Source organism: Protobothrops mucrosquamatus, unplaced genomic scaffold (assembly GCF_001527695.2).
Source record: "Protobothrops mucrosquamatus isolate PMUCROS unplaced genomic scaffold, P.Mucros_1.0 scaffold62, whole genome shotgun sequence".
Lineage (NCBI taxonomy): Eukaryota > Metazoa > Chordata > Lepidosauria > Squamata > Viperidae > Protobothrops > Protobothrops mucrosquamatus.
In genome coordinates, this window is record NW_015386441.1 from 665,812 (window position 1) to 737,900 (window position 72,089).

Genomic DNA, 72,089 nt, shown 5'->3' on the forward strand with positions numbered 1-72,089 from the left:
AGAAAAATGAAAGTTTTCAGTACAAAAGAAACTTTGTGTAGTCAGTCCTTGATGCTCCCCACAAAATTATTATTTAGCAAGCACTGGTATACATTATTAAAATTAGTAACGATCTGATTTAAGCAACACTGTGCAGTGAATCCCTTTGCATCTTATTCATGTTAATAATTTGCAACACAAAAGGAAGGGCTTGCAGGAAACTATATCCAAGCTTCCCTCATTGATAGTCATGCTGATTGACAAAGTGAAATTATGGTATTAACAGCATACCTAACATGAGGCAATCAACCACATGTATCAAAGGGTAGAATCACCTAGGTTCTCCAGAAAAAATACCAATTAGAGAACTTAGGAACAGATTCTAGAACATCTTTAAATGGTGGCCCTTTCTATTTAATACCAGTTACTCTTCCACTGCAACCCAAATTCTGCCCATTTTCTCCTTTCCTTAAAGCATTTTGCTACTTGCATACCTAAGGGATAGAATTATTCTGCTAAAAGAAGAGAGTGCTTCTATTAAAATCTATAAATAGGTACCAAACTACAAACTGTAATCAGTCAGAGAGCAGTGGATCCACTCAGTACAGATAGATGTTTGCTCAAAGTCCTGAATTGTTAATATATATATATATATTCTGCTGGACTTTTGCTATGGAACTTTAACTAGCATCATCTATGGAGAGAGATAAAAGGCAGCATAATTGATGAGCCATTGTGGCACAATGGTTAGAATGTAGTATTGCAGGCTAATTTGCCGACTGCCAGCTGACTGCCAGCAGTTTGGCAGTTCAATCCTGACCAGCTCAAGATTGACTCAACCTTCCATCCTTCCAAGGTTGGTAAAATGAGGACTTAGATTGTTGGGGGCAATATGTAGACTCTATAAACAGCTTAGAGAGGGCTGTAAAGTACTATAAAGCAGTATATAAATCCTAGTGCTATTGCTATTAATTGGCTGCACCCATTTTTCATTACTGTGTGTGTGAGAGAGAAAAAGAGAGAGAGTTCACCAATTGATAATATATGGCCTTTTGCTATAATGTCCTTTAGCACGGCTGAGATCTTTTGAAACTCCTTGCCCACAAGCACATTTTTCAGTGTGCTTCCATAAAGTACTTACACAGCACTATTTAATCTTCATTGTAGTCCCACATGGCAAAGGCAGAAGCAATAGCCAGCAACTTTGCTGTACGACTGCGCCAAGAACAACCATCAAAGCAAAAGGAGTCGGAATGTTTTGTTTCTTAAAGTGGATTAGCCCAATTTGAAACAATTTTCCTTTTGAAAACTTGAAACCAGTCAAGGAAAGGCAGGGGCCTAGGCTAAGAACAACAAAAGAACCACGTTGTAAGTCAAGCAAAAAATGTCAGTGATGTCAACAGTTTCACAGACTGCTTATTAACGTTGCTGATTCAATCATACCTTTAAAATGTGTTAGGATAACGAGTGACAATCATTTTATAATGGTTCACCTTTAATATTACAAACATAATAATGCAATCAAAGAAAAATAGGAAGAAAAAATCAGTGCAAATTAGAACTTTGCACATGGAAGTTTGGGGAGAGGCAAGAAACCCTCCAGTGCAAATGGAAAACCTGGATCGAGAAATGTGACTATCCTGCAACAAACCACTAATGTGCAGTCAATCTCAATAAACATCTAGCTCTGCGTTCATTTTTTTCTTAGTGACAAGCCATGACTGTCAGAGTAAGTGAAGATCTGAAGCCTTAAAGCAGAAATCCTCAGCCTTACTGCACAAAAGATTCTTAATGCATGAATTGTCTTAGGATGACATCCTGTGGTAAAAATTATTAAGACAGCCATATACTGTAGTTATTTTCATGGTACTTTTGTACTTTACTTTTGTAAAGATGGTATATTGCACCCTCTTGTGGAAAAAAGGCATAACTTCATAGCGGTTAAGCAGTATTTAATAAAATACTTGTCATTCAGAGAGGGCAAGTAGATGTTCCTGCAATTGCAGGAAAATCTTAGCGTTCTTCATCTCTGTGCTGCAAAGACTGTTGGAATTTGTAGTTCTGTAAACTTCTGAAGAGACACCAGTTGCACATTTCCGTTGTAAATGGCTACAAATAAGTTTCTAATTTGTACCAAAAATATGCAGGCCACTATACCGGATTAAATGAGTAGAAATAATAGAAATAATACTAACTAGAATCAATCTAGTTATTTATAATAATCTAGAAATAATACTCACTAAGGCACTGTATGTGAGGATAAAACCTAACTCGGTTATCTTCCAATTAAAAAAGCCAAGCTCAATTTTGTTTGATATTTTTGTTTGTTTGTCAGATTTCTAACTTAGTTGTATAAAAAATGTGATAATGTATTTATTAGTTGGGTACAATAGGAGGGAATTTAAAAGTATGTAGTTTCCCAAAAATGTTTTTAATTTTTTTCTTATTCATTTTTATTTCCTTGTTCCTTTTAAATCATTATGTGTGTCTGTCTTCGGGACAATGATAAATAGTTATGGTATCAGTATTAATATGCTTAGTTTTATAAAAATTTCTAGTTATTTGTAACTTGTTATTTGTAGTTATTTAATTTATTTATTCAATTTGAATGGCTGCCCGTTTCACCTAAGTGAAAACAAGTTTAAAACCAATATAAACCCTATAAAACAATCAATAACCATTTAAAAGCAAAAATTACCATGATCAGCAATTGATGTCCATCCTTGTGTGAAATTCAACAAAGGCATTGTAAAAGCTTCCCACCATATTTACTGATGTCTTATTCTTAATTACTATGTCTCTGCTTTTTTATGTGGTTATTTATTCTGTTCCTTTGTTTTAACAAATACATCATGTGAAAAACACAAAAATAGTGGTAGGGGAACTTGACATCCCACTTTTCCAGATGACATTTGTACAACTCCCTCGTCCAAGGTCCCACACAACTTAAAAGTAAGTTGAGCTGAGAGAGGATGAAAGTAGACTTGAACCTGGATCATCCTTATTTTAGTCCAACAATTTAACTGTTAACCTGGGCAAAACGTAATAAATGAGATCTCTGCTTGAAGCAAAAATACAAGACTTGCAGGATTCCCAAAAATTACCATAGAAGAGAGATGTTAACTGCGGTGTTTGAATCTTCAAGCTAAGATATGGAAGATATGGATCATTTTGACCATCCTCATAATTTTTTAGCAATGCAAGAGATAGTCCTTTCGATATTAGTAACATTTTATACTTTGGAGGATGCCAAGAACTGATGATGCAAAACAGGTGAGACTATTCAGATTTCTCTTTATTCACGTTGTTTGCATTTATTTACTAATTAGGGAAATAATTTCATGCAAGCCATAACAGAGCTCAGAGAGGATTTTGCCCTCCCATTTTTTCCACAAATTAAATTCTAATTAAAGTTCAGAGGAGTTCAAAGAAACCAAGTTACTATCAAGACAGCAGCTTTAATGGGTAGAACTGGGGTTTCGTTGTCATTTAATCTAAATTCATTTCTGCACTATTTCCTAGCCAGTTTTTAAAAAATTATCTTCCAAAATCTCCTGATACAACATATTCTATAATTATTAAACTCAAATTAGCTATTTTCCAATCTAAGTAAAATTAAATTAGATTAAATGATCCAACAAACATATTGTTAACCAGGCACTGGTGACGCTCCTTGTTAAGGAATCAGCCAGGTTAGCTCTTCAATTAAACAGGGAGATTAAGTAAAAATAGATTTTTAAAATGTTAGGAGAGAAACTAGCAGGCCATAGTGTTCCAAACATCAAACTATAGTGGAATGGGTGGGATACATAAAGCATATAGAATATTTTTTTCTGAAATGCCTGAGTCTTATCACAATATAATTGTATTAAATTGGAGCTTAAGATTAAAGTCTGATTTGATAGAACAAGGCAAAATGAAACATTTAGCTTTGCCTTTAAAATAAGCCACATTTCCTAAGGCTAAAGACCTCTGCCACAAAAAGGGTCAGTGTTAAAACAAATCCCAGGACAAGGAGTGCATGTCACCAGCTCCTAAAGACAATTTCAAGAGATATTATTGTTACCTTTGATAGAGGGAATGGGTTAATATTTGTTTCCCTTTAATATGTGGTTTTGTTTTGTTTTTTTGCAGAGAAAAGATACATACCGATAATGCATTTAGTGCATGGAATATAGCAACCAATGGTGTTAAAAATTGGAAAATGAGGAAAGAAAAAAATCAAAACAAAAGAATTCCATATATACTGGAGATATACAGAATAGTAGACATGTCCAATTCTTCTGAAAGTAATGGGTATACTAGTCTAAAGTATGAAAATGAATTGCTAGTTCCTTATTCAAGGGGCAGATAAATTCATGCTGACAAATGTTCTTGCCAAACTACAAATGTAGTTAAATTCACTCGGATTTATAAGAATCTTAACTAGATTTTGAACCAAAAAAAGTTATTTCAGCACACTTAAGGACCAGGAAGATTCAATGTGTTATTGGATTTTATCCTAAGTTGAACCAAAAAAATGAAAGTAGCTCGAACAAATGAGCAACTGATAGGAAGGAGTGGTAGTAAACCTATGTAAACCTTGAGACGATCAGGGACCCTGTTACTCAGGTGACCAAATGTGTCTTCATCTGAATTTCTGTGAAGGGATAAACTATGGATTCTGCTAGTGTACTCCCACCAGTTACCAAACAGCATCTTTTTCTGAGATCCTAGATAACATAATGATGTTACTATCTGGATTTTTCCCAATTGTTATTTTAGGAGACTTTGATGTCTATGTGCTGAGAGGGAGATCAGAGGCAGACCAGAAATTCCAGACGTCCATGAAAACTAAAATCTGACCATGTCAAATGACTGATGACAAATTTTCCAGTTTCAGATCACTTTCCATCAGTCTGAGATGATAATTAGGATATGTTGGCCTATTTATCTTTGGGTCATAAAAATGAAGAGTTGAATAAGATGGCCCATACTATATACTTCATGGATTTGCTCAGTACTTAGTGATTTTCTTAATTTTCTTAAAATATCATCAGCCTGACTGTAGACACCATCTTAAAACCCAACATCTTTAGATATCTTCCATCTTTTTTTAGCAGGATTTGAGAGGATGTGATGGAACTGCAGCTATAAAGCTATCTGAATAATGTAGATCAGCTGGATTCTTTTTAATCGATTGAAAACCAAGACCCTGGAGTGAAACTATACTGCTCACAAAAATAAAGGGAAAGCAAACCCCTTCAGTTCCATGGTAAAATGTTCCCTTTATTTTTTTGAGCAGTATACATTAATTGCTCTCGTGGATGATCTTAATCAGGACTTGGTTAGAGGGAGCACAGGTCTCTTGGCTTATTAGGTCTCTCAACAGTATTTACTACTGATAGCCTTCTGGATTGCCTACAACAGTTGGAAGTTGGGGTAACTCTGTTGCAATAGTTCCACTTTTTCTTTAGTTACTGGTTCCAGTTTAAAGATGAAGAAGGAGCATTTGAACTCATGACTACTCCAACATGAGATGCCTCAGGGCTAGGTCTCTCCCCCATGTTAACATCTATAGGAAACCATTGGGTAGAATTACCTGTGAGCTTGGAGAGTTATCAATATATAGATGACATACAGATGTATTTCTCCCTACAGAATCAAGCAGGTGGTGCAATGGACCTCCTTACTCAATGTCTGGAAGCACTAAGTGACTGGATAAGACAGAACAAGTTGAAACTGAATCATAGCAAAATACATTTTTTCTCTTTTCTCTTTTATATATTGTTAGAAATCTTCATACATTATATTATTTAATACAATGATATTTATACAGTTTTAAAGTTCTTACGGTACTATTGCATTTATTGTTCACAAGCCCTGAACAGTTACAGTTCCATCTGCAGGGCCTAACAATGGTCTATTACTTCAGGATTGGATTACTGCGATGCACTCTGTCAGGGCGGCCCTTCACTCAGAAACTGAAATAGGTACAGAACGTGGCATCTCAGAGATCCAAAGATGAGAATCAACAGTTTAACCCATATTACTAGTTATCGCAGAAGATGCTTTTGGGATAATCTCCTAAAAATAGTTTGCCTATCATATCCAGGCTACAGGTCCCTTTGACCCAAATGTTTGTGGGATGGGAGACCCAATGTCTATAGCGTGGTTAGCAGACAGAATGTAAGTGCTGGAAAGTAAATTATATGTTCTGCAAATCCCTTATACTTATATATTCCTCTGGCTTCCCATTTTCTTTTGCACCAATATTCTATATTTCAAGGCACCTGTTAAGCTTTCAATGTTACATTTCAGCCCAGCACCCATGTTTTTAAGCTCTGTAGATTCCTAGCACAATTTATTTAGCAGCAAGCTCTCAGATGCAATGCAATTCAGTTCTGTTTATTGCAGTCTTAGCCCAGTAGGAACTTAACTTGTGCAGACATTTGACTGCAGGCAAGAATGATACCAATTATAATAGCAGATAGGCCTATTACAATTTACAGCAATCAGAACCTACAGAACGTGTATCAGCAATTCCAGGCTTCCAGTTACTTGATTGTGAAATGGGTGGTTATATACTGTAAATATAACTAATTAATAAATTCTAGACTCTTTCTGCAATTTAGCAGATAGTTGACCATTGTCTTGAAGGTCAGCTGGAATATGCTGATGAAATATTCTGCTGCAGAAAGTGCTGTTTCCTGCTGCATTGCCACTATTGCTTATATTCTTTTGGGAGTACATGGACTTGTTTTTAATCCTTTTGTGTGGCTTAATAATTTAGAATTTATCTAGAATTTAGCATTACGTTAAATCAAGCTGATATTTCTCTTAATGCTCAGCACCTATTTCTTATTAAGAGTGGATTCTATTTTCTATTGCTACTTTATTCAAGTTGTTTTAGTTGCATAGATAATATTGTTTTTATGCACTTTAATCTAAATTATAGAAATTGCAGCCAAAAAGCTTGGAAGAATGAGCACAAATTTAGTAAGAGATAGATCATTCAGATTAAATTACCAATCAATGAAGTAAGGAAAAGCCCCTAAGTGTTTTATACTATGGCCCTTTTGGCCAGATTATTTAAAATATGACTAAAACGATATGGCTCATGTTCTGATAGGATGGAATCCTCATTCTTGAACTTGACTGGACCACCATAATGATGTCTTTATTACATGCAACAGACCACAACATTAGAAAGTTCAATGACTATATAATTGTGAGCAAATCTACCAGTTCAACAAGGGCTAGGACAGCTAGATGCTTGTGTGATTTGAATGAAAAATTAAAGTACTCAGATACATATTTGAACTTCAATTTTAATTCAGTTTGAAGATGGTCACAAGTTTACAGTTGTATGAAATTTTACATTTACATACTTCTCTAGCATGGCCTGATAAAGGATGAAACGGAAGTCAGAAACCTGCAATTCTGTTTTTTCTGTTGTAACCTGTTCCGGTGCAAATGTCAATAACAATGTTTGTATTTCTGTTGTTCTTGATTAATGTATTTCATTTGCATCAATTTTCTACTTTCAGGATAGATGACAACTCACCAGATTCATTTAGTTCCTGGATGAAGAAAGGGAGAAGACATTCAGGGACTGATATGATTACAAAAACTCTACCAAAAAAAGCAAGTTGGATCCATAAAGTTTGGTGACTATAGCTATTTTATTCATTAACAGGGTATCTACCAATGTATCTTAGAAATCTGTCATATAAACTTTCTATATTTCAACTATAAAATCTTATCTGGCACAGCTTCATGGAGTCTTCCCAGCCTCAGATATGAATCTTGCCTTAGACCAGGTAAACCAGGCTTGTCCAACCCATGGTCCATGGGTTTCTTATGGCCCTGGACAGTTAGAATACAGCCCCACAATTTCATAAACTTTATTATGGTTTATCTACACTGTCTATATTATATGTTTTATATGCAGCCCAAGACAATTCCTCTTCACTCAATCCAGCCCAGGCAAGCCAAAGGGCTGGACATTCATGTTCTAAATCCAGTACTGTAATTCACAACAGCAACAATTTTCTGGGACTTAAACATTAGAAAGTATTACCACTACTTACTATAAGACATTCTACACTTGCATTGTTCCTACTCATGTTTCCCTAGAAACATGAACAGGGAGAACATCACAAGAATGGAAAAGGGTAAATGTTATAAGCATGCTTTTTTTGGGTACTGTTAATCGTATTTTATTATATCTTTGGTTGCAAGAACAATTCAGAGCAAAAGACACTGACTTAAAAAAAAAATTACGGGCCAAGGCTTAACGACATTCTGAGAAATTTGTATGGTAATGAAAATAAAAAAACCTGTTAAATGTTCTACGCTGGGGAGGGGGAGGTAATAATGTAGAACAACTGTTTTTGGAACAATTCAAGCCCTAATTATAGTTTTAATAAATGCAATTAGAAGATATGGTTTTTAAAATCAACCCAAAAAGAAATCACAGGATTCTACCTGCAGAAATGGAATTTTTATTGAACATTGCTAAATAGATCTAGAAAATAAGAAAATGATACTGTCGATGAAAAATACTTCCCAGTAGATTTTCAAAATGATTAAAATGTGAACTCTATCATTTGATTCATCTTGATTCCTATGGCCTCAAAACATATTGTGTCATGTAAGGAAAATTAATAGAATCTACATATAACGAACGTGAAAATATCTTACATTCTTTAAAACCATACAGTGTATAATTTTTGAATGCAGTATACTGCTGAACATTTGTTTTAAAAAAATAACTACATGAGCTAAATAATATAAACCTATTAAAAAAAACTAATAAGACTTATTGATTCTACCTCTCAGGAGATACAATGACTTTGATATTGGCTATAAAACACTGAAGACAAGAATAGACCCCAGAGTATTTAGGTTTAGAAGTCAATGCTTGTTCATTGTGCACACACACACAAATATAAGATGGAGCAAGAAATACAAATCTATTTTTTCCTTCAGGGCCATTTTTAAAAGTATACAATAAAATCTCACCTTCTTTTTCAGAAATGTGACACTTTTTTTGCAAAACGCCATATTGTTTGAGAAAAAAAATAATGTTAAAGATTACAGCTAAAAATCAAATAGTATCTTTAAATGCACCCATAGGAGTAAGAAGAGATAGCTCTTAGAACAAATAACTGATTGATGTCAAGAAACAACATATCATTACTATTATTAGTATAACCACTGAATGAAGATGTAAGGGTTTGTTTTACAGCAGTATATTAGGCTGATGATAGGTTACAAAAAAACTCTAAGACATTATGTTTCAAATGTCAAAAGCACCAGAAATAAACTTGTGCAAAGTAATGCAATTTATGCATTTGCATATAAGAATCAACTAGTCATCTACTAAATGTTAGTCACAAATAGTCTTGCATGATAAGAGGAAGTCTATATAATGGTTATAGAGGTACTGCAGAAGTAGGTCAAACTATAGGCAGCTGGGCAGTGAAGAAATAATTATTTGTAAAACCCACAGCCTGACTTTCCAGTATGCATGCATTAAGCAGTGTATGCTTCGAAAATGATCTGGATAAAAGGCTCCAGACTTTGCATTTGTACATCTCTCTGCTATTCATTAAAACAGGTTCATCTTTTTTCAGGCAGGAAGACTAAGAAAAGACAGTTAGCTTTGATATATTTATTGGAACAGCACACAAATAAAATTAAAATCAAACACCATATAGCAGGATAAAATCAGTATAAAAGATATTAAGATAATCCATCATATCTGAAAAAAAACCCCACCAGTCTGGCCAATAATGTTGAAAGAATAAAGAAGATATAATTAATGAATAAAGGGAAGCAAAGTTATCATAGGAGGTAGATGTTCCATAATCTGAGTATACTTTCTCACTGACCAGGAATAATATGGCCTTGATAAAATGTGATAAAGCTATTTCCACTGATTTAACTTTAATACTGGACCCAAATTTTTAAGACTTTAAAATAACACTTGAGGAATTAGGTAACAAATCATAAATCTGAACATCAACTAATATATCAAAATGGATAAACAGAGACCTATTTTTTTAAATGAAATGGTTACAAACTTCTCAATAATTCTTTTCTCACCTTAACAATATCTAAGCCTCCGACGAGTTCACCTTTCACATACAACTGTGGGTAAGTTGGCCAATTTGAATATTTCTTTAATCCTTGCCGCACCTAAGAAATGTAGACTTAATTAATATTCCATATCATAGATTTTTATACTCAGTAATAAGAGAGTTACATATCAACAACATACCTCTTCATTCTCCAGTATGTCAAAAGTCTCAAAATCCACACTAAATAAAAAAGACATTGAGACTTATTATTTCACCTAGAAATAAATAGTAACAGTTTTGAAAGGTAGCCCTACTCTCAAGGAGCAACCTGCTTAGAAAGAATGCCAGCATCTGTGCTACCTTCTTCCTTTCTGTTTGAGTCTTCTCCCCAAAGTCAACATGGCAGAATCGCCAATAAAGCTTGAAACGGGTGCAGAAGGCGAATGGAGGAGACATTTATTTTGGCAGTCCTGCAGCCACCAGCCAACAGAATAAAACAGCCAAATAAATGAAGGTGTTTTTCCTTTAAACCGAGTGAATGGTCCAGGGGAAAAGCAAGGAAAAGTATAAGTATAAAAGCACAACATGGAAAGTTGCAAGTATCCTGGTTAGTAACAAAAGTAACAAAAGAAAAAAGCAGAAGAAATTCCAGAGGGAGAAATTAAGGCAGAACAATATTTTTAAGAAGAAAACATTACTATATAATAGTACTACTACGAAGTAGATAGTACTATTGTAATAGTGATTGCTATAGCAATATAGGATAATATAGTAATATAGGATAGAGCACCCCCACATGTGCTAGGGCCGTGGGCGAAAATGGGGCACGGCCGCAACTCAAAAACAGGATGACATGCCCTGGGGTGCAAAAACAGGTCGCTGCCGCGCCCCAGGGCACGAAAATGGGATGCTACTGCACTGCGTGGCACGAAAACAGAATGCTGCTGAGTCTCGAGACGTAAAAACAGAGCACTGCACTGCCTTGGGGCACAAAATGGGACGCCATTGCGCCACAGGGCGTGAAAAAGGGCTGCCTCCGCGCTGCGGGGTGCAATAATTGGTGGTGCCGCGCCATGGGGCATGGAAACAGGGCTAGTATCACATGGGTGCTAGCCCCGCCCCATTTGCAATGTGTGCTTGCTTACACACGCACGTGTAAAATGCTTCCCCCCTCCCTTTCCCTCCGGTACGCCAACCGAAAAAGGTTGGTGACCTCTGGGATAGAGGCTATACAGGTAATCCTCAAGTTAGGAAGTAATAGAGCCTGCCAATTACATTTGTAATCTGATAATTTGTTTGATTGAATCATGTTAAATGAACATGATCACTCCCTGGTTTCCCCAATGCATTCACTAATCGAATGTACACGTTGCTAAATGCACTTGAGATATCTCAGGGTGAAGAAGAGCATGTGGGGCCTGCTGCTGGAGCAGGCCACTCAAGCCCTCCCCCATCCACTGACATACATCATGCTCTCCTGGGGTCCTCACAATTGCTTTCCCCCCCCCCATCCTGCCCAGCCGGGTCTCCACAGACTGGGCCTGGTTTGCTAGTGTCCTGAATTCCATTTACTCCTCCCTGCCCCATTTCCCATGTATTACTTACTTTTTGAAGATATCCAGAGCTGCAGAAGAGGCTGACCCTGGCAGAGAAGCCAAAGTGTTTTATTCAGATGATGGCGAAGCTGTAAGAACGTGAAATCTGAGGAAAACCTTTTTCCCAACTTCTGAGTAAAAGACCTCAGCTTCGGGCCATGTGGCCAGCAGTACCGTGTTTTCCCAAAAGTAAGCCCTACCTGGAAAATAAGCCCTAGCTTGACTTTTGAGGTTGGGCCTAATATAAGCCCTGCCCTCCCCCCCTTAAATAAGCCCTAGTTTTGGGGCGAGGCACAGGCCTAAAAATCAAGCTAGGACAGGGGTGCCTCTCCTCGCTGTCCTACTTCTTCTACTGGCCTGCATTTCACAGTCAGAGGCCTCTGCATCCGAGAACCGAGCTACGGATTCAATCCGTAGCTCAGTTCTCAGCTGCAGAGGCCTTCTGGAAAGGCCTCTGACTGCAAAATGCAGGCCGGAGCTCCATTCTCAGTTGCAGAATGAAGCTGCTCCTTCAGCCTCAGAAGAAGTGGGCCAGCTGGGCATGGCTTTTCGTGCCGCCACCGCGAGGTGAGTGGAAAAGACCCAACCCCACCCCCCACCCCGAAAATAAGACCTGGTGCCACTTTTGGAGGCAAAAAAAATATAAGACCAGGTCTTATTTTCAGGGAAACACAGTAGTAGAAAAGGCCTGGGCAGGGCCACAGCAACCTCCTTCTTCAAAACAGCTTTAGGGAATTGGGGCAGCAGCAGCCGATCAACGGGGAGCTTGCTTCCTTTGTCTCATCAGGGTTTAACTGCAATCAACTCCTCTTTGATTGGCTGCTGTTACCCCAATCCCTGAAGCTGCTCATTCGAACTAGCTAGTCAACGGCAAGCAGGAGGCTGCTCAGCATTGGTCAGACTGGGCCCAAACCATGCCTGCAGGCCCTCATGGCAGAGGATCCAGCCTTTTAATCAGATGGGGCAAAACTGTTTTCCTTACATCTCACATTCTTACAGATTCACCAGCTTCTGAATGACTTTGGCTTCTCTGCCACATGGATCAGCCTCTTCTGCAGCTTTTTGAAAGGAAAGTACAGTAAAGTCATATGGGAAATGGGACGGGGAGGAGTACCTGGAATCCGGGACTCTAGCAAAGCAGGCCCAGTCTGTAGACAATTGGCGGGGCAGGATGGGAGGGAAATAGGCAGGGGGTATGTTGCAGTGTCTCTGCAGTAGGTCGTAACCTGCAGTAGGTCGTAACCAACGGCGAATGACCATTGTGGTGCTACAACATGCGTAACCTTGGGACGAATGTCATAATTTTGAACGATCGCTAACTGCACTGTCGTAACTCGAGGAATACCTGTATACAACACTAACATATAAATTAGTAAGTTTCATAATTTATACCTTGTTTTTATTTTTCAAAATAAAACACTCCCAAACCCTTTCCCCCCCCCCCCAAAAAAAAAAATCTGTCCAGAGTTCACTGCTTTTGTGGCTCTTTTGAGTCTGGGTAAATCTAATTGGAGAATTTTAAAAAAAGAATCCTAACACTTAATAAGAAAGAGTGGTTAGAACATATAATCAAAGCATACTGAACTTGAACAAGGGGATTTAAAGTAAAATCTAAGAGGGACAGAGATGGAAACTTGAACAAAAGATCTTGAACATGAGAGCTAATTCTCATGTATATAGTTAGCAAGATTAGCATTACAGTCCTAAACTGACTACTGAGATGACGCAATTAGAATCCAAGTTCAGTAGCTTGCCATTGAGAGAACCACTGATGAATGGAAATGGGGGTTAGGGTTAGGATTAGGTGCCCTAACAAAATACATGATTTAAGACAATACATTAGTTACATACCCAGTATTATTTAGAATTTCTATAATCTGCTTGCTGAATCCACACTTTGCCATCTAAAATAAGAATAAAAGTACAAACCGTTGTTTTCTACTATATTAACACATATGTATAAATTTTAAAGTTGCGACTTCTGGCAAATTGATTTTAAAAATGTAAGATAGTTTTTGGATGTTTACATTTTCCAACCTGAAATCTTCAAGAGACAGTGGATTACTACTCATATCATTATTTTAATTTCCAAAATATTAGAAGGCAACAGGTTGGAACAGTTCATAGATAAGAAAGAAAGAACAAGACATTCTAAAAATGAACATGGCAGAAAATCCTGATTAGTACATTTGACTTTAACATCTAACACAGAAACCTAAATCATGTAATAAACCACAAGAACAATTTTTCCCCAGCCCTCACCTCAGAATATTTATACCAGTTTATCAAATATGCAGTATAGTCCACTGTGAACTTTCTACATGTCTATCTACCTAACTACACATGAAAGCATGGTTGCAAGTAGTCCTTATTTAGTAACCACAATTGGAACTGGCAACTAGGTCATTAAGTGAAGTGGTTGGTAAGTGAAACTGCAACTTTAATTATCATCCAAGTTCAATTTTGTGTAGGTCTTCAACCTTGTCCTTGACATCCTTGGACAGTTCTTTGGTCTTGACCATGGTGGAGAGTTTGGAATCTGATTGATTGCTTCTGTGGACAGGTATCTTTTATACAAGTAACAAGCTGAGATTAGGAGCACTAACTTTTTTAAAGTGCGTTTTTCTGGATTTTTTTGTTGTTATTCTGTCTCTCACTGTTAAAATAAAACTACCATTAAAATTATAGACTGATTATTTCTTTATCAGTGGGCAAATGCACAAAGCAGGAGATCAAATATTTTTTTCCTTCACTGTAATGCATTATTGTAATAAGCTGCAATGGTCATCAAGCTAAAACATTTTTACAAATCTTACCTGTTTATTCCCTTTCATGAAGAGCATCACAGGGGCCTTGTTTATTAAATCTTTGAGCCTGGAAAATGAAAAGATTGATAAAATCTGAACATTAACTTGTAAGACAGGGCCAGATATATCATGATGAAACCGCGCCCACCCCATTGCCGACAATGAAAAACAAGTCGCGATACATCACGTCACGACATGTCACGTGACGTTGCGAGTTTGACACCCCTGGTGTAAGAGAATATAGATCAAAAATAGATTTTCACTGAAATGTGTCACTGTTCTTTCAACAATTTAATGTTTGCTTATTGTTCTCTCATAACAAGATATGGTTTTTAAAATTATTTTCTACCAATACTTTTCCATATATAAATTTAAAGAATCTCTAAAATTGGCTATTTACAATTACTGATTTATATTATAAATGCATGAAAGAGTAACATTTAGTTTGTTTTTGCAAATAAGGTTAATGTAACCTACACAGAAGTAGTAACTTCCAATTATTCTCATGAATTTACAATAATGTTTAGCCAAAGGAAAATGTAACATTTATTCCAAAAATGGGGAACAAACTTTAATAAAGAAACAGATGTGGTTCATCCCATCTTTTCAAGGCAACTATTTCAATAACAAAGATACAAATTTCTAAAAAAAATAGCTAGCAATGGATTCTCATGCATAGACTTTTTTTCCCTCAGAATTCCAGCCAGAATCACAGCATTTAATCTCTACTTAACGTAGTAGGAATTACTTCACAATAATCCAAAGAATAACGGTGATGCTTTAGTACCTTGAAACCACTTTTGTCAACTTTATTCAGTTTCTAATATAATCATGATTATTCAATTAGATTTCATAAATAATGGGACATGTTTTTCTTCTATACTCTGCCTTGTTAGAATCCTGCAGTAAAGCTATTTTAATTAACAAGCATTAAGATTTTTGGCTCTGTGATGGCAGTTAACAATGAGAATAGCTAATATACACGGGTAATAAAATAACGGTAAAATCTCAGCAAATCTGTGCCTAGTACTATGTATAGTCAACATCAGCGGTCTCCAGCCTTTCCAGCTTTGTGGACTGGTGGTGGGGGAGAGAGGAGATGGTTCTATGCAAGGAGCATAGCAAGCGCACACGCCCAGCTCCATATGCACGTGGTGGGACATGCACCTGCTGCTCGCACAAATAGAGCTGTGTATGCACGCTCATCCACCTGTTGCATGCACAAGTGGAGTGCACACTTATCTGCTGCTTCTGCAGCCTGGTTTTGAACAGACTGCAGCCCAGTAACAGGCCATGTCCCGGGGGGTTGGGGACACCTAGTCAACATGATAAAGGCAAAGGGAACTTCCACAAATGAAATGAAGAAGATTCCTACACCAGAATATCAGTTTCAGTCTTACAAGCACTATTACAATATGATGGCAAAGTTACTAGAAATATTCCCACCTCAAAATCCATTTTTCTGACTGGAACATGTCATTCCAAGTAGGGACAAAGGCTCTTCAAAACTTCAGAATGTAACATTCTGGGATAAAACTATTTTGATCTAGAAATGTTTTGCATAACTATTTTTTTATGTAAGTCATGCTATCTCGAGGAATTTTAGAAAATTATAATGTTTGTACTTGAAAGAACTGAACATAAAGACTCCTTAAGCCATTAGTATAGAAAATAATAACTTATCAGTTTTCCAATGAATACAGACAATATTTTTTCCATCCTTGATGACTGACCAAGCTGGTTGGGACTAATCTGAGTTAGCAATCATCATTTTATAGAACAGCAATGAATATTCTTACACTTAATTAGGTATAGAAAAATAGAAATCAAGCTGAAAAACACTAAAAAGAAAAAAGATGCTCATGCACATATAATACACATTTCTGTACAAGTTTTCTTCTGTAGCATGAAAAAGAAAATTAACAATACTATAAAGTGGACAGCAATTAAATTCAATCATGGGATATATCCATTTTCTTCTTTACAATAAACAGAAAACAAAATGCATCATACCTGTCTTCTAATTTGTGGGCCTTAGGGCAGACTGTATCCAATTCTCCTGAAGCCTCAAGCTCCTAAAATACAATAATTTTGTATTTATAAAAATACTTTTTAATTAGATTTGTTTAAAAAAAAGAAACAGATAATTTTAGTTTCTAACCTTAACAATATCCAGTCCGCCTATAAGCTCTCCGTTTACATATAACTGTGGATAAGTAGGCCAGTTGGAGTATGTTTTTAGACCTTGGCGCACTTCTTCATCAGAAAATATATCAAAGCTGCTAAACACAATGTTATGTTTGTTAAGAATTTCTATCACTTGTCTGCTGAAACCTGGAAGATGTGGGGGGGGTGAGAGACAAAAAGAAAAAAGCACAATATTTAATGAGGTTGTATCGATCTTTAACTAAAAGAAGTCTCCCACAAAATTAAATTATGGTAAAATAAGGGATATGTCTAGTCTTACGAAGAGAAGGACTAGGGATGACATGATAGCAGTCTTCCAATACTTGAGGGGCTGTCACAGAGAAGAGGGGGGTCAACCTATTTTCCAAAGCACCTTAAGGCAGGACAAAAAGTAATGGGTAGAAGATCATTAAAAAGAGATCCAACTTAGAACTAAGGAGAAATTTCCTACAGTGAGAACAATTAATCATTGGAATAACTTGCTTCCAAAAGTTGTGGGTGTTCTATCACTGGATGTTTTCAAGAAGGGATTAGACAAACATTTCTCCAAAGTGTCATCTCCAGCTTGAACAGGAGGTTGGTGTAGAACATCTCAAAGGTCCCTTACAATCTTGTTATTCTATATTGTATGTGGTTTCTACACAAACTCTATAATTTTATTCCAGGCACCATTATCAACCCCTGATAACATGTTTTTCTTCCTCCCCAGCTGTGATGTTATTGAAAATATATTCACATTAATAGAGAGTTCATAACTGACCTCAACAAGAGAATTCTTGCTTAATGTCAATTAACAAACATTTTAATAATTCAAGGTATAAAACTGAACATCAGCCAAGTAGGGGAGAGCATAGGAGGAGAAGGGCCTAGTGAGATAGGATCACTTACCCATATCCTTAATCCCAACTGTACAACTGCGATATTTCATATTTATATTTCAGAATTAAACATGTTATTTTATTATTAACTCCATTTAAACAAAAATAATAAAACTACCTAGAAAACTGATTATATATTGTACGTGTATGTGTGTATAATCTCGTCTACTATATTTAAATTTTTTCCTTACAAAACAGAAACCTTCCTTATGTGTCTACATGTGTTGCTATATATTCATAGCTTTGCATGGTATCTGAAAAATATTGCCCAATTTACAGAAAGTTCTAAAACACCAGATATATTATGACAGTTTTAAAATAAGTGCACATTCTAAGGAACCTATACAAGATTTTTATCTGGCAAATTTTCCCATTACTTTTGTTTTGTACTGTAGCTTGAGGTCTTCGTAATCTGCATTTTGAGCCAAGAGCAAACAGTATTTATTTATATGATGTATAAGTTGTTTTTCTTCATACAACTGAAGCATTAAGTTCTTGTACTGCCTCGAGTGAAACAAGGATCCTGATCTCCCTTCTTTCCCCATTCATCTGGGAGTTCATTAGTAAACAGCTACAGGGTGATTGCTGATGGTTATTATGCTACCAATATATTAATTCATTTCTACAGTAAGAGGCTTCTAAAGAAAGAGAGCGAGCACTTTATTTTAGCTGTAGGCAACTATAAACAGACAAAAAGATTGATTGATGGGACTTCATTTTTAAGGGTTAAAGTAGCAGGCTGAAAATATTATGCTTAGGGATAAAGTGCCAACAGTACTTTATTCCCATAACAAAATATTTGACTTTTTAAAACCAATGCAATCTGAGCAATACAAAAGCTAATGAAAGCATGTCTGAAGCGTACATTTAAGACCAAGACCAAGGCTGCATAATGAGAATATACACTGGAAGAGATAGAAAGTTATGTATAATTGTTATATAACACCTATCGTGTTTCCCCAAAAGTAAGGCCTACCCCAAAAATAAGCCCTAGCTTGAATTTTGGAGATGGGCCTAATACAAGCCCTACCCCCAAAATAAGCCTTAGTTTTGGGGCGAGGTGCATGCCTAAAAATCAAGCTAAGGTGGGGGGGTGTGGAGCTGCCCCACATGCCCCACACCCGTTTACTGTTGCAGCCAGGCCTCTCCTCGCTGACCCACTTCTTCTGTGGAATCTTCTGCAGCCAGGCCTGCATTTCTCAGTCACAGACCTTTCCAGAAGACCTCTGCAGTCAAGTACCAAGCTATGGATTCAAACTGCAAGACCTCAATCTGCAAGACCTCTGCAGCAGAGAACCAAGCTATGGATTGAATCCATAGCTTGGTACTCAGCTGCAGAGGCCTTCCAAAAAGGCCTGACTGCAAAACGCAGGCCGGAATGCAGCTGCAGAATGAAGCTGCTCCTTCGGCCGCAGAAGAAATGGACCGGATAGGCGGGACTGTCGGTGCCAGAGGTGAGTATAAAAGACATCCCCTGAAAATAAGACCTGGTTCCTCTTTTGGAACCAAAAAAAATATATAAAATAAGACCTGGTCTTATTTTCCGGAAAACACAGTATAAGCAGAGAGCTAGAGCACAGATGAAATGTAGCATTGTTGTAAATAGATTTTACATAGGCAGTGATGAAATACCAGCCATAATAAGGATTGCTGGTTTCAATGATCAATTACCCTCAGTTACAAATGCAAACCATTGTCTTTCTTATGGCAATTAGCCTGGACACAATCTGTTAGGAACTTTAGAACAAGTAACTCTATGTAGCTGATATCCTGTCCTGCAAGCGGTTATGCGGTGTTTATAAGGCAATCTAGAGAATTTTATAATATACATTCGTAACTATTTTTATAAGCTTCCTGAGGAAGTAAGAGCCAAAACACAGATAAGCTGCTGTTATAAATTTGCATGAGATTTATACAGATACAGCAGCAGCCAAGGAATAACTAAAACCCATCTCTTCCTCACATTCATTTATTTTCTGGTCCTTGCTGTTCTGGAATGAGTATGCATGCATAGCTTATCAATCAGTATTACACTAAATTCAATAACTGAAAATGCATGAGAATGAGAATTTCCGTTGCTAAACAAAAAAGTGAATCACATCCAGTTTTATGACCTTTTTTGCCACTGTTATTAAACGAATCACTGTAGTTCCTAAGTGAATCACACAATATTAAATTAATCCAACTTCCCCCATTGACTTTGCTTGTTGGAAGCCAGCTGGGATTGTCGTGAATGGCAATAATGTGACCCCAGAACCTTGCAACCATTGTAAATACATGCTGATTGCCAAGCACCTGAATTTGGACTGTGTGACAGTGGGGATGCTGTGGAGATGCTGTGATGGTCGTAAGTGCAAGGACCGGTTGACATTTTTTTTCAGTGCCATTGCATCTTTGAACAGTTGGTAAATGAATGGTTTTGAGTCAAAGAATGTACATTTCTGAAAGAAACAATTTATATAGGACAGTACCTATGGCAAACCAATGGCATAGCAAATTTAAATTAGAGACAGAAATATTTTGACAGCAAAGAAAATGAATAAAAATATGAATAAAATGCATAAAGAGAAGGGTAATGATAAATTTGGTTCATTCATCAAACAACTATCTCCTTAACGATGAATCCTTTAGATATTATTACAAGAGATCCATTTTTGTCACTAACAGATATTACTCAGAAGTTATACAGGCACTATATAGAAGTTTATAAACAAATTTGGAATCTTTTACACATACTTAGATATAAATATAGCTGAATGATTATCAAATATTCAGGTGTTCCAAGCTCCTTGCAGAGAGAGAACAACAGACAGAGTACTAACTTAAAGGGTACAGGCATTATCTTGAAGTGGATGAAGCTTTCTTCTCCTCAGAAATCCAGCTGCGTGGCTCATTGATCCATGTTATATATATGAAAGAAATTACTCCAACCATTTGCCCATTTTTCACACGTAAAACATTACTCTACTTTAAGTGTTAAGGTTTTTTTTGTGTGGATTAGAAGAGACTAGAACAGTGGTTCTCAACCTGTGGGTCGGGACCCCATTTGGGGCCGATCGACCATTTCACGGGGGTCGCCAAGCAAGGCTGTCTGCCATTTTTTTTGTCCGCCATTTTTTTTCCCTTTTCCAGCGGGTGCCTTACCTCCCTTGGGCTGGGCCAGCTGGTGGTCGGCCTGCTCTGTCTCTGCCACTTGCCAGCTACGCCTCGGCCGGCGCAGGGGGAGGAACCACGCATGCGCGGCGCTCCCGGGCAGGGAAAGTCCTCGACTTACGACCGGTTGGGTAGCCCTCGACTTATGACCGGTTTAGTCCTCGACTTATGACCGGTTTAGTCCTCGACTTACGACCGGTTTAGTCCTCGACTTACGACCGGTTGGGGTCGCGGCATTAAAAAGGTTGAGAACCACTGGACTAGAATAATTATACTCTGATCTGCCAATGCTGGAATAGTTTCAGTCCACAAGAGTGGTATCTCTGTAAGCAAAGATTTTACATAACCTTTTCTTCATATACCCCATATAGGACAACCTCTATTATCTCCTTCCCTGTTCCCCTTTCTATTCAAAATAATCTACAGTATTCTTAACCTAACAACAACTCCTAAATCTCCTGAACCCAGAAAACCAGACTTGGATGTAGCATAGTTGCAATTAAAGTAGCACCAAGGCAATTGTGTCATCCACTATTTAGTGCCCAGGCTAAATGAGTGAACTAGTAGTATTGCTAAAAAGAGGATTGATCACTCTTGAGCAGAAATCAGATTTTTTTTAAAAAACTTACAACACAAAATCGTATAATAAATTGCCCCACTATACAAACATTTAAAATAATTCTTACCACAACGAGGTTCATGAGATGTTCCCTTCATAAACAACATGCAAGGTGCGGCATTAATCAGTTTCTTGAGTCGTGAGTTAAGGTCCTCTTTTTCATTATCAGCAGAAGCAGATGAAAGAGTCAGACTAGATGCATGACGCTGAACTTTTTTGGTCAGTTCTGGTGCATGAGCGCCATCCAATCGATCAATTTTCTGGGAATTCTGTCAATAGGCAGTAGCTGCTTTGAACAATTTGCAAAGGCTACAAGAATATATTTCTAAAAATGATCACCGTAAGATAGAGAACAAAATCATATTGCCTTACTAAAAGCTATAAGAAAATTTCAAATACAGCAGCTGGTGTAAAGTTCATTTCACAAGAAGTTATGAAACAGAAGGAGGTTCTGTAAACCCATTCACAAAGCATAGTAAATTAGTAAAGTCATCAGTGGGCATAAGAATCAAAATGATTAAAACACAACTTCTAAAATATCTAGTAACTAAGTCATCACAATGAGCTTAGATATGAAATTGATTTTAACATGGTTATTTAACAGTACAATAACTGAAATGTAGTTTCTTGTAAATACCTTCTGAGGCAATATTTAAAAAACAGAAATTCTATATAACTTAATCATGACATCCCTAACATTTTTATATAAAACATTTTTATATAAATTGAATATTACCTCAACATTTATCTAACCAGTACTGGAAATAATGTATTTCCGCCAAAGCATTAATTCAAGAAAGATAAAATAAGTTTACCTTAAAAAACAAGAATGTTGGAACAGAAGAAATTTCATATTTTTCAGATACTTCGGGCACTGCTTCAGCTTCCAGCTTTTTTTTAAAAAAAAGAAAGAAATATGATTTCGTTTCCAAAAGCTTATTTATAGTTTGGACTGCACTGGCTGATCTTGTCTACACTGTTCTTTTAGTCATGTTAAATGTTTAAAAAGGATTTCAGTGCAAAAGTTTGTGACACATTTGCATTTAAATGAAACTCACAGGGCAGGCTTGTCATCCACTGAGCCTGCCATGTCAAAACAGGTTCAGAGGTTTTTATTTTGTTGCACATTTCAAAAGATGCCTAGAGGCTGTGAATAAAATTCGTGGTGCACTAGTGACCTAGTAAATTTTCAATCATATGCAGCTACTACTATATTGAAATCCATAAATCACTGACCCCAGTTATGTCATGATTACAGTGCTTATTTTCTGCCCACAGCAATTCTTGCTGTTTGCTCTATTGACTAATTTCAAGAGGCAGTACATCATGACTGACATTTCCAGCCTTCTGCAAATTATGAAGGAAAAAAAAAGGAGTATTTCTTCAATAAACTATTGATGCCTGGTACATTTTAGTTTTTAACTCCTGAAAGACCATTAGATATTAGCGCATTACTAAGTTGACAAGAGAAATTGACAATCCAATATCAAACTGCAAAAGTGCAATTTGGAATGAGGCTTCCACGTACAACTATAGAAGTCCTGATCTAATCTTGCACACTTTGGAAACTATTAATGGGAATGCTGAACATTTTGGAGATAAAAAATAAGCAAGTGTAACAGACACTTAGGCCTTAATCATAATGCATAGTTATAATAAAGCATTAATTATAATACTTTAATCATCAAATTGTGTCTGTTACATGTAATATAAATGTATTATAATGACAAAGTAAGAGTTGGTGACTTTTAGGATTAAAATATAAATAGCTCAAAAACTGATTATTTGACCATAGAAAGGGTGTTTTTCCTATCTAGTAACATCCAGATGTTTTGAAGTTGAACATATTTTGAAATAATTCAAAATATTTTTTCTGGAAGTGGCAAATAAACACTTCTTTGCATAATATAAACATAATATAGTAGTTCAAAACTACACAACTGAATGAAGTATTTGAATAACAAAACAATCTAAAACTATATAAACATTTAAGACACAAACTTTGGTGTGAAGGTATATGTTAATAAATAGAAGTAATGCTGCTAGCTTTCATTCACTGTAACAACCAGAAATATTCATCTGAGCATTCAGTAGCTATGCTTAAAATATTTTAAAAACCATTAATTATGAAAAATTGATTAATATATAACTCTAGATACATAACAGCTTAGGGTAGCTTTCTTAAACTTGCTCTCCTCCAAACCTGACGACTTCAGCTTGTATCTGGCTATCACACTCCTAGTTGAGACTTCTGGGAGCTGAAGTCTGTATATCAAGCTGGTATCCAAGTAGGGAAATGCCTTATATGGGGGTCTATAGGATAAATCTTGCACCTCTCTACAAAATGAAACAACACTTAGTAACTAATTCGCTTAGCAGCAGAATTGCCAGTCATAATTAGGGTCATTAACAAGGACAACCTGTAACACTGTATCACCACATATTACCTATGAATACACAGAATGCATTATAGACTGGGTCTTAGGTGTTCTTATTTTTCTCATTTTATTTAAGATTTCAGGAGTGATAGCTACATGTTGCATTCTCTTCCTCTATAAAGAAAGTATGCATATCAAAGATTCAGAAGTGACAAAAACTGTTGGTAGTAATGGTACTTTTAATATTCAACAACTGAGACTGATTTAGAATAAACTTCATATGGCAAAATGTGTACTCTAAGCCTTAATCCTTCGCTTAGCGATACAGCAAGAAATAAAGCAGAAACATTTAATGTTTCTATAATATTGGTAATTTCTTCAGTTTTTGACTTCAACGTTTTATCACAAAATAAATGCAGAAAAGCCTTATTTATTTTAAATTAAATTTTAAATAAATATCAATGCATTTAACAATATATGGTTTTACAATCTGATATACCAAACAAACCAGGTTATATAACATACTTCATAAAGTATTAAGGAAAATTAATTTCCATAAAGTATTTTTTTAAAGTGTTACGTATATTTCAGTTTATGGCAAGTTTTCTTTTTAAAATGCTCTTTATCAAAATCTTGTCATTTCAAAATTTCCACCAATTTTGCATTTTACTAATTCCAAGTATACGTATTATAGCACACAGATATACATGACTACATGTATAGTAGACTTATTTTTCCTTGATTATTTGAAACATCTTACTAGAAAACGTAAATATTCCTATACCCAGGATGGCAGTCCAAAACATATTATGCACATCTTATATACAGTACGTGTAATACCCCATTTACCTTTCATTTGACATTCATCTCTAATGTGATCCTTCCCCCATTAGTTTGTTAAATCAAGGACTTATTGTATGCTTTCTTAATTTCAAAATCCTCTATAAAGGATCTATTAAAAATAAAGCATGGCAAGAATGTTTGGAACATAGCCGCTTTTAATGTCACTGTTGACACAATCCACAATCCTGATGTTTATGAGTGAAGACTGTGCTGCATCATTTTCTGGATGGGCAAGCATTATCCCTCCCCCCTTCTATATCCATATTTTAAAAGTTTATCCTGGTTTACAAGTAAGAGTTTAGGAAATATTCACTTTCACTAAAGAAAGCATTTGATATGCCACCAATGAAAATGGAAAATAATTGTGAGGTTGACAAAAATCACTTGCCCCAATTCACATTTTTTTTTAATTTAATTTAGAATAGCAGGACTTTTTTTGTTGTTTTTCTGCATTTACAAAGTCAGCAATCACACATGTATTGACTTACTTTCACAAACATAACCTGTGGATGCTCTTTTGCTAGTTCAGCCATGACATTATTCATCTGAACACACTGAGGAGCCCATGGGGCCCAGAAATGAACCACCACTAAAGACCTGCAATAAGAAAAAAGGAAACACATAGTAATCAGATATTTTTTGAAGACCAGAGCAATGTAAAAAGCAACTAGAGGCACAGTGTACGAATTTGGCACTGGGAAAAAAACCTCCTCTTTGCCTAAAGAGAACCACTTGTCAGTCAAAAGACAGTAGCAACAGGCCAAGATTTTGACATGATATATTACCAGTCCCTATATTCCCTGCAGCCTAGCTACTGATTCTGCCCAAGGCTGATCCAAATTCAGCTCACATTCATTGCCGTTCCCTTCACATCCCATTTACTGCTGCCAAAGAATAGACCCTGACAGCTGCTCCTCAGTGGGAAGCTGAATATCAAAGACTTCCAATCCAACCATTCTCTGTATAACCGCAGGAGTTACAAAAGATGGAAGTACTACTTTACTTCTCAGGTAACTGCTGGTACTGACTCCTACTCGCTCAGTTGTAGTTAAAAACATTCTGCATAGAAAGCTATGAAAAAGAAACTTTTTTTTTCACTTTTTGAACTTCCAGGGACAAAATGGTGAACTGAAGACAGTTCCTCTAAAAGCAAAGCAGGTGACCTTGATAGAATGAAGAGCCAGCAAGTTGACCAGCTCCTCATAATTCCACTTCAGATAAGGAGAAGACCTGAGATCACCTCCAAGTGTTCCAGTCAATTGCACCTTGCGAGGAGACAAGACAGTGGTCTCTAGTGGGTTTAGAGCTCTGGGAGGCAAGGGAATAGCCATCTTGCTCAAACCACAGTCAGTGCCTTCAAACATTGGATTCACATGCTTCTTTTTTCAAATCACTTTCACTGCTTTTAACTGCTTTTCCGCTCACAGGAATCTTTGGATTGACAAGTCTGAAAACACCCAGTGAGTTTCCCTCAGTCTTAGCAAAAGAAATTTTAAAGAGAAGTTTAAAGATATTTTTTTTAAATGTTTGGAATAAACAGCAAAAGAATGAATAGAACTTTGTGGCTGGGAAGATATAAGCAGACTAAGGGTTCAGATGGATGTGAAATAAAATTTTGGAATTAATTATAAGAGTCCTTCCTGTGGGAAAATGCCAAAAAAATGATTTTTTTAAAAAAAATGATAGGATAGGATAGGATATTGAAGGAACTAAAAGGAACTAGAACTAAATATTACAATTAAAGGAAAAAAACACTTGACTTACTAATATAAAAATGGAGCAGAATATTTTAACATTGAACACACTGAAGAATATTTTTAAACAATGGACCCAGAAAGTTAATTTTTAAGAGTATCTGCTTCTATTGATAAGCTGTGTTTAGAATATGTTATGGGAAGAGGAACAAGTTTTACCATAGAACAGAGTTCCTCAACATTTCTGGTTTTTGCAGACCAGCGGGAAGAGAAAGATGGGATGGTTCCACGTGAGCAGCGGGAAGCGCACTCATGTAGCTCCATTTGTGCAAATGGAGTGTGCACGCACACTGCTCGCACACATGCTCACCCGTTGCTTGCACACATGAGGATGCACATTGCTTGTCGGCCGTTTCTGCGGCCTGGTTGCAATCCCCTCATTATTTGATAGGGACAAAAAATCAAGGTTATTAGAAGTAAAAAGAAGCAATATAGAGTTATTTTTTTTATCAAGGCTAAAATTAATATATTGTTATCTCTGGTAGCTCTTAATAGACTTTTGCTGACATCAGAACTGTAATGACAAAGTTTTGTGGATTTGTTTGTAGATATGAGATGGGATATGGGAAAAAGATCTTTATTACATTTTAAGAAAATAAGTTACTAAAATTGTTTATTCTTATTGTGATATTGGGAAAGTCATTTCTTCATATATTTTTCTTGTTCTTTACTATATATTTTTTACTTTCTATTTTCTTTTTTTACACCATTTGGGATACACACACATTCCATCTTTAGAAAGATATTTCGGTGAAGGATATACAAAAAAGAATTCTAACATCTTCCCCACACATATTTTTATTTCATTTCTATGAACTATGTTATTTATACTTTCACCTAGAATAATTCTATCTAAAATGGATCTGTACCTATTTCTTAAAACTGTACTGTACCAGTATGTAAGAAAAACAATTAATACACCTTGGATTAAATCTTTGTCCTGCTGAGTCACTCGCAAAACTCAGCTTTTCCAACCTAAATACAGCTTTATGCTCTCATTCTCATTTTCTAAAATGTGAAGAAGATAATGCCCTTCTCTCACCTCTATGTTCATACATATTCATAGGTTGCAAGACTCCTTGGGGCCAAACTCTACATTCAGCAAGATCAGGGTTTTATTTTAATATTTCCTTGCTCAGCACAAAAACTAGTTCTACAGGAATAATACACACAGTTCATGCATTCCCTCTCTAGTTCAATTCAATCATGAAAATAATAAGAAACGAGATGAAACTGGAGTAGCAAACCAAATTTCTGCTTAATTATTTGATTTTCAGTGGAAAAAAAAAATAAAGATACACATAAGAAACTAAGGAACCATAGTAGCCCTTGACTTACAATCATTTGTTTAGTGACTGTTCAAAGTTACAATGTCACTGAAAAAAGTGACTTACAACTGATATTCACACTTACAACTATCACAGCATCCCCAGTGTTCCAGGTCATGTAATTGCCGTTCACGATCTTCCCAGCCAGCTTCTGACAAGCAAATTCATTGGCAGAAGCTGGATTTGCTTAATGACTATGTAATGATTTGCTTAAAAACCATGGCAAAAAAGATCATAAAATCAGGCCCCAGTCACATAATAACTGCTTTGCTTAAGAACAGAAATTCTGGTCCCAATTGTATCATAAATTAAGGATTACCTGTATGCATCCCCAACACAGGATTTACCTATTTATTAATGGTAAATAACATAAAAAAAGAATGTAAGGATGAGATACTACTACTCCTTTGGAGGGTTCTTAGCGTCCCCATATCTTTCTCTTTAAATTCAACCTATCTACATTATGATGATGAACTAGAGTTTTATCAGAAAGATTCTACAGTTAAAGAACAGAAAGGAGGCAACCTGTCAACACACTGTAAATTTTAATAGGTGGAATCCAGACATGATTTCATTGAAATCTGTGAGATTTGACATACAGTATTAACATATTTGTTACAAATCTCTTTTCCATTCAGCTTCAATATTCCCAGATGAATTGACCTACACTGTTCTCATGCCCACCCAGACTACTTATAAAGCCTTTTTACTTCTGTCTCATCATTCTCAAATGCTGTTCTGTTGAACACCATCTTCCCACCAAAGAACCCAATCATTCTAACATGAGCAGAGTAGGGGATGAATATGATACTTAAAGAGTGCCAGGTCCAATGGCTGAAGGATGTGATGGGCAGATGAATGACCACCATATAGTCACAGAAACATTTTCCTTTATGTCCTAATTGTTTACAGAAAAGATGCTGAATGGGATTAAAATGAGACCCGCAGAGTGAGGAGATGAACTGCAATTAAGTTTGACAAAACCATGACCATTTGCAGGGAGAGGAAAAAAAGCACGGGAATCTTCTGGTCTGGGGTCAAACGAATAAGGCTGCATAAAGGTGTAAGGGTGTGTGTATGTGTTTGCATGTATTGCATCAAGAGACAGGTCCACCAGTATCCCAAAGATGCTTTTTCACGAGACAGCTGGACTTTCTTGTTTTTCTTTGAAGACGTTTCGCTTCTCATCCATCCGAAACATCTTCAAAGAAAAACAAGAAAGTCCAGCTGTCTCGTGAAAAAGCATTTTTGGGATAACTATGACCTGGATGACTGAGAATCTCCATTGACTTTCACTAGTACCATTTCTGTCAGAAAACAGAGGGTACCTTTTTCTGGAAATAAATTCAACTTACCTTCTTACTCTTAGGAAAGCTTCCACAATTCATGCTGGCCATCTCCAACCAGGCAACCTGAAAATACCCTAGACCAGGGCTCCCCAAACTCTTTAGCACATCAACTCCTTCATGGAGTTTCACACTGTTAACGTGAAAATAATTTAATAAATGCTGGTTTAACTAACAGTGCCACAGATGCCTCACAGACGGAAGACTCTCCATAGACAGTGCTACTATAGATGATGATGATGATGATATAGATCTCCTGGACAGCCTCTTGGGGTTCCATACGGACCACTTTGGGGACCCCTCTTCTATTCCCTAGCCAGCAAAAACTTTAATCAAAGGGTGGCTGGGTAATAAAAAAACATGAAACCTTAACGGCAGAGCTTTCCACAATGAAAGTTGAAATTCGAGCCATATCTACACGAGAATTACGCATTTAAATCTCCACCAGAGCACCAGCCCGGCGCAACCGATACTTGGCAGTGGCTCTTTGCTCTTCCCCGTCCCAAGGAAACGGAACCTCGAAACCGCGAAAAGGCGGCTGGGAACCCACCTGTCCGGCCGCTGCAGCAAATCCTGGAACTGGGCCGAGGATGTCGCTTCTAGTAAGGTTCCCGCTGTCGCCTCCGCCGCCATCGTCGGTGTTGATCTCCAAAGCTGGGAAAGACTCCTCAGCCTATCCCCCTTCTTGAGGTTCTTTCATCACGCATGCGCCACCCACCCCCTCCTCTGTCCGCTCCTGCCTCCCGAATGGTCGCTGAAATCTCGCGCATGCGGGCCGGGACTCAGGCAGTCTCGTCGGAGAGGTCTCCTGCGCTAGAGCGATTGTTTGCGTGGGAGGCGGGCCGCGCCACCGGGAAGTTGCCAGGTGAAGAGTTTTAACTCTGTGCGATGGATGGAGGAGACGAGAGTGCTGGAGCAGAGCGGCGACGGCCCCCACGGCACGAACGATGCTTTGAGACAGTTTAAAGGGTGCTTCAAGCTGTCGGCTGTTTGGATGAGTGAGTGGATGGATGGATGGATTTTCTGACTGATCTCTGGGGGTCCCTGGGTGAATTAGAACAAGTTGTCGGGTTATGATACTCAGTTGCTGTGAAGAAAGAAAAAAAAATGAAGTAGAGTATTAACTTTATTGTCACTTTGAATGTACACTAATCGGCATACATTAAAATGAAATTTCGTTCCATACAGCTCTCAAAGGGTCAGCACCTCCGATGTACACTACATAAATATGACATAAATAAATATAGAATTATGCATATGCCCACATATATGACACAGAGAAACAACAATCTAGTTTGGGTTATGTATACATGTGCATGGCGAAAAAAATGAATCTTGCGAATTTACCAGACGGATGGCATAGAGAACAAAGCTATTACAGAATCGGGTAAGCCTGCTAGAAATACTTCGAAACCTCCTCCCAGAGGGGAGCAGCAGAAACAGACCATAAAGTGGGTATGTGGGATCTCTAATAATGCTTTGAGCTCTACATCCCCCTCGTATATCACCTCAAGTTCCTAAAAAAATAGATATATAAATATATAATATAATAAATATATAAATAAATGCCAGTATACTAACTGCAATTCTTGTGCATAAACATTTCCTACGTTCCATCACTGGAGGCTTTTTAAGAAGAGACTGGACAGCCATTTGTCTGGAATGGTATAGGATCTCCTGCGTCTGCAAAGGGTTGGACTAGAAGACCTCCAAGGTCCAACTCTGATATTCTGTTCTGTTTTTCTATCCTAGTCATTGTTAGGAATTTAACCATTCAATCATTGCAATTGTAAACCACCCAGAGTCACTGAGAGTCAGGCAGCATATAAATGTAATTTTACTATTAACCAGATTTCAACTTTCCACATTTTTCTCAAGGAATTAATATTTTCTGGATTATACCTAAGAATCTTGATTTCTCTTTAGGAATTGTTTAATCTTTTTGGAATGCACCCTGACCTTTCTAAATGAGAATTAAATGTTTCCAGTGTGTTATTACTGTTGTATAATTGGATTCCTTGAATTGTGTATGTACCAAATTTTGCACTAATTTATTAAATTGAATAATTAGCATTGCATACAATGCTAATAGTTAATCAGCAAATTTTATACAAATATTCCATTTATAATCCAGTATTTTTCATACTGTGTCTACTATATTTAGTGTAAAATATAGTCTAATTCTACTTAGGTTTTATTCAGAAATAAACTAAAAGTATAATGTAAAAATCATTACATATACAATTATCTACTTATGGAAATAAATCCCATTGAATACAGAGGAAATTTCTTCCTAATAGCCATGTGATAGTAAAGAAGCATAATCCTATGAAAACTACAAGGGACCACATTGGTTCAAAGGAATATGTTTCCTTTCCTTCAATGGAGGCCTTTGCAACAAGGCCAGAAACTAATTTATCAGTTGCCAAACGTTGGCTGCTGTTATTGTGTAAAATATTCTGGTTCTGCCTGTATAATCGTAGGATGTATTTAAGCATACTTTGGATTGGTTTGCTGAAAGCAATGGAACTTACCATTATTTATTTAATAAACTTACATGGCCACCAAAACTTGGACAGTTCACAGCAATAATGAAGATATATAAATAATTATTTAAAAACACAGCATTCAAGTTAATCATGAGTAATATAAACTCCATTAATTTCAGAGAGTCCAGTCTAAGTATGATTAAGTCTGAAGCCAGCCCATTGCTATCTGGTAAGCAGATTACAATTTTACCTGTATAATTTCACATATGCACCTTTCACCTTTATGCTGCCCACAAAATTTAAATTAGAAATCATTAACTCTGGAATTGTAAGTGATCAAGGAGATCAGCCATTTCAATGTAGCAATGAAATTAATATGTTGTTTCTATGCATGTTACTTTTGTGGCTAAAAAGTATTATGTTTAGCTTTTTTGCTAAGCTTCCATCGATTTAATGATTTTTCTGAAATCAATGGAAGCTTAGCAAAAGACCAATTAAAGCAAAACCACCAAATGTATCAATAAAAATGCTGCATGCATAATTGTTCTACTCTCATGCAAATAAACTACTTTTTTAAATCATATGTTGCATTTAACTCTCACATTGCACTTAAGAAATGCCTTCCTAAATAAACCACAACTGGCTGTACTCACACATGCTAAACTATAAACCATGGGTTACAAAATCACACTAGCTGACTTTGTTCAGCAAGCTGAACAAACAAAAACCCCAAAATTGTGACCAGTAATGTTTAATATTCATACATGCTTTGCATGTAAAAAAAAAAATACTGGAATGAAATTGCTGCATTTAAACAAGATGGAGCAGCTGTTAGCAACAGGAAACCAGAGATTCCAACAGAAATTCCAACTACAGTTGCTTGATCATTCCCACCCCATTATTTTATGCAAAGCATCTTCAGATAAGATGCCAGTCAGACTGGAAGAGGAATGGGAGCTGCTGTGTTCTGGAAATGATGAACTCTGACTACTGAATTTATAACTGATCACTGTTTATGGGTGATTCTGCAACACAGTGCTGATTGCTTATACTGTGCTATATTACATGCCCTGGAAAACAACAGGATTTATATCAAAACAACAAAGATAGAACTTTGGTGCCTTGTGAACCTGCTTTCATGCTTTAGTATATAACATCCCTGATCAAATCACTTAGGCTTTTTAGGCTACATGTCCTTCTTCTAGTTTCAAGATGCTAATGAGGCCATTTGACCATCAAGCATAAACCTGATGCCACCAAATGTTAAGAATCATCTGGATAGGTAGATGAATCTCTCTGCACCAATTATGGAAAGAATACAGCTTCCTAAAATAAATGCCCTCCTTAGTCTCTTGTATCAACTACAACTGTTTCTGAGAATTTAAAACCTCACACTTTAATAAGCTCCACAAGACCTTTTCAAGGTTCATTTGGTAGGCAAAAAACAAGAATTGTCATTAAAAATGTATGGGCCCATGGAGATATGGGAGAACTAAATCTCCCTAATGTTAGGCTATATTTCTGGGCATCCCATATGGAATATCTGGCAGCAAGGTCCCAGAGAAACCGAGGGATTCAGTGGCTCCAGATTGAACAACAGGCAGCTGGCCAAATTAATCTGGCAGGTCTCCCAGACAGTATAATCCTCCAACTACTCAGCCAATACAAGTCCCAAAGAAATGGATGGGGCAGCAGCACACAAAGCAGTGTTTCCAGATGTGCAGGTGCACTTAAAGTTAAAGAAATTTGATAATAGAATCCACATTAAGAAACATACAATACCTTGCAAACCACATGGTCCTGATCACGTGCAGCCTTCTTCTATAATCAAAACAGAATGGGAAGTGGAGCCCCTAGGATGAGTCACTTTTAACTATTCTTAGGCTTACAGTTGAGTGCATCATCCAAATTTATTTCATCTGTAATAGCTCAAGACGTGTAAGACTGCAAATTATTTATAGAGATTCCACATTATAGAAACCCGGAAGGGGGAGAATGAATCGGATGAAAGATATCTCTGACAAACTCAGTTTTTATTTTGCTGTATTCACAGGAGAAATTCACCCATTAAAAATTAACTGCTAAACAGAATTCACTATTCCCTCTGAAACCACAATTTTTATCTGAAGGTGGAAAACAGGATTTACTTCTTTTAAGCTCTTTAGTCTTAAAACTACTTTGCTCATACAAAACGAAAGTGGACAAAGCACTCAACTTTTTTAAATGTTAGAAAGTGTCTGAAGTCCAGAGAAAACATTTGATAGAATCAAAATTAAAAAAAAAACACTGCAGATGTGAGATTACATTCTTTACATTAATTTTACTTCTCCGTGGCTATATAATAAAATACAAAAACACTTAACCAAATGTCTACAACAAATACTTACCTACCTTTTTCTATTAACAAATTGTATTCTAGATCTGGGAAGTTGTAGTACTGTTGGGGCCATAAATGTCATTTTATATTGATTGCATTAGGGAGCTTGTGTATATCTGTATGTGAGTACATACATGGATACATAAAACCATTTATAAATTGAAGGAATGTGTGTGGTATTTTCCCGAACACCCCAGAGAATGTAATTGGGTAGAAACAAATGATCCCATATTTTACCCCAAATTTGCTCACATCTGGTTTTGAAATTATGCCTTGAAAGGCAGTGGACTATAATGTAATGAAAGGATTCTAAAGATTATGTTTTATTTGCCTAAGTCAGGGGTATCAAACTCGCAATGTCACGTGAGGTGTCGCGACGAATCACTACTTTTTTCCCATTGCCAGCAATGGGGTGGGCTGGCAGTTTGACACCCCTGACCTAAGTTGTTACAGTTTAACCTACTTCCTTGCCGCTTGGTTTGCATTGTATTTTGATACCAAAACTGCATCGTTTTGTTGTAAAAACAAACACTGGGCAAAGCCATGTAATTTTTGCAATCATTAGTTCACCTATTTGGAAGAAAATTTAAATACAGTTACTGGCATTCTTATATTAACACTTTTCCATTTGTTAATAAAACAGGAATTTTGAATGTCAAAACGCTTCCTTTTATAAAATTCATGTTTAGGTCAAGCAGAATTGCGCTTTTGCTTGTTTATTATATTCAGTACAAATAGTCCTTAACTTATGACCACAATTGGAAGCAGAATTTCTTTTGCTAAGCAAACAGTTTAGTGCATCGAATCCAATTTTACAAAATGTTTTTGACATGTTTATTAAGCTGCAGCAAATCATATAGCCATTAAGTGAATCCAGCTTCCCCCATTGACTTTGCTTGTCAGAAACTGGCTGGAAAGGTCACAAATGGTGATCACATGACCCCGGGACTCTACAACCATTGTAAATATATGCCAGTTGCCAAGCACCCAAATTTTGATCATGTGACCAAGGGGATGCTGCAATAATAATAAGTGCAAGGACTGATCATAAATCACTTTTTTCAGCGCCATTGTCATTTCAAATGTTCGCTAAATGAACAGTTCAAAGTTGAAAACTACCTGTACTATATTTCTATTCTATACAGTATACTACCACACACTATTTTCTTGGCAAGTAATTTCAAAATCTGTTAAGTAAAACAGTAAATAGTGTAGTCACAGGTGTCAATAACATTACAGCACATAAAAAAACATGGCAATAAAAGTAGTTGTAAAACAGCCTTGGAAATTATTTTTAAATATTTCCAAGATTACACAGGAACCAAGAGAACTGTACGATAAGTGCCAGGTGAATTTCTTTATAGAGGGCACTCCACAAAATATCCCCTGGGGTCCATTAAGGAAATCTTTCATTGTTCCTTAGTTTTATATTCTTTAAAAATAAGTCCACATGTTGGAGATTGTTGTAAGCAATTTCTATTATGTTTGCAAATGTGAGGAATTTTACTTGGTATAAACTCATATGCTTCTCTAGTGCAAAATAACCCAACACAGAGTTCTATACTTTGTTTAACACATAGGAGTCAAATCAGACTACATAAAGTTGACAAGGCCAGAAGGGGCCATTTTCCATTTCCATTCCATTCCATTTTGTGCATTCTTTTCTGGAGTCTAGCTGCCTCCCTCACTCCCAAAATTAAAAATACACATATGTATGTTAGACACCAAGAAGCTACAAAGAACAAAAGGAAGAAGTCTAATAAACTTCAAAACAAGCTTATTTAAATAGCAAATAGCAAAATGCTATTTTTGCTACCTATGATTCCTAAATCCTTTTAATCTTATTAAGAAAGAGGCAATCTAACAATTTCATGTTTTGCTTTTAAACTAACAAAGCTAATTAAGCTCTTAACACAGAAATGACTCTTGCTACAAATCAGAGTTGTAAAGATAGCTCTTTGTCTGTAGGTGGCATTAACAGCCTCTAAAGATGAGCAACTCTCTTTTAAAGCTTTCATTCTTATTATAAGCTATTGTATGGGGGGGGGGGGTTGTGTTAGTGAAGTAAGCCTTAAATGTTTTTTAGAAATCTGGCCAAACGTCTCAGTGTATTTGGAAAAAACAAATGCGTTTTGAAAATATGTAGTACTGTTCAGATTGTCAGCATAAAAAAATTCAGTGCTAACTGAATCCATAATTCAGATTTTAAATAGAAAATACGTTGCAGGATCCAATCTGGGTCTGTCACCAGGATCAGAGGTTTAGTCTTCTGACTGCCTGGAACACGTATATTTGCCTTCATTCGTGAGAAAATACATTATTAAAAAAAAAAGCAAATCAGATTTACTTTTATAATCTAATTGGACTTCATGGCCTAAATGTTCCTTCCAGTTCCATTTATTTTATAATTCTAAAAGAGTCAGATTGCCCCACTTTTTTATCTATGTATTATGCAACATTCTATATTGGCAAAGAACTGGGCTTGATTATTGTGGGCTGATTCAATGGCTTCGTACTCAAGTACCCCATCAATCTAAATGTGTAGGAGAGAAACTAGCAGAAACAGGAGGGAGGAGTTAAAAGAGACATTAGTTTAGAATCAGTAGGTAGCTGCAAAAGAATGAATTTCAACCCCGCCCCTGAATGTCTGTTGACCTTTATCTAGTTTTGTCCAGATGCAAACTGTTATTCTGAGAAGATTCCTCTGCATAGGTTTTAGCAATAAATCAGTAAATTACATCTTTCACATGTGGACCTGACACAATTGGCTGCTAGATTATGATCTCAATTTTGCAGTGTAAGAATTAAGCACCATGATGGTAAATATATTTTATTGTATAAGGAAGTTTTAATTATCAAAATGAAAAAACACTATATTGAGCTAAATTAGAAACACACTGTGTGGAAGAATATGCCCTCCCCCCCCCCCAAGATTTTATTGGAGAACCACAACCAAATTAGTCAGGCTGTATTGGAGTAAGCAATAAGCTTTAGTCTTGAAATAAATGCCAGTTTGGAAAACAATACATCTGGAGTCCAGAGCTTAATAATCACACTCAAACCAAAAATATCTGTCATTGGGTGATTATATCATACACTTCAATTTACTGATATTACATATAATCAAGAGTAATTGATAATAAGTGAACGATATCATTACATTATTAAAAGAGATTTAGATTTTCCCTAAGCCTTCTTATTGTGTGGTCATTCATCAAACAAGTGTGTTTTTTAAATATACTACATAAAAATCTCCATGACAACCTATTCTGCAGATACTACAATATTTAATGCAGAATATGGTTATACTATAGAAGAATGACAGAACTAATTTAAAATGCACTTCTAGGTAAGCACCTTATTGCAATATTTTTTTACAAATAATTATAATTTCAATATAAAATAAGGAGAGCCATAGATATAGCATCTTAAATGAATTTCTCATCTTGCTTGTATACATTAACAGCTGTCAAACATAATAGCTGAATGAGTGTTGCTTATCTGGAGGCACTATTTCCTAAACCTAGATCCTGAGAACAGCAAGTGTTACATATGAATGAATTTCCTAATATAATTTATCTACAGTCTTTCTTTTGGTGCCCTCCTTCCTTCCTTGAGAAAATATAGCTAGTAGACTTTCTTATACAGTTGGCTGGTCATCAGGAGAAGAAACTAATGGACTAGATCAGGGCTTTTCAACCTTTTCACCCATTGTACCACTTTTAGGATATGGCAACATCCAAGTACCACCAGTTGCCTAGCAAGGTGTCAAAAACTTGATGACCTCCCCAAAAAGAAAAGGTAGTCGTCGACTTACAACAGTTCGCTTAGTGACTCTTCGAAGTTACAATGGCACTGAAAAAAGTGCCGAACAAGACACCTGCCTGCCCACCCGGCTGCGCTCTTCCTCCTGTCCGACGTTTTCATTGTTGTGAGCATTTCTGTTGAGGATTGGCAGCGGGGGTGGGGTGGGGGTGTTTGGTTTTTATTCCCCCCCGTCTGCTGGGTGGTTGAAGCAGGTTTTGGTCACTTCACATGACCCTGGGGCACTGTGACCGTCATAAATATGAATCAGTTGCCAAGCATCTGAATGTAAATCACAAGACCCTGGAGATGCTGCAACATTCCAGCTGATCGGTGCTTCTTCTGGGCTCAGCAGAAGCACCAGGATCAGCACTGAGCTCCAGCTGGAGCCTGGCGCTGATCCTGGCGCTTCCGCTGAGCCCTGACAGCCCTGCAGCTCCAGTCATCTCTTGCTCAGGCTTGTGTGGTGCTGCCACCGGTTCAGCTCATTCCCCTCCCCCGCTACTTTTCTAGGATGTCGCGTACCACCTGCCAGGTGCCAATGTACCACAGGTGGTACCCGTACCACTGGTTGAAAAACCCTGGACTAGATGATCCAGGGCTCTAATCCAGAAGAGCACTGTTTATGTCCTTATAACAAGCAGATAAGAATTGCAGAAAAGAGAAGTCTAGAAATTGGACAACGTCTTACTGTTTTATAATCAAATACATTCATTTTGCATGAATCATAGGAAGACATTTGAGTCTTCTCTAGCCACAAAGCTTTTATTTGTTTTATAAAAAAAAAAAAGGTCCAAAACTCGTTCACAGAGAGACAAGAATTTTTTATTGAGAAAAGCAAAGCTAACATAAGTTTTTGAGACACATGTTCCTAGTCTCCTGCTGTAAACTATGCCTTTACTTTAGTCAACTAGTGGAAATTGACAATGAAATATCAAAATGATTAATAGTTCTTCCTTTTAGGATCAACTATGAAATCAGGGATGTGTTTTATAACTACAAAGATCAGAATAGGGCAACCATAATATTCTCTATTACTCTCTATGGAAATAAAAGTTGGACTTTGAAGAAGTAGGATAGGAAGAATGTTGACTTTGAATTTTGATGTTGGAGAAGACTTCTGAGAATACCGTAATCAGCCAAGAAAACAAACTAATAGACCATTGAACAAATCAACCAAGAGTGTACACTTAAAACACAAATGACCAGACTCAAATTATTCTACTTCAAACCATAATATGTAAAGACCTAACTCTCTGGAGAAAGCTTTAATGCTGGGAAAGGTGGAAGGAAACAAAAGAAAAAGATGACCAGCAGCAGAATGGATGGGTGAAGTTACGGTGGCAATCAGTACAGTATTGGAAGACTTGAAAAAGACAATTAGGGATAGATTGGCATGAAGAAAATCTACATGTTGCTAAGAGTCAACATCTGTATATTAACATAGATATGTTAACATATTATCTGAGTAAAAGCAGGCACCTGCTCCATGCTTGGCTCTTAAGTGCTATCTAACAAAATAATCTTACTACTTTTGCCCAGAAGTTAAGGTCAGAATCTAATATGTTTGGATTTTATGGATATAGCCATGCGTTCAATAATTTGAACAATAATAACTTTTTGTAAAAAAAAACAACATATGCCAATTGTTTTAGTTCTCAAAATATTTATTCCAGTACAGTCCCCTAAGTTTTTATACACATTCTCAATCATTTTTAATATCATAAAGTCTCTCCTGTCCTGAACCTGGTGCAACTGTAGTGTAATCCAACTAAAGTAATGTGGATCAGAAAATGTTTGTACATGAAGCTATAACCTCTCTCTACTGACCAGATTCTCTTCCTAACAAATTAGAATTCTAAATTAGTCTTCCTGAAAATCATAGTTTTCTCTCCTTTGTGATAGGCAGGAAGGAAGCAAGGAAGGAAGGAAGAGAGGGTGGGATGGAGATAGGAGCATGGGAATAAGTCTAATACACTTAACTCTTTTTTTTTACAATAATAATCCTTAAAATATCAACCTTATCTTGAATTCCAGTTTGTGCAGAAAAGTTGAAAACTACAAGAGGAATTATCTAAACATTACTGATTAGAATTGAGACCTATAGCCAGTGCTGCATATTGTGTTAGCAGAATGCTGTGTGACATACAAGCAATAGCAGTTATGTATATGTAGCACAAGCAGATGTGGAATTACAGGTAGTAGTAAGATATTTAACATCTACAAAGGAAAAGATGTTGTTTAAACTAGCAATTCATAATATTCATGAATGGTTTTTCTGTGCTCCTGAGCTGTGGTGGCACAGTAATTAGAATGCAGTATTGCAGGCAAACTGCCCATGGTCAGGAGTTCGATCCTGACCAGCTCAGGATTCACTCAGCCGGTAAAATGAGGACCCAGACTGCTGGGTACAATAAGTTGACATTATAAATAGCTCAGAGAGTGCTGTAAAGCACTATGAAGTGGTATATACATCTAGGTGCAAAGTGCTATTGCTATTTTTTTTCATATTAGAAGACCACAAGTGTAACTGTCCCCAAGAACATTCCTGTCTTTCAGGAAAAATTAGGGTTTGCTACAATGTTCTAGACTTCTAGGATCAGTATGTGTATCAGACACTTATTGGGGCGTTAGAATGTGGAAAAAGAATGAAATAATCAATATTAGATGAAAATGAAATGGAGACAAAAAGTATGGGCTATAAAAATTTCAAGAGTCAACATTTTCTGCAGAAAATATTTTACTTTTGGCAATTTGGCAGGTTGAAATTTGTATAGTATGTTATTGTTTATTGCACAATACTATTTCCAACATTCCAATAGAGATCATTTTTCTTAATGCATAAAATAAAGCTCTTAGTTTCTCTTAATATACAATGGGAGTCTCATAAAATAGGTTAGTTTTTTTTCAACATGATGTTGTTCAAATTCTTGAACAAGCTCTAAATATTGAAATGAATACTCACACTTATCTACAGGAGGAAACTTTCCAGAACATTATTCTATTTAAAGCTGTCTGGAAAACCCTTATCTGTAAAAAGTTGATAGTTAAAAAGTTTTCTGATCCTTGTGATATATGAACATTGACGTCTTCCACATGGTGGAAAGGAATTGAAGAATCTTGGTATTGAGATTTCAATATTGCTGTTGTATCCTTATGCTGTACGCTTAAAAGTTCCTAGAGGAATTTCCAAGAAAAATCTTTTTGACTTTTAGAGCCACATTATTCGCCCAAGTGAAATTCAGGTTGAGAAAATGGACATAATAAGGTTTTCTACTGGCATTCACCTCTGCATTTTGAATAGGATGTTATGACTGCCAAAGCTATAGACCAGTGATGGCGAACCTTTTAGAGATCGAGTGCCCCAAAACCACTCCTGCTCCGTCCCCACCCCATCCCCCCACTCTCCCACCCCACCCCACCTGCCAGCAGGTCCACCCACTGCCTCCACGGCCTGCTGCAGATTGCCCAGGCGGCCCAGCAGCGCCAGTGGCGGCCATGCCCTCCACCCGCGCCCCGCAGCATCTGCATGCGACAGGGCACGAGGGTGGAGTCTTGTCCCCACTGCCCAGCTGCCATGTCCTTGGTTGCGCTGCTCCGCATGGGCCACGCTCAGGGGCGACTCTCCTCCGGGGGGACTGCTGATGAGGAGGGGGCCGTGGGGGGAGGCAGGGCTGGGGTGATGGCACGCGTGCCCACAGAGAGGGATCTGAGTGTTGCCTCTGGCATGCGTGCCATAGGTTTGCCACCACTGCTATAGACCAAGGCTTGGAAGAGAACTGGGTTCTGCCTATTTTCTCAGCAGCTTTATCATTAATTTATTGGGATCCAAGGAACTCCAGGAATAATTTAGACAGAGGGAATATCTTTTTCAGGAAACAGGTACTACTAAACAGAGTAGTAAAAACATTTATCTAGGAATGTTGCATTGTTTAATCTTTGTTTGCTAAAGACTTATTTCTCTGTAGGTTAGGAATTATCTTATTTCTCTGTTGGTTAGGAATTATGTTTTAGATTTTATCCAATGATTTTATAGTCAGCATCCTTAAACCATTTTTTTTTTTAGAATCTCCTTTTGCCCTATAAGACTACAAGTTGTCCTCAACGAATGACAATAATTGGGACCAGAACTTCATCTCTAATTGATGCGATCATTAAGTGAGTTGTATCCAATTTTATTTTTTTTAATTATTTTATCAGAGAATAAAATACAGAACAGTAAAACAAAATGTAACAAAAAACCCATACATTCAACCCTAAATTGTGTCCAGTTTTATGACCTTTTCTAGTGATTGTTAAGCAGACCACACAATCATTAAGCAAATCCATTTTCCCCCCATTGACTTTGCTTTTCAGAAGCCCCGAGGAAGGTCGCAAATCGCACTTATGAGACCCCAGGACGCTGCAATCACCATAAATACATGCTGATTGCCAAGTGCCTAAATTTTGATCATATACCTGTAAGGTTGCTGCAAGTCATAAGTCACTTTTTTCAGTGTTGTTGTAATTTCAAACAGTCATTAATAGGCGGTTGTAAGTCAAAGGACTACCTATATAGCCATTGACTATCACCTTCTAATCTAGCAGGTGCATTACATAACAATTTTAGAAATTTTCTTTTTCTTTGGATGTCATCTAGATGCACTTCCTTGAAGATGAGTGCTTCAGTTAGTCTTCCAAAGAAGCAAATGGACTAGGGTTAGTGATATTATTCCAGATAGCTATTGTCAATGGCACTTGGACACTAGTAACCTGGACTTCCAGGGAAGGCATGGCTTAATATGGCTCTGCAAAAGTGGAAGCTAGTAACAGTGACAAAGATCAAGGAATAGGTGAGAAGACTGATACCTTGTAATCTTTCAAGATAAGGAGAGGACAGATCACCCATTTAAGAATCTGAAGAATCTGAAATAAACAGCAAAAAGCTAAATAACATTTTAATTGTAAAAGGTTATACATGGGCTAAAGATCTAAATAAAATTGGAATAGTGAAAGTTTTGCAATAAGATTTTGGAATTAATTATAAAGAACAAACACCTTCTCATGCAAATTAGATTATGTTGTTGTTTTTACAAGACACACATAAGATAAGCAATTTCATAATTTCAAAATCTGAACACTGGAGGTGGCCTATGTTTTTACTTAAAGCCTGTAAAAAGTTGCAAAACATTATAAACAATGAAAATAATGGGGTCAGAAATTAGTAGCCATAATATCAACAGTGTCAGTAATGATGTCTGCTTCTATGGATAGACTATATCCAAAAGATGTTATTGAAGAAATGACAGACGAAGAACACATTTTATCTGACAAGATAGAGATGGTATCAAAAGTGAATTTACAACCCACAGGCCAAGAGGATTAGAAAAGGATGTTTCATTGGATCTTCCAAAGAAACTAGCTGAGGTTTCAAAATTTAAAAGGGAAATAAAAATGACCAGCCACCTTCATGCTGTCTAGATTCACTGGCTAATTTTTTCCTATTAGATTTATCAAAGAGTCTTGTTGAAGCCTTGAAGAATTCTGTGGGACAAAGAAAAAGTGAAGAGAAATCAAATTCTAAACAATATCTGAATGAACTAAAGCTTAGGATTGTTAGAACTAAAAGGATGGAATCTAAAGTTGTTTTTTTATCAAGATTAAAATATGTATTATTTCTACCAATCCTTTATGGACTTCCTGCTATTGTCAAAGAATTGTGGAGAATAAGGTCTAATGGGACTACAGGACCTGACATGCAAAAATCCAGACAACTACTAAACAATAAGGGACATGCAGATAGTCCTCAACTTACAACAGTTTGTTTAGTGACCGTTCAAAGTTACAATGGCACTGGAAAAAAGTGACTTATGACCATTTTCATATGTATGACTGTTGCAGCATCCCCACAGTTATATAATCAAAATTCAACCTCTTGGCAACTGGCGTGAATTTATGAGTTGCAATGTCCCAGAGTCACGTTATCACCTTTTATGATCTTCTGACAAGCAAAGTCAATGGGGAAGCCAGGTTCACTTTACAACTGTGGCAAGAAAGGTCATAAAATGGGGCAAAACTCCCTTAACAACTGTCTTGCTTAGCAACAGAAACTGTGGTTTTAACTACCCATGCAAACACCTGTGGATAGGCAAAGCCTTCTGGAATGCCCCAGGCTGAAGAAAATAACGTTTCCACTCATCTCAAACGAGGACACCAGACACCACTATGTTTTGCATGATCCGAAGCCAGCCATGGGGTAGTAGTGCATTCAAGAAGCCACGGTTAAGCAAACCGTACTTTAGCGGGCTGCGTGAACCAAAATTTTCCTTTACAATGGGCAACAGCTCCCAAGCTATCCGGAACGCGCCTTTTCACTTCTTGGAGCGCCCTGAGTTGCGTCCTGGCCTTCTAGCACCGCTACCTCTGGGGGTTACGGAACTGCCCCAGGGAGAGCTCCGGCCTGCCCGACGGGCCTTGCCATTCGAGGCAAAAGCTGCGCGGGCGACGGAGCCTTTGCCTTCCGCGGCTAAATTAAGAGGATTGGCTATGGAGGAAAGAGGGGGCGGAGTGCCGGGCGCGGAGTCCCCAGAGAAGCGGCCCAGCGAGCTTAGCGCGGACAGAGGTGAACTGGCTGCCTGGGCCGGGCCTCCATGAACTTGCTGGGGGAGCGGCGGCGAGGCTGGCCGGAGGAGCTCAGCGCCCCTCAACCCGAGCGCGTAAGTCCAACCCGCTCAACCCGTTTTTTAGGACTGCGCAAACCAGCGCCATTGCCCGGCCGGCCAGCCGGCCTGGAAAGAGGTAGCCTGAGCATGCGCTGTAGGGTCCGCCGACGCGACGACCCATTCTTTCAGCCGCTTTGCCCTCCCTTGACTGCGTCTTCGCTCTTTTTTTGCAAACCGCTGGAGAAACGGGTGGTGCTGAAAGCAAGCCGGCTGCACGTTTAAAGGTTGCTCTCCTAAATTTGGCCGAAGGGCCAGTAAACGAAGAGGGAAGAACTGCAGGGAAAGGAATATGATGGGAAGAAGGGTGGGGTGGGGGACGCTCGCTTCCGTCTTCATCCAGACTTTTCCCTTAGCTGCGGTGGGACTTCAGAAGGGGTGACAAGTGGTTCTTTGCAAGTTAACTTCTCCTCCTCCTTCCCACGGGCTCCTTTTTAAAGTCGTAAGGCATCACGCAATATCTTGAGTTGGTCTCATCGGAAGTAACGGAGTGTCTGGTTTGCAGATCTGACCAGCTGGAATATTTCAGCCTGTTTATTTTTTTCTTTTTGCCGACTTCCCCGCTGGTTCATAACGGCCCTGCTCCTTAGGAAAAAATTACCTGGATACCTCGTTCTTCGATTGCAAATGATCTCTGAAGAGGTTAAGGAGAAGGGGGGAATTGGGAAGAGCTTAAGCGGCACAGAGCCCAAAACCTGTTATGGTTGCTTTCTTGTCCCCCTTGTTCCCGACTTTTTCCTTTAGATTCGCAGGAGAGCAGCAGCTCTTGGGAGAGGCCAGACCTGCACACACACACCCAAAACTACCAGGATGTGGCAATGAGTTCCCTCAGAGGTCTTCTGATCCCCATTTTGAGCTTCAGACTGGAGCTTAGCTGGAGAATTTTGGTAGCCTAATGCAAACCAATAAATAATAATTAAAATAATACATGGAAGAGGATCAGATCAGCTTTGGGTTTCTTGTTGATTGAAAAGAAAGCAAATCATTTTGGGCTACTTACATTTCCCGATTCTAGCCAATGCTGGTCAACATTGTAACAATTTGGCATTTTGAGGGACGCTAGCAGATCCAGCTGCCCAAACCACAATAATCACTAGCCATGGGAATCAGAATTGCCCCCATAATGTTTCACAACCAGTAGGACAAGTGCAGACTTTAATTAAAACTCTTAATACAGTACAGCTTTCTCTATTCCACCTTCATGCTGTCTAGATTCACTGGAGTACAACTGGAATCCCTAACCAACTGATAGAAGTTATTAGGAATTGCAGCCTACCATATCTGAACAACACTACATAGGGAAAATTTTCCTAATCTTCCATATTTTCTCTGAAGAAAAAAGGAAGGAAGGAGAAAGAAAGAAAGAAAAAAAGAAAGAAAGAAAGAAAGAAAGAAAGAAGAAAGAAAGAGAAAGAAAGAAAGAAAGAAGAGAAAAAGAGAAAGAAAGAAATTGCTACTGAAAAAGGGAATTTCTTGGACTTTTATCATGAAAGCTAATAATAGCTGTTTGAAAATCAAAGATTGGTAAGAGTATGATCTAAGTTCTACTTCAAGCTTTTTCTTCTGACCCTTGTGAATTCCAAAGCAATTATTTTAAAACTCAGGTCTGGGCCATAAACTTCAGCCTCGTGGACCAGTTCTGGTATTTGTAAATCTAAAGTATCTCTGACAGATACTTTTAGTGCTTCTTCAAAATCTTCAAATGATTCTACATCACCTTCCCTTCCTGGAGTGTCCTCTCATCCATCAGGCTGTGCCACTCTTGCAAGAAAATAGCAGATTCTGACAAGGAAATTTCATGAGCTGTCACGGAAGTGAGAATGGAGAAAGATGTACCAGCTTGTATATACATAAATGTCAGAAACCATCACTCAGTTATAAATTTACACCGCAGATGCTACTGGCATAACTCTTTGCTGGTTCATAGTACTAGGATCAGGTAGAACGCTAAAAGGATGGGGAGAGGGAGGATAGATGTGTGCACTTAAAAATATTGCCTGGGGCTGGAAAGATATCCAGGTAGCTGGCATCTAAGATTTTTGTTTGTAATTTGAAACATTAAACTATGAAATCACCTTCCTCTCTTATTCTGAAAACTGGGTGGAAGAGAGATGTAATGGTATGTGGGAATAATCTTGGGAAACAGGAGGAAGAGCCACAGGCTAGGCAACCTTTTATAAGAGGCAGGTCAGTACAGGTAGTCCTCTACTTACAACAGCTCATTTAGTGACCGTTCAAAATTACAATGGGTTATGATCATTTTTCACATAAGTCACAAAGTGACTTATGGCCATTTTTCACACTTATTGCAGCATGCCCAGGGTCATCTGATCAATATTCTGATGCTTGGCAACTGATTCATATTTATGATGGTTGAAGTGTTCCAGGATCAGGTGATCCCTTTTGCGATCTTCTGACAAACAAAGCCAGTAGGAAAGCCGGATTCACTTAACAACAAGAACTGCAGTGATTTTGTTTAACAAATCTGGCAAAAATGGTCGTAAAATGGGGCATTTTAAATAAAAAATTACTTAGCAACAGAAATGTTGGGCTCAATTGTAGTCATAAATTGAGAATTACCTGCACACAGTTGGGAAGAACACATGAGAAGCATTTCAGAAGGGACTCCCTGGTTTTCTGTATACTAGAAAGAGAGAAAGGGAGAATTTAATAGAATAGGGCTGGAAGGGACCTTGGAGGTCTTCTACTTAGCCTCCTGCTCAAACAGGAGAACCTATACCATCTCAGACAAGTGACTGTCTAGCCTCTTTAAAAATCTCCAGTGATGGAGCGCCCACAATTTCTGGAGGCAAGCTGTTCCATTGGTTAATTGTCCTCACTGTTAGGAAGTTTCTCCTTAATTCCAGGTTGCTTCTCTCTTTGATCAGTTTCCAACTATTGTTTCTTATCCTGCCCTCTGGTGCTTTGGTGAATAACATGATCCCCTCTTCTTTGTGGCAGCCCCTCAAATACTGGAACACTGCTATCATGTCTCCCCCGTTTCTTCTTTTCTTCAGACTAGCCAAACCCAAGTCCTGCAGCTGTTCTTTGTATGTTTTAGTCTCCAGGTCTTTGATCACCTTAGTTGCTCTTCTCTGATTTTTTTCCAAACTCTCAACATCTTTTTTGTGATATGGTGACCAAAATTGGCTGCAGTATTCCAGGTGTGGTCTTACTAGGATTTTATAAAGTGGTATTAATACTTCACATGATCTTGATTTTATGCCTCTGTTTATACAATCCAGGATTGTGTTAGCTTTTTTTGGCTGCTGCTGCACACTGCTGGTTCATGGTTAAGTGATCGTCCACTAGGACAGGGCTTTTCAACCAGTGGTACGGGTACCACCTGTGGTACCTTGGCACCTGGCAGGTGGTACGCGACCATCCTAGAAAAGTGGTAGTGGGGGAGGGGAATGAGCTGAACCGGTGGCAGCACCGCACAAGCCTGAGTGAGAGATGGCTGGACCTGCAGGGCTGTCAGGGCTCAGCGGAAGCGCCAGGATCAGTGCTTCTTCGGGGCTGTCAGGGCTCAGAGGAAGCGCCAGGATCAGCGCCAGGATCCAGCTGGAGCTCGGCGCTGATCCTGGCGCTTCTGCTGAGCCCAGAAGAAGCGCCGATCAGCTGGAATGTTGCAGCCTCTCCAGGGTCTTGTGATTTGCATTCAGATGCTTGGCAACTGATTCATATTTATGACGGTCACAGTGTCCCAGGGTCATGTGAAGTGACCAAAACCTGCTGCAACCACCCAGCAGATGGGGGGGGGGGAATAAAAACCAAACACCCCACACCCCACCCCCGCTGCCAATCCTCAACAGAAATGCTCACAACAATGGAAACCTCGGACAGGAGGAAGAGCGCCGCCAGGTGGGCAGGCAGGTGTCTTGCTCGGCTGTGGCTTGGGGGTGCACTTTTTTCAGTGCCATTGTAACTTCGAACAGTCACTAAGCGAACTGTTGTAAGTCAAGGACCACCTGTACTTCATCACTTTTTTCCATTTTTTTGGGGGGGGGTCATCAAGTTTTTGACACCTTGCTAGGCAGACTGGTGGTACTCGGATGTTGCCATATCCTAAAAGTGGTATAATGGGTGAAAAGGTTGAAAAGCCCTGCACTAGGACTCCAAGGTCCCTCTCACAGTTACTGTTTTTAAGCCGGGTCTTGCCCAGTCTGTACTTGTACCTTTGATTTTTCCTACCTAAATGTAAAATTTTGTTTTTCTCCACATTGAAACTCATTTTGTTGGATAGGACCCATTGTTCAAGTTTGTCAGAATCTTTTTGGATCCTGAGTTTGTCTTCTGGGGTGTTGGCTATTCTTGCCAGTTTAGTGTCATCTGCAGATTTGATGAGTTTCCCTTCAATTCCCTCATCTAAGTCATTGATGAAGATATTGAAGAGTACTGGGCCTAAGACGGAACCTTGTGGTACCCCACTGCTTACTTCTCTTCATGTGGATGTTGTGCTCGTTGAGTATGGTTTGCCAGCCAGCTACAGATCCATCTGGTGGTGATGTTGTCTATTCCACCTTTTTTTAGCTTACCAAAAGGAGTAGGTTGTGATGTACTGTACTTTATCAAATGCCTTACTGAAGTCTAAGTATACTATGTCCACAGTATTTTGCTGGTCTATTAGTGTAGTCACTTTGTTGAAGAATGAAATAAGATTGGTTTGGCATGATCTGTTTTTAACAAACCCATGCTGGCTACTAGTTATAACTTTGTTTGCTTCTAGTTGTTTGCAGATTTGTTTTTTGATTATCTTTTCTAGGATCTTCCCAGTTATTGATGTTAAACTGATTGGTCTATAGTTTCCTGGGTCTGTTTTTTTCCCTTTCTTGAAGATGGGAACCACAACAGCCCTTTTCCAATCCTCAGGTACTTCCCCGGTGCTCCAGGATTTTTGAAAGATGTGGTGCAATGGTTCTGAGATAATAACTGCCAGCTCCTTCAGAACTCTGGGATGTAATCTGTCGGGTCCTGGTGATTTATATTCGTCAAGGTCGGATAGGTGTTCTCTTACCATCTTCTTGCTTATTTTAATTTTTGTTTCTAATTTGTCTTTTGCAGTTGTTTTTGTGGTATGTTGGATTATAGTTTCTTTTTGTGTGATGATTGATGCAAAGTATGAGTTAAGCAGCTCTGAATTACTGAATTACTTTCAGTCTGGTAAGATTCTGTTAATGTACATAACTTACATAAGTTTATCAAACTTACATAAGTTACATAAGTTTGATTAGCTCATCTGGGGGCACTCAATAGTAGTAACAGTGAGAAGGATCTTGGAGTCCTAGTGGACAGTCAATTAAATATGAGCCAGAAGCATACGCCAACTGCCAAAAAAGCCAATGCAGTCCTAGCTGCATTGAGGGACAAAATCAAGATCATGTGAAGTGTTTAGTGCCACTTTATAATGCCTCAATAAGACCACACTTGGAACACTGCCTCCAGTTTTGGTCACCATGATATAAATATATGTTGTGACTCTAGAAAGAGTGCAGAGAAGAGCAACAAAGATGATTAGAGGACTGGAGTCTAAAACATGAAGAATGGTTGTAGGAATTGGGTATGTCTAGTCTAGTGAAAAGAAGGACTAGGGACAATATGATAACAGCGTTTCAATATTTGATGGGCTGCCACAAAGAAGAGAGGGTGATTAGCTTATTCTCCTAAATACCTGAAGGCAGAACAAGAAGCAATGGATGGAAACTAATCAAGGAGAGAAGCAACCTAGAACTAAGAAAAATGTCCTGATAGTTAGAACAATTAATCAGTGGAACAGTTTGCCTCCAGAAGTTGTGAATGCTCCAACACTGGAGTCTTTTAAGAAGAGACTGGTCAGTTATTTGTCTGAAATGGTATAGGATTTCCTGCTTGAGCAGGGGATTGGACTAGAAGACCTCCAAGGTCCCTCCCAACTCTGTTATTCTTATCTGGACTACCTCACAAAGCTGCCATCAATTTTGCAAGACTGAAAGCATTTCTTCCTTCTTCTATTTTTAGTCTCCAAGAAACTAGGGAAGGTCCCTTTATAAATGCTTCTCATGCTTTTCGCCTACCTGCTGAACCGCCTCTTACCAGTTTGTTGCCTTGGCTGCAGTCTCCCAAGGTCATGCCTACATGCCTTTACAGGAGGAGAGGGCAGGCAGCAAAATCTATAAAGGTGTTTAGAAGACTGAGGAGCTGGAATACTACACTCCTCAGTAACAATATTCATTGAATTCTTTCTTACTCCAATGTGTTCTTCATAGCTAAGGGGAAAAAATACAGTACAATGAGAACTGTCCTAAATGTCATCCCTTAAAGGTTAACAGTTGGGCATCATGTTTTTATAAGCAAAACATCTACCTGAAAATATCATTTTATTTTTAAAATAAAACTTGGCTTCATATTTCTAAGAATTCAATTGTTCAATATTACCTTTTCTTTTAGCCCTCTAGTGTTAATAATTAAACAGTGCTGAGCCCAGTCCTTTGGCGATTTCACAGTACTTTTATTATAGGATAAAAACAAAAGCTGTTGTAAAGAGATTTGTAATGGAGGGTACTGGAAAATCTATTTTTAAGAGACTTGAAATGTAATTCAGAATTCAAATGCAGGAGCAAACTTATGACAGGAAAGTGAAATCACTAGTGACTTGTTATATGCTAATGTTGCAAACGGTGATGCCCCTATATCTTTTTCCTGAAGTGTTTTCCAGTGAGCTTTATAATGTAATTAAACCTATCAGTGCAATGGCATGTGCTTGTTAAAAGAGCCACCTTTGGTACTTAATTGTAGTTAGCCATCATTTGCTTTATTAAAAGTACATTTGCAAATATATAACAAGGCAGGCAAATCCCCCAGGAATTTAACCCACTATCTTCAAAACCCACACACAGCTCTAACCTACCCTTTGGCTGAAAAGGGCTGGACACGTTTCCCCTCTAGAGCCTATTAAAACTACTCTGTTAAGTGACCAGAGGCTGTTAACACATTAATGACATTAGTTGCTTCTTTTCCTTCAGGGACATTACACAAAGCCTTTTCCCTCCTCTCCCCTTTTTTTGGGGGGGGGGAGAGGGCTGACACTAATAGCATTTCTACGGAGGATTGGATTTGTTGGCGCGGTTGATCAGAATAATGCAAGCTAATGCCATCCTCATTTTCCTTGTCTGTCTAAAGGCCATCTACTTTAATGCTTTATATTCAGTAGAGTGAGTTTTAATATCACCCTTAAGGGGTGATTGGTCTTATCTTCAGCTTTTGAGATCAGAGATGGTAATTGGCGTCTCCTTTAATTTTTATCCCACTGATATACTTAGCTAAGAAAGTGCTCCCAGCCAAATGATCATGCAGTCATACCAGTTGACAAGCATAAGTTACCTAGCCTAGTCTTCCCTCGATTCAAACCGTATTGCAAAAAATATCGTGCTAAGGTAAAAAAAAAAAAAGTATTTTTCAAGGTTTCCACAAATAACAGAAGACTAGAGAATGTCTGTCAGCAGTTATCAATAACGAGAATTGAAGTTCAGCATGTCCTTCATTGTAGGCAGCTATATAGAACATTTCCTGGAGTTTTAAAAAAAGAGACATGACTGAGATGTTCTAAACTACCTGTTATTAAATCTCAGTGCCCTTGCAGAGGTGAAATTTAAGTGAGATATAAGAAGAGTATCAATACCAAATAATATTTTTGCTCTTTATTATTGCCATAAATTACTATAAAACTGTATTTTATATAAAATTAAGATAATAATGTAACATTAATTTTATTAATACATTTGTGTGTAAAATCCATAATACAGACTCTAGTATGTGTTATATAGGACTGACTTATTAGAAAAGGCATGCTACACATCCCAATTAAGGCAAAATATGTGGGATAAAACTGTTGCTGTTCTTCAGAAGCAAATACAGTTATATTTCCTCTACAGGCAGTCTTAGACTTACGACCGCAGTTGAGCCCAAAATTTCCATTGCTAAGCAAGACAGTTGTTAAATGAACTGTGCCCCCACCTTTTTTTTGACACAGTTGTTAAACGAATCACTGCAACTGTTAAATGAATTGTGCAGTTATTAAGCGAATCTGACTTCTTCCATTGACTTTGCTTGTCAGAAGCCAGTTGGGAAGGTTATAAATGGTGATCACATAACCCTGGGACAGCGCAACTGTCGTAAATACATGCCAGTTGCCAAGCACCTGAATTTTGATCATGTGACCATGGAGATGCCTGTAACTCTCATAAGTGGGATAACCAGTCATAATCCCCTCTTTTTAGTCTTGTTGCAACCTCAGACAGTCCACCAAACAAATGGCTGTAAGTCAAGAATTATATCTTCCTAGATTTAACTCAATTGTGCATGTCGTCCAGTGGTGGGATTCAGCCGGTTCGCACCAGTTCGGTAGAACCGGTAGCTAATTTTTTGTTGCCCAGGCCCAGAATGGACTTCCGGAAGCGGCATCCACACAGAGAATTGGTTGTTCACATGTTTGAATCCCACCACTGAAGTCATCCCAGATTTCTACAGTATTATGGATAAAGCAACCCGAAATGGGAAATTGGGAATTCACAGAAACCTTTTTTTACTTAGTAAAAATATTAACTTGGTCCAACAATATTCATTATTGCTATACTCACTTTATTTTTTTGGCCTTGGTTTGTCCTTGGTGGATATTTCATCCTCAAACTTAATGCTGTATCATACTTCCCTGCATTGTATATGGATGCTGTATCATACTTCCCTGCATTGTATATGGAAAAACAGAGGGTGCTGCATTTAAAAGGGAAATTGTACACTTTTCTATAGGAGGACTATGAAAAGGCCACTTGGTCTTGGATAATAGCACTCATTGTCTGAAAATTGTGAGCTTGTTTGCTGTAGCTGATGGTGATAGAAGTTCAAGTACAATCACACATGAAAGAATGTGATCTTGCTCAGCAGGAAAACCACAATAATTATCCTAAATTCTGTTCATGTTGAACACAGCAACATGAGAGGCTCAAAGAAGGATATTAAAAGCAAGAGGGATGATAATATTAAATGTGCCTTTATGTTGTAGTTTAAAGCTGCAGTTAATATTACCTAAAGCATATGCCTCCAAATGATAAGTTGTTATTCCTTGTGATCATGGTATACATATTATGAAACTCCATGAAGAATCCTCCTGCAATTTCCAGGTTTTATTCATCTACTGATTACATACAGTAAAGCAAAAATCCATTTCCTGTTCAGAATCTAAGCAGTGTGTGTGTGTGTGTTTGTATCCACATACTAATGCACATACAAAACACACATACCATTAATAATCATGTGAGCTGCTATTATAATCATCTTAACCTAAACTTTGCTCGATAGCAGACATCCTTTCCAATATATTTGGACTTTTCGACTGCAGAACAACGAGGTTGCCACATTTATGCATCATTTTTATAAAATTCAATGTGAAGGTCTCTAAAGCTCTCTGACCCATTGGGCCTTGCCACGGACATGCTAGGTATGAGTTATTAATGCAGTCTCCACAATCAGAATTCTATACAGGTCTGTTTTTTCAGTTCCTTGAGATGTTTCTGATGCCTTCAAATATCAGAATAATTTGGGAGTCTCTATAGAAACCTCTACAGGTTCTGCTTGCATTAGTGTAGCATTCATAACCAGCTGCTCTGTATGCTAAATTCCTGTCTCTGATCATAAGTGCTTTAGACCCAAAGCAATAGCCTGGTTTTATTTTTGATAAGAGAAAATTTCTTCTAATGCATAGCAGTAAATCAGTTTTCTCTTTTATCTATCCTTTCATGCATTTGCTAGTTATGCTGCTTGTACTTGCCTGCTATAGCTTTTAATAAAGGACAAATTCTCCAGGAACAAAGGAAATGGATGTTTTCCCAATGGAAGGCAGCCTGTCTTCAGAGGGTCTTCTCAGATTTTTATTATTACATTTTGTACACTCTTACTATAATACATATTTTGTTTCTGATTCACTTCCTCTAGATGTATCCTGATTCATTTTCAATAGTAGTCATGCTTCAGCCTTTTTCCCTTGGATATTCTTCTTGTGCTCATCCACTTTGTTTTAACCTAACAGGATTCTATTTCATTTCATTTCATTTTTGTTTATATTCAGATTTTTTTTAACTTTATTTCTGTAAAGGTGTATCCTTCACAAAATAAAGCACTTCTGTTCCGGTGGCCAGTCAACCTCAGACAGGAATCTTGAAACCATATTCAGAGAATAGAAAAAAGATACAGGAAAACTTGAGGACAAGAGAGAGAGAGAGAGAGAGAGAGAGAGAGAACTTTTTTCTCTTGCATCCTATTCAAATAATTTATTACAAAGGTGTATAAAGGTTCAGTTCAGATGTTACTGTGGATGGAACTTTATGGATTTTGTGGTCAGCTACATCCCAACGTATTCCTACTGTATCCTCCATCTCCATCCTATTATAAAATAGAAAGTTGCAGAAATCAGAATACGTCATTTTGATATGAAAATCCATTATACAATGTAATCTTTTCCTTTGTATTTTCTATTGCTCTCTAAATACCTGCTATCTGCATCATAGTTATCCAAGAGAAAATACCCCTGAATCTAAGATAAATGAAAAGAAAGGTGACAACAATCAAACAATAATGTTCTGCAAATGCCAATTTCTCCATCTTGCCAACCTTAGACTGGAAACGGCATCTGAAATCTTTCTGAATATCATGTATGTTTATTATTTGTACATGTGTATATACATATATGTGTGGACATATAGATCTGACATAATTGTATCCTAAAAATAAGATTAGGAATGTGTCTTGTATTGCATTAATATCTACTGGCTAAAATTAACTGCATATACGAAGGAAGCCTGTTTATAAAACAAATCATACTCATATCACTCTTTTTATATTAATTTAATTAGCAATTACACTTATTTAGATAAAAATTAATAAAAAAGAAAAGATATAGATAGAAAGGGAAAAAGTATAACAGAGAAAAGAAAAAAGAGAAAAAATGAAGAAATAACTTCCTGCTTGTTATAAGTATAATGTTTTTAAAACAACTTATCACCTTCTCTTTAATAACAAAAAAGTATCTCTTCATTCCAAATCTCATCTCCTCATGTATAAACAACTCTTAGAACTTTGATATTCAATTATAATCAGCAAAAGTCCATTAAGTGTTACCAGAAATAACAAAATATCTTTTTAAACTTAATAAAAAAAACATTTTTATCATCATTTCTTTTCCTTCTGTATCTCACCCCTTACCTGCAAAGAAATCACCAAAACCTCATCATTCAATCATAATCAAAATCCATCAGGTTTTATCAGAAAGAAACACATAACTAGATTAATGTAATCAAATAGATTTAAAATACAAAATATATTAATATCTCTTATCTGAGAACAGACCCTTAAAATCTTTTTGTTCAGTACTGATCAGCCAAAATTCCTTTAATGTTTATAAGAGATAGCAACCCATATACTTTAATCTTGATCAAATAAACCAACTTTATATTCCTTTTCATCATTCCCTAAAATTTTACTCTTTATTCCCCAAATGTTTTCTTTCTTTCTTTCTTTCTTTCTTTCTTTCTTTCTTTCTTTCTTTTTCTTTCTTTTTCCTTCCTTTCCTTTCCTTCTTTCTGTCTTTTTTCCTTCCTTCCTTCCATTCCTTATTTATTTATTATTTATTTATTTTCTTCTCAGAAAAATCTTGAAAACTTTAACTGATCTCTTTCTTAGAGTTTAATTACTTTTCATTTTTGCTCTTGTTAATTTTTAACATATCTATTTTGTACATCCATTATAGGATATCCCTCTTCTGGTTTATTATTAATATGTTCCCTTTAATTGTGGAAGCCTCGGCCAATTTTATTTGTATAGCCAGTTTATCATCTCCTTGCATATCATGTTATTCTTATAACTGCTCAATTTTAAATCCACATTTAAACTAGTTTCAGTTTTATGAAATAAAACTCATTCCTCTTCCACGATTACAATCCATTTAGCTATAATGGCAGATATTTTTAAAATTATTTCTATTGTTCCCTTATGTCCTTAAATACATCCAATGTTAAAATATTGTATTCTATTATTGGCAAGTAATTTATATGTTTCTCCTTTAAACACAATCCTTAGTTCTTTCTTGTTCCCTCTAGTGTCCAAAACTTCAAGACCCATCTTATTATGTTTTTATTTTTACAGTTAAAAAACATTAATATTCCCACAGGAAGTAGACATATAATTAATTTTAAATCAATAATTAAATGATTTAATTATTTAAATATTTAATTATTTAATTTAAATTAATTTTAAATTTTACATCTGTCTGGATCTTTAGACAATTTTAAACTTTCCAAGTTCAATATTCTAATCACTCCTTTTCTGTTTACTCCAAAAAGATTTTTTCTCTGAGCCTTTGAATTTGTATTTTAAAATCCTTTCACTATGGATTGAAGGAGATTCACCCAGTGAATACTGTAAAACTTGCTGTTCCAAGGCTTCTCAATATTTAAAAAACAGTAAAACATTAATTCCAATTATTATTAAGAAATGAGGATCCATTCAACATAAAATCCTTAGAGGCTACATTATGCTTCTGAGCCTGTTGAAATCCCTCAACTCCCAGCTGTTTGACACACAATCAACTACAAGAATGTCAGCTCCTGCCATCTATTCACAAAGAGCAAATGTCCAAAGTACATATGGGTGATCTCAATCTCTCCTTTCTCAGGAGAGATGTCAATGGTTGGATCCAATATCCAGTCACCAATTCAGCCATAATGTTCATCTCATTGTTCAGGGATATGTGTTTATCATGTCTCCACTGGAAATACTCCTTTTTGTTTTATTTTTTAGCCCTGCCAAATGCAAATTTGCACAAGTTTACATATATACATTCCTTCCCCTTCTAACAGAATCAAAATGAAAGAGGAAAGGGTAGAGAAATGAGAAGGGGAGAACAAAACTAGATTAAGAAGGGTAGATATGTTCACACAGAAGAAAAGGGGTATCTTGTTAGATATCATCAAAGGGGTTGGAATTTTAGCTAAGAAGCCCTAGACTGGCAACTATTGATCTATGAACATTTCTAAATTTTGGCCATCTATACCTCTCATCCATTTCCTCATTTTCACAGCATCTTCTAATCTTATGAAACGCCCCTTCTTCGAAATCATAGGTAATTGTTTAGGGAAAAATCTTGCTTCCTTATTAGGTAAATACATGTTAGAGAAGGAGTGACAGAACCTGGGGGGGGGGGAGTCAAAAGAGGAATTAGCCTAAAGTCTCTACATTCCCACAAGCAGTCTAAGTCCAAACCCTCTTAAATTCTCTTAACCCTTACCTAGCATCAAAATAGTGTTGTTAGTTGACTAGATTCCTGTGCTTAGATATGAGCAATAAATCAGTTTAATTGGAAATTAATGTGTTCTTTCGTGCCTGACAATATGATGTCTATTTTTTTTGTATTTTAATACAGAAATATTTTGCAGCCTTCTTATGAGATGTGTCATTTCTCAAGTAAGAACAATGACCATCATTTGCTCACAGCCATGCAATAACTTGTGGTTGCAATAGAGACAGAATCATGATTTCTCAGGAACAAGATGCATGTATAACAAGCATATGGGAAAAGTCTTCAAACTTAATTTCTTTCTCTTGTTACAGAAACGAGTGTGCAAAAACTTGGAGACTGTTCCACAGGCAATCAATCCCTGCCACCCATTAAGCAACTGTTTTATGGATTACTGGGCTGTGAAGCAGAATTTGAAGGAGAATGATCTCACTGAATTGTTCAGTCCTCAGATTATGAAGGAAAAACCAAGTTATACGGTATGTTTTATAAGCTCGGATCCAGGCTATTAGGTTCCCTTTTTTATAACAAAGATGTCAAATAGTGATTATTAGGTTGTTTTGAGAATTCTGTATATATGTGCTTATTAATCAGATATTTACGAATAATGACGCCAAAGCCACTGCCCAGCCGTGTCCAAGATGTATTGCTGGCGAATCTGTAAGTATATTAACCCTCTTACTATGACATAAGATAGGCTTGTTCTTAAATATTAGAGCCATAAAACATAAGGTTAATAAAAAAAACAGCAATTACATTTCTCAGGGATAAAGCATGTAAATAAAAGCAGCAGATTGATTTAGTTTTTTCTTGGTATGCTGGCAGAGTGCAAACTAATATGTTTCCTGCATTAGGTTGAAAATATAGGGAGTGCAGGCTCGTTTTTCAAACACACTCTCTAGAAAGCAGAATTTAGTCACCTAAATTAATCTCAATGCAAGTTAAGGCATGTATTACTCTATTCCTGTTTGGAGACACTTGAGATTTACAAAGAGATTTTAGAAGTATTTCTACAAAATTGAAAGAGGGGAGAATTGCATATTATTCTTTGATATGTTTAACCTAAGACATAACTTAATTCAACTAGATTTCTGTGGTTAAGCAGAGTTGCTTTTAACCCAAGGAAGATGATATTTCTCCAAGCCAAAATTCTTAGTGCAAATTTCCAAATATTTTAGTGAGGCTCTTAATTCCATTCCCAGCTGTGCATTTTTTTTTAAATTTTAAGACTGAATAATTGGCCAGAGCAAAAGTAAGGAAATAAACAATTAAAACAAAGTAAATAAGGGTATGATTTTTAACTTGTTTTCATCAAGCTAGACTAGCCCTTAGAATTGAAATCTCCATTCATATTCTAATACTATGAGAGCCAGTGAAAACAGAGTTATTTATGAACAACTTTGATAAATGGAAAATTAAGTCTGAGTAAATGTTTTATTTTGTTCCTATGTATTATTTGAAGTAGATTCTCCTTCATATATTCCACAGTGATGTTTCTTGAAAAAGGAGGTAATGCTTTTTAACTAAAAGTTGATACATCTTTTATCTTAGGATAAATTGGCTGCATTGTATTTCTAACGTTTATTACCATAAACTTAAGAAACATTGAGAAACTGAAATGATATCTGTTTGCTTAATACTGTAGCTTTAAAGAAGGATTATATGATTTCATGGAACATGTTTTCATAGATAGTAGCCAAGAGAGCTACTACTCTTGTTACCAGCACTGAAAACAGAGTTTGGCTACTTTAGTATTGTCATTTTGTCTCGCTGACTCTTCTTTAAAAGAAAGCTGGACATTGTGCGTTTACCAAAGTCATTATTATGTCATTTAAAAGAAAGAAAAAAATAGTGCAGATTCAATTTAAAAAAACGTAGGCTTTTTGGAAATTGCACTGGGGTTCACACATTGTGCTAAGATTTAATACGACCTATTTGGTTTTGATAGTGAATTATATGGAACCAACCATTGTAGGCTGCAAACTTGCTTTGTACTTCAATGTGGTAAATTAATCCAACCAACTTGGGTTATTTAACAATCCATGCTGGATGTCAGTTCAGCCTTTATCTGGATGAACATGTCCAGCTCTAATTAGTACCTGGCTGTCAGCCACGTGATTCTTTTTCCAGCCTAGTATTTATAACCTCCCAACTTTGACAAAACTGCAAATCTTGCTGTAGTACATTTCTTCTATATCTTTATTGTGATAGAAAATATCTGTATAACAAACCTTGCTTTCAATTAATACAATTTATTTTTCATTACAGGGACATTTTGGCCATATGATGGGCTTATAGAAGATCATTGATACAACAGTCCTCAAACTCATGTATGATAAGCTTTCTCCACTTCTCTTAAAAACTCCTATAGGTGTAAAAAAAATGTAACATTTTTTAAAAGTATTTTCAGTAAATTCCATTTTGGTTTGCTTTTTAATATTCTGTATTATCTATTGTTTAGAAAAAAAGTTCTTCACTTCTAATACATACATATCATGTACTATTAGAAGCATATTTTCTGATTATAAGTTCTTAATTGAATTATTTTCACTCTTTGCATTGAACACCCAAAATGTGTGTTGTTTCTATATGAATTGTGACAGCAAAGGTCAGAATTAAACATATGTTTCAAAATAGAGATCTATTCTCCCAATCTTAAAATAATATGCAAAGGAATTAAATTTTGCTGATTAGCAATATTCTGTGCACTTCCAATATTTGTGCTATTTCCTAATATAATCCCACAAATTCTAGAGTAAGGGGGACTGGAGAACTTTAGAACTCAACCCAGAGAGCAATAAATTGGGAGAGACTCTTGTTGGCTGAATGAATCCTATCTAAGCAATGAAAAAATGAAATTTTAAGATAAGAACTAGTTCCATTTTACATGAAATAAAAAATGAGTCAAATGAATTGCTGCAGTTCTTTGCTTGCAGCTAATAAACCTTATTTTAATCTGCATATTTACTGACTATGCCATAAAATGCATTTGAGGTTGTTTGAATTATTGTAAAATGCAAGATTAAATTAATTACTTTTAAAATAATTTTTAAAAGTTATCCATAATATACATTTTCATGGATTTATTTCTAATTTAACATTACGGCAAGAAGACATAGACCTGCTTCTAATAACAAAGTTTACAGAAGCACTTTATTTGAAAACATTTAGGACCTTTTAAAAATAATATATTTTTATATACTAAATGAATTAACAGAAATGCATAAGTAATGCCAGCACTGTAATGTAATATCAGAATTTAAATAAAAGTTGTGCCATATGATTCTATGCATTTTAGGTGAAATGTTTAGCAACTGAAACCTGGTGAATTAAACTACCTGTGGTTTATTGCTCCTTCTAACTTTGCAGTTCAATCAAATACTTTTTGCTCGTGATTGTCATATAGTTATGAATAAAATATTAAGAATATAATTGAGGAGAGGGAGTAGAATTCAGTTTTATTCTACCACATAACAGCTATAATATGCCTTTGCAATCCAAAGACTGAGATACTTCATTTATTTCTTCAGAATGCTATCAAGAAAGCAGTTTCCAAATCAGCAGCTTGAAGAGACCTAAGACTGCATTCTGATGGACACTTATCTGTGAAAGAGTCTCAGTGAACAAGTGTCAGGGTTCGTCTTCTCTATGTAATACTTTACCTTCAAAGGTGAGGATGGCCTTCACACTTACAACCTTCCAGGAAGTTAGAAAGGCTGTTTTTCATTTGGGGTGATTGATTCCAAAGCTGCTAATTTAGTTTTATCATACAATATTTGTTTATTATTTATATGCATATTCTATAAGTTGCCCAGAGTCTAATTGCATTGAGTTGGTGTGTACATTTAATAAAAAAAATACATTAAGTGTGTTAGGAGACATTTCCTTAAATCTCATAGGATTTTGGCAAGGTGCATCCCATCTCATCAAGCCCATCCGGTATTGGCAAACATTGGCTGTAGTGTGAGACTGTAATATAGAATCCAGCTTTCTGTAGATTCCATCCATGTAATCATTGCCTTTAAATTTAGGGCTGAAGCTTACATGAATCATTCATTAGATTCTATATCTTCTTATTCCAACATAGAAGATAAAACAGAGGTGGCAAAAAGGATGAATCTGTCTTCCTTTATGTCTCACACCATTTACTGGAAAATAAATGTGGAAGTGCCCTTCACAAATCTGAGGTTGTTGTTTGTATGTATATTGGAAGACCAGGCATTCCCACCCTGGCCCCACAAGGGCAAAACAAGTCCCAATACATCACGATACAGCCCGCAATGCAATCAGGATTGACACCCGTGTCCTAGACTTTTATCAGTTATATGTGTGTTTTATCATATACTTTTTAGTATATCCAAGGTTGATTTTGTTCTCTAGGATCAGGTTTCAAGCTCATGCAGACAGTCCTCCACTTATAACCATTTGTTTACTATGTATGATCAAAATTCGGACACTTGGAAACTGGTATATATTTACGATGGTTGCAGTGTCCCGGGATCATGTGATCACCTTTTGCAACCTTCTGATAAGCAAAGTCAATGGAGAAGTGAGACTCATTTAACAACCATATTACTAACTTAAAGCTGCAGTGATTCACTTAACAACTGTCGCAACAAAGGTTGTGAAACGGCAAAATTTAATATCTTGCTTAGCAACTGAAATTTTGGGCTCAGTTGTGATCCTAAGTTGAGGACTATCTGTAAAACATAAACAGGAGCACAATAACAAACCTACATTCATACTGGGGGGGGGGGGGCAGAATAGAGCTTTGAGTTTACCTAACTCAAAAACCTCTATTAATGCTAAAATGGCACATTTGGAAATAATGGATTAATATAAATGCATTTAAAATACTATCCGAAGTCAGGGTCCTTGAGGTTGACAGCAAATGTCCCTGCCTGATTTTATAAATTCCCCAACTTGTTTCATTTGGAGAATTGATTTCAGGACTCCTTGTTCACTTGTATATATAAAACATAAAACTGAATTCAAGCTCCCGAAATTTAATTTCAACATGAGGTATGTGAGCATAATATATAAAGTTTGGGAGGATCTTAGTTACATTATAAAAAGCAACAGATTGTTCTTGATGCTAATAAACTAGTTTTTTTAAAAATAAACTAAGAGGTCCTAAAATATTTATATTGGTAAGTGTTCCATGGGAAAATATAATTTTATATTGTACATCAGACCTTTTAAACCTTACATTGAATAAACATTTGGGGGTTTTGTTCTAAAACTGAGTATAAATTTTATCTCCAAATCAAATTGGACAAAAATATTATAACCACAGAATTGTTTCTAGAAATGTTAACCACTTTTTTATTTTGTGGTAGAATAATTAAAAATATAGATACATTATAACATTTTTGTATACAAAATCTAAGAATGCTACTTTCCTGAATGTATAACAAAGGAATTGATAACAGCAGTTTACATTTTGTTGTATAACTTTAAACTGTGTATTTGGTAAATTATATTTTTTTAAGATGGAGTATTAAATAGTATATTTGCTGTTAAAGCAGACAATTATGTTTTTAAAACACATGTTGATATATAAGAAAAAATTATTTTACTTTTCTAAAATTTATCTTGCAAGTCTGCCAAAATTAATTGTATTTTTTGTTCTCCCTTCATTTATTTCCTCAGAAATGAATAAAATAGAATTTAGAAGACTAGTTTGTTATGTCATTGAGAACTGGGCATTTTTCACATTTGAAAAGTGCACATCATTAAACAGAGTGACTTAATAAGAAAATTCTTATGTGAAATTTCAAATATAAGCTAGCATCAATGGTGGGGTTCAGCCAGTTCGCACCACTTCGGCAGAACCGATAGCTAATTTTTTATTGCCCAGGCCCAGAATGGACTTCCAGAAGCGTCATCCACACAGAGAACCGGTTGTTCACATATTTGAATCCCACCATTGGCTAGCATATGGTAGAGTTGTCACTTCCAGTTTGTCCCATGGTGATGGTGTCCTGTTCTATTACATATGTTGTTTAAATTACTAATTTTGAAATGTTTCTATTATCAATTAGTTTATTTTGAACAAAGATCATGGTTACTTAAATATTTTCATGTATTTATGATCTGATGTAATTCTCATAGGCTGTATATTTTGCAGTCCAGTTTCACATTTTCTCCTACCCCATGAGTATCTGGTAGAGATTGCCATAACAAAGAAGGTGAAAATAGAAACCCTGGCCTTCTATATTTCTGCTATGATGTCAAGCAGAAGTAAATAAATGAAACAATTCTCAACATGAACATGTCATGTTACATGTTCCATTCTTCATCCTTCTCCCATTTGAGATGCCTATACATACGTTCAGAGGAAGATAACATTTCATGCATCCATTGTGGATTGTAATCCACAAAAGCATATATCAAATTAAGGATGGGAGCTTTTAAAGTGCAAAGAGGATGTCTGCATATTCCCAAACTACTTCTTGAACTCTGGTGAAATATAAACCATGAGAGGATTGTTCTCAGGAAAGCTCAGTAGGACAAAAGACCCAGAAAAAATGAGTGAACCCTCCTTCTCTGACATGTGAGCATTCGTCTATAATGTGAAAAATAAAGACATGATGATATAGATATTCTATATTCAGCAACTTGCATTTATTCAAAAAGAAAATAAACATTTCAGGGAAATGTAAAAAAAAAGGCAGATTTCTAAATCTAACTTTACTTGCAAAGAGGTCTGTTCAAAACTCAAAGCTCAAGTTTCATTACAGACCACTTGATTCTCAGACTTCTCCAAGTTTGTTTTCATTTCTCATTTCTTGCTTGCTTGGCTAGACTTTTGCAATCTGCATTCCACAACCTACTTTCTTCAGCAATTGACCTATAGAAGAATCCCTGGAGTTTGTGGTTTGACCTCAAAGCTCTTTCCCCCCACAATTTAAGACCTTGTCTTTTTAGTATTCATTACATTATCATATTCTGAAGTTGCTTGGTAGATCTACTACTTGGTGGTCTTTTTTCTCCTTGTAATATCCCTACCTCTCATTTGTGACTTTTTATAGATAAACATCAACAATGAATGTATTATTTAAACAAGTAGAATGAGGGAGATGTGGTAGCAAGTATCTCAAGTATTGTACTATAACAGATTATATAACAGTAACAAAACAAAATAGCAGTATAACAGAGTTGGAAGGGACCTTGCAGGTCTTCTGGTCCAACCCCTTACTGAAGCAGGAGACCCGATACCATTTCAGACAAATGGTTGCCCAATATCTTTTTTAAAGCCTCCAGTGATGGAGCACCCACAACTTTCCTCCCCTGGAAGGAAGCCATTTCATTGGTTTATTCTTCCAGGCCAGGCAGAAGAGCCAGATCCACATATAAGGGAAAAGGCCTTGACTTTCTTAGCCTGAGGTCCTTCCTTCCGGCCCTAGAAAAGGTCAACCAGAAAAAGATCCTTCCACTTTCATCTGCAAACACCCCCACTCCCCAAATCCTTGCAGATTAAATCCACCAAGGAAAAGCAGTTCAGAGAGCTGGGGGAGAGACTCATAGTCTCTGACTTGTACAGTCCCAATTCTGTTTGGTGCTTCCGCCTGGTACTTTTCCATATATAAATAACTTTCCCCCCAGAATTTTCCCTATATAAATAACTTTTCCATGGATTGAGTACTACATATGTCAGACTATTCTATTCTATTATGCCATAGAGAAATTTAGGCTCTGATCCTACTGTATGCGTACTCACCTGAGAATCTATTTTAACTGAACTCAGCAGGATTTATTTTTGAGTGAAATATATAAGCATACTGCCTTTCTTAGCCCATTATCTTTGATTTAGGAAACATTGCTTGATCCCAATAAGTAAGGTTGGATAGATTAGATAAATGTAGAATAGTCTGAGAGCGTCAATTACCAAAGTAATAAATTGAATGAAGAAGCTGGTATCATATATAATCAAGATACCAGTATCATTCTATCCCATCTATAGATTGATAAGAACCTGGGCAATGATTTCAATAATAGAACAATTTCTGTTCCATCCCTAAGTCTTGTGGTTGGAACGAGAATAATATCCCTCCAGTGATATCATCAGCCTTACCGCTTTTTTCCTTGATGACTAACATTTACAGCATTTATTTATATTCATATTTCACATTTCATTTCTTCATTTTTACCCTTACTGACACTTAACTTTGTGTTAAGCTTTCTTCACTTTTTTTTGTCTACTCCAAAACCATTTTTATTTCCATTAGATCGCTCTGAATTTTCTGTGCCCCATTCAAACGTAACTATTTCTTACTCTTTTTGAACAAATTCTTTACAACTGTCCATTTTCTCTATATACTAATTTCACAATATGTTTTTCTCAACCTCAGTTTGTGCCATAATTACTGGTCTTCGTACATTTTCTCTTCCATAACACCTTTCACTTCATCATTCCAAGCAAGCATCTTTACTTTAGCGTGACTCCACACACTTAAGTGGCATTTTGTAACAAAATTATTTCATGTTAGTCCAACCTATGAATTATGAGTATTTATATACTACCCAGTTCCTATTATCAGTTTATTTTGTGAAGTGCCCATAGCAGTCTAGATGGCGCTAATTCATACCTTTTGACATGCATTTCTGATAAATATCTTTCATTTACCATTGAACTATACTTTCATTTTCATACATGGATTCACGCTTACTGCAAAAGACAGATGATTATCTGGTTCTATTACATATTTGTGATGTTAACATGCTTCCCTTGCCTCCCTTCCTCTCTTAACCCTCCTTCTTTCCTTCACTACCTCATTCCTTCCTTCTTTCCAAAACAGTCTTAAAAGAATTTGGACAAACTCCTATAATCCCCTTATTTATAGGCACTTAGCACTTACAGGCATTTATAGGCATTTAGATACTTATTAATAAAAATATAACATTCTTTCATGTTTAGAGAAAAATGTTATGTGATTTCTGTATTATACAAAGCCTGGAAATATGACTCCAAGCTTTCTCTAAACATACACTATTTAATTAGGGCTAACTTCATATTGAATGGAATTATGTCTTGGAATGTTTTAGTAACGTTACTTTCCTTTCTGAATCTGGTTATACATGTATGCACTTCTACTATTGTTACTAGAGTAGTATAGAAACTACTGCATGGATATTTGCTTGCAACACAGGATGTCATTCATGAGTTATACATAAATGGCAGCTTTACATATTTAAAGGAAACATGAACAGCTTCATATCTGAAGTATGCTTCCCAGGGGGTACCACTACCATTTGATCTATTTTTGATTAAAATGTAAAAATTAAAAATTAAATCAAATGGTAGTATAACTCCTTAGGGAAAACATACTTCAGTTATGAAGTATTCCCTGTAGCAACCTTGAAAATCTTACAGCTGTATTGTCTCATCAGTAGGTGGTCCTTTTATGTCACACATAATTAAAATGAATGGCTGTTAGAGAGCCCATACTACTGCATACAGATTTATGAAGCTGGAGGCACCTCCACTCAGATGTAAACACAAAGTAACTGTGAGGGATAAATAGCATGAGGATAGGTATTGGTGAGATATTTCCCTGTACCATAAGAGGAAGGACCAGGTGTATGTCATAAAACATTATGTGCATGTCTAGTAAAAAGAATTTCCTGGAGAAAGATAATAATGCAATTTGATTAAGCTCACACTGCCTTTGCTATGCAGTTCATTTCTGCCTTCTTCAGCTAAAGCAGAATAAGAACTTTAAAAGTATGGAGGAACGATCAGTATCACCATAAATAAAAAAGTTATATTAGATTTACTAAGAAAATGTGCTTTACAAACTCCAAACTTTGGAGCTCTATTTGATAAGATAACAAAGTAGGGATTAAGAATGAAACTACAGAATTTGCATTCCCCGTTTCACAGAGCCAAAGTACCAAATCTCACAAGTGGTTTTCTTGCGCAGGGACTGTGATTTGATTCCTTCAGCGATGTCATTATTTTCTAAGCCATGATTTATAGCTGCATGTATATTCTGAGGACTGATGGAAAAAAATCTTGAAAATATCCAGGAACTACAAATATAGTTTGTGACCCATTGGTAAATTCTACACAAACTGATTCTGTGCTACATAGTAGCTCAAGTTTTGGTACTTTATCCTGAACCATGGCCATGTATAGCAGTGAGATGGAGATCGTATATGAGGCCATACATTTGTGACGTAAATAATGCCAGTTTTGTAGTATGTCTTATTTCCGTTCTGAGGACACAGAAAGAGCTGGTATAAATTACATAATTTTCAACAATTGGATGATGATCTTATGATGGCAAGATGCAGTGCTTTTTTTCTAAAAAAAAAAAAAAAGGTGCCGGAACTCACACACATCATACAACCCGCCTTGCCTACCCTATAAGGTTCCATCCAAAAAAGGTGCCGGAACTCCGTTCTGGGCGTTCTATGACAAAAAAAAAGCCCTGGTAAGATGTCATCATGGCTTATACTGTATTGGACAGGAGTGATGGAATGAAGAAGCAGCTGAAGGAGGGCAGCACAGAGCTTTCCCAGGAAGGAGGCCATATTTTCAGACAGAAGCCCAAATTAAGAGTCTGTGCAGGCTCCCAGGCTGAAGAGGGAAGGGGGAAAGAGATTCAGGATAGCCTAGAATCGGTCAGGATATACAAGTAGTCCTCAACTTACAACCATTCATTTAGTGACCATTCAAAGTTACAATGATACTGAGAAAAGTGACTTATGACCTTTTTTCACACCTACGACCATTGCAGCATCCCCGTGGTCATATGATCAAAATTCGGGCACTTGGCAATTGGATCATATTTATGGCGGTTGCTGTGTCCCGGGGTTATGTGACCACCTTTTGCGACTTTTTGACAAGCAAAGTCAACGGGGAAGCCAGATTGACTTAACAACCGTGTTACTAACTTAATAACTGTTAAGTGATTCACTTAACCCAGGGGTAGGCAACCGTGGCTCTTTTATGACTCGTGGACTTCAACTCCCAGAATTCCTGAGCCAGCATGGCTGGCTCAGGAATTCTGGAAGTTGCAGTCCACGAGTCATAAAAGAGCCACAGTTGCCTACCCCTGACTTAACTGCTGTGGAAAGGAAGGGGGCAAAGAAAGTAAAATGGGCAAAACTCACTTAACAACTGTCTCTCTTAGTAACAGAAATTTGGGGGGCAATCGTGGTCATAAATTGAGGACTACCTCTATCTAGGGCGGAGAGTTATAGCATCTTATGTTTCTATTTAGGCTTTTTTTTAAAAAAAAATTAATACAGTTTTAAAAATGAATTTCCTGAAAATGAACTCCCATACTTTTTAAACTAGCAGAATTATAAAAACCATGTTGGAAAACATTAGGGATAATCCAAAATAATGAATATTTATTTATTTATTTGTTCATTCATTCATTCATTCATTCATTGAAGATATATAGCCACATGTCTTCACCTTATATCTCTAGGAAATTCACAATACAAAAATTATATGGGTATATAAATAGAATACCATAAAAGAGCCAAAATGTATTCAAGATCCTAAAAGACAACTCTCAATGAAAAATATATACCTATTAAGTTCCATTAACAGCGTGGTCCCACTGCCTGGGATATGCAGTGCTTTTTTTCTATAAAAAAAAAAAAAAAAGGTGCTGGAACTCACACACGTCATACAACTTGCCTTGCCTACCCTACAAGGTTCCATCCAAAAAAGGTGTCGGAACTCCGTTCTTGGCGTTCTATGAGAAAAAAAAGCCCTGGGTAAATGCCAGGTCTTTTAAGGCTACCCAGTTGGGAGATGTGCAAATAAACTAGCCCTGTGCAATGCAAAGCCTTATTGGTAATCACCAGTGCTTTAAATTATACACAGAATTCCACTGGGAACCAGGGCAGCTCAAAAAGCATGGCATTATATTATTCAGTTAAATATATGCTTAAATGTTATTGGCAGTAGGCTGTTTGGACAGCATCTTCCCGTCCCCACCATTGAAACAAGCTATATAAAAGATAATTATTGGAGCTGTGTAGCGAGCACTTTAACTTTGGCTGGACTGTGCTTATCATTAACGTTAATCCAATAGCAAATTTCAGATTCACTCTGCTAGCTGTAGGTCACATAGAGACAGCCACATAATCAATCTGACTTCCTTCTAATAATAAGAGCTGCGGAAGCCAGCATATCATAGCCCTGGATCTGGCCATGAAAAGTCAGGCTTTTCAAGGAGTTGCAAGGCACCAAGAGCTGGAGAATATGTTCCTGAACTATCTGAGCAAGTAGCAATAGGGGAACTCATTTTTGCAGTGTCCTCTTGGGATTGTGCTGCTTTAATCGCCCACTGATACAAATACCTTACAGAGACGCTTGGATGCCAATGATTCCACTTCAGAAACCCCTCAGCTTGTTTTTGTCATCACATGTTTCTTAGGTGGGAATTAGTATGCAAGAAGACTTATCAGTGTTGTCCTTTTGGATCTATTTTTTTTTACCTCAAGGTGGTGTCCTCCCAGAGTTGAATTTCTCCTGTGAAGACAAATCAAAATACAAACCACGGTATAAGGTTTTCCCAATCAATCAAACAAACCTAAAATAACAGAATCACAGTGAAGCATTTGTTTTAAAAAATCAATAAAATTAAGCTAAATAGTTTGAAAATATACCAAAAGTTCCAGTGTACCAGCTTAAGCATGATCCCTTAATACTTTCACAAATAGTTAAGATTATACATGACTTCTGAAAGATGAGTGTATTTCTGAGGGAAGAAAGCTTAATACTACATAATGCCATGGGAAATTTAGCATATTGTGCAAACAGCATGAAGTTCAAGTATAGTCCCCTATCAGCCAACCAGAACAGTTCAAACAAGACACAGGAAGCTACAGAAATGTGCATAATTTTCCTTGCAACACTCCCCTGGTATAATTAATAAAAACAGACATCGTCTGATGGTATGCTGTGTGAGGTATGCCCAGTGCCTGGATGTGACCCCAATCTCTTTTGTAATATTCCCTATGAGCAGGCATCATCAATTGACAAAAAATATTGAAAATTAGTCAGCATATTTTCCCTCAGAGTTTTTACAGGAATGCAAATGAAATAGGTTGATTAACCCATCCATAAGTTTAATAGTTTAATAAGTTTAACCTGTAAAATACCACACAGGGGCTCTTATGGCCTTTGCTGAAACAATAGAAATACCAGTCTAACTTAAAACATTGTTCCAACTTCCAGTTATACCCTTCAGCACTATTGATGAAGGTGATAGGAATTCATATAAAATATTAACGAAAGAGCTAGCTCAAAAATAAAGTCCACTTAAAAATAAATTTGTAAGAATAGTTTTGGAAATGGTTAAGGTCCCAGGTTAGAAACCAGAAAACTGTCAGTTCTAGGCCTTCTCAGTGTTCTGACCCAAGTCACGCTGGCAAGGGCAGATATCAATTAGAGTCAGTTATTGTGCAACTTACACAGCTTCAAACAACCCACCAATGGTGCCGGTAAGACTCCACCCCTACCCACAGCCCCCCTCAATCAGAACCACTGGTTCCACAAACTAGATACAAACCAGCCCACAAGACAAAGAGGGAAGTCACAATGCCCACCAATTCTGCAAAACAAGTGCAAGTTTCTGAAAACCAAAGCACAATTCAAGATTTCAAAGACTGAAGGCCAAGTCCAAAGTTCACAAGGAAGTCTGAGGGTCAGAGCTGAAAACATGATCCAAGGTTCACAAGGCAGAGTCCACAAAAGTCAGGAAGGTGCACACCAAAGCAAACAGGTGTTCCTGATAAACGCACCTTCCCCCGGCACCTGGCTAAATCACCCTATACCAGGTGTTCCTTGTGAGGAGGGGTGAGGCTGCTTCCTCATGAGCAACCTTGCTAACCTTTGTGGCTCCTTTCACTCCATACCTGTTGATTGGGCATGGGAGGCAGCGGATCCTCATTGGAGCTGATCTGTAGCCTGTCATCGCCACCGGCCCTCTGCAGCTGATCCTCTCCTGCAGGTAGTTCCCTGTCCAGTCGCTGCCCTTCCCAATGCAGACAGGCCTGGGACTGCATCATCCTCAGCCCTGGACTCTCCGGGCATTCCAGGGGGACCGAGCCATCCCCATCAGATGGTCCCAATTGCAAATCCTCCTCCTCAGAACCAGGGTCCAACAGGGCCATCACACTTAGCCACAGAGCCAGTTCAAAGGTCCACTCACAGTTTCTCAGCCCTAGAAAACAAAAACTTTACCAAGAAAACTTGTTCAGTCAGGAATTAATACTGAGAAGGAGGAAGAGAGGGAGGGGTAGGAGTAGGAGGATTTTGTTCTTAAGATTTCTGTAAATGAAAATATGAAATTTATGGAACTATCTGGCCTGAGTGATGCTAATATCCATATATATAAATCAGGGGTATCAAACACACAACGTATCACTACTTTTTTCCCATTGCCGGCAATGGGGTGGGTGTGGTTTTGCCATGATGCATCTGGCCCGTGGGCC

At 37.0% G+C, this 72,089-nt stretch overlaps 2 protein-coding genes across 2 annotated transcripts; one reads left to right on the top strand and one right to left on the bottom strand.

Annotated features, from left to right (window-relative positions):
• Window positions 1-7,271: 7,271 nt before the first annotated feature.
• Window positions 7,272-29,664, bottom strand: GLRX3 (glutaredoxin 3). Its single transcript, XM_015812028.1, has 11 exons — window positions 29,485-29,664; window positions 24,995-25,103; window positions 22,101-22,175; window positions 21,353-21,554; window positions 16,610-16,782; window positions 16,462-16,523; window positions 14,458-14,515; window positions 13,493-13,545; window positions 10,247-10,286; window positions 10,072-10,164; window positions 7,272-7,541 (listed from the first exon to the last, which is right to left on the bottom strand). The coding sequence occupies exons 1-11, from the start codon at window positions 29,565-29,567 to the stop codon at window positions 7,491-7,493; spliced, it is 999 nt and encodes a 332-aa protein (XP_015667514.1). The 5' UTR covers window positions 29,568-29,664; the 3' UTR covers window positions 7,272-7,490.
• Window positions 29,665-44,183: 14,519 nt separating this feature from the next.
• On the top strand, window positions 44,184-61,404 carry CUNH10orf143 (chromosome unknown C10orf143 homolog). Its single transcript, XM_029283362.1, has 5 exons — window positions 44,184-44,299; window positions 57,938-58,102; window positions 58,218-58,283; window positions 59,892-59,953; window positions 61,154-61,404. The coding sequence occupies exons 1-4, from the start codon at window positions 44,234-44,236 to the stop codon at window positions 59,919-59,921; spliced, it is 327 nt and encodes a 108-aa protein (XP_029139195.1). The 5' UTR covers window positions 44,184-44,233; the 3' UTR covers window positions 59,922-59,953; window positions 61,154-61,404.
• The last annotated feature ends 10,685 nt before the right edge of the window (window positions 61,405-72,089 follow it).

What these genes read in the sequence shown, in the direction of transcription:
- CUNH10orf143 (XM_029283362.1), top strand. Translation starts at nt 44,234, where the DNA reads ATGAACTTGCTGGGGGAGCGGCGGCGAGGCTGGCCGGAGGAGCTCAGC. An exon ending in AGGAAAAACCAAGTTATACG is followed by an intron (nt 58,103 to 58,217) that starts GTATGTTTTATA and finishes CTTATTAATCAG; the next exon opens with ATATTTACGAATAATGACGC. An exon ending in GATGTATTGCTGGCGAATCT is followed by an intron (nt 58,284 to 59,891) that starts GTAAGTATATTA and finishes TTTTCATTACAG; the next exon opens with GGACATTTTGGCCATATGAT.
- GLRX3 (XM_015812028.1), bottom strand. Translation starts at nt 29,567, where the DNA reads ATGGCGGCGGAGGCGACAGCGGGAACCTTACTAGAAGCGACATCCTCG. An exon ending in GCGGACTGGATATTGTTAAG is followed by an intron (nt 16,524 to 16,609) that starts GTTAGAAACTAA and finishes ATTGTATTTTAG; the next exon opens with GAGCTTGAGGCTTCAGGAGA. An exon ending in ACATACTGGAGAATGAAGAG is followed by an intron (nt 10,165 to 10,246) that starts GTATGTTGTTGA and finishes TACATTTCTTAG; the next exon opens with GTGCGGCAAGGATTAAAGAA.